Here is a 72,089-nt window from a genome sequence, read left to right on the forward strand (position 1 = left end):
AAATAAAGATAAAATAGGTATAAAATGTTAAATTATTTTTGATTTTTTAAACTATTCAAATAAAAATAAATATTTATTTTTAGTATAGTAGAAAGGAAAAAAGTGAATAAAAGGAATATAAGCTAAAGATAAAGGTGAAACTCACGCAATACCTTTTTTTTTTTTTGAAGAGATGTAGAAAAAATAATCAGAGAATCAAACACTCACCAATAAAATTACGGATATTCTCCCTCTTTTGATGGGACAAGTAAAGAGGTGTATAATGTGTGGGGATGTGATAATAAATAGTAACTAGAGAGTGGTGTCTGTTTGTCTAAAATCTCAATATCCAAGCAATAAGGTTTGATATTTTTAATATAAATAGAAGAGGCCACTAGCCTCATTTTCAGCACATTAATAGAGCATGAAACTACTTTAATTTCCCCCACGCCCTCTTCCTACTTTTCCCACACAAAACTCTCTTTTTCTACTCATAATATCATTTTATTAATCTCTTCATAACTAAGAAAATTATAAACAACACACATATTCATAGAGAAAACTTGGATTATATATATATAGTATAATTATATGGAGATGATGGAGGCTGCAGCTAGAGGAGACAACAACAATAATAACTCATGTGAAGATGTCATAATCACTACTACTACTACAAGTGTTGATTGGAGAGGAAGACCTTCAAATCCTATCAAACATGGTGGAATGAAAGCTGCTGCCTTTGTTCTTGGTACTTACTACTCATTATCTTTTTTGTTGATCCGACTCTTCAAAAAATGGTTGTGTCAGATTCGTCAAAAGTAGTGTATTTTTGCAGAGTCCGCACAACTTAGCTTATACATATTACATACCATGTGTTTTAAGTTATGTGCATTTTGACGTCTGTTCATCTGGACTCATAATTTTTGACGTGAAGTACTATAGTTATATATGTTTAAAATTAACAAATATTGTTTGTGTGAAATGAAAATGCAGGATTACAAGGATTTGAGATAATGGGAATAGCAGCAGTTGGAAATAACCTTATAACATATGTGATAAATGAAATGCACTTTTCATTGTCAGAATCAGCAAATATTGTGACAAACTTTATAGGCACTATTTTTATCCTTTCATTGCTTGGAGGCTATCTATCCGACTCTTATCTTGCTTCCTTCTGGACCATACTCATTTTTGGATTTATCGAACTTTCGGTACGTACCTATACATTTTTCATTTTTTTATATCACGAAAATAAGACAGATTATCTGTTACTTTACAAAAAGATAACTTGATGTTGTCATATGAACGATGTATATAACTTAAACACGTTATTATTCTCCTTTTTGTCTCTTTCTACCTTCTTAGCTTTCTTATCTAAAATACCATGTCAAGTTGGTTCAAAACTCATATCACAAAAACTAGCTAGGTGGTCCTTTGACAAATAATGAAAAAGACGTATTTATACTATGCTTAATTGAATGTGTTTTGTATGAAATAAAGCATGAACATTTAATTTATACCTACTTTTTGCTAGCTGTTCATAACCAATGCTTCTATTTTACTTGTCATTATCATGTTCTAGCTAAAAAGGAAGTCAAAATAAGGGTACTCTACAAAAATTTATTTAATAATTTGGTTAGGTTGAATATATATATTTGTTCTTCACTTCATAAGAAATTAAAATGAGAAAAAAAAATATTTTCTTGAAACCAAGAACTCATACCCCATGAATTCATTTTCTCTATAAAAATTATTTATTTATTGAGTTTAAATTATATACACAAAACTTATATCCGTCTAACATATTATAACGTATTATTATTCTATTTTTCTAGATTACCATGTAACACTTAACTTAAAAAATCGTCTGTTATTGTTGTAAGTCAACTTAACCTGTACTTGGTGATGGGTGATGCATGCTGCATGCTGCATGTGCCAAATTAATTTGAATTCACTACTTCTAACACATAACAAGAAATAATAGGTTTTTTGAACCTTAAAAATAGTAATCCATATAGTAGTTTAAATTCTGAATCCGCCATAATTATTCTTTTTTTTAAACTTGTGTAGGGTTTCATATTACTGTCAGTTCAGGCTCATCTACCACAACTAAAGCCACCAAAATGCAACATGCTAACAGATGGAGACAAATGTGTGGAAGCAAAAGGCTTCAAAGCCTTAATATTCTTTGTGGCATTATATTTGGTGGCATTAGGGAGTGGATGTGTAAAACCAAATATGATAGCCCATGGTGGTGACCAGTTTAATCAAGAAAATCCAAAGCAATCAAAACAACTTTCAAGATATTTCAATGCTGCTTATTTTGCATTTTCAATGGGTGAATTAATTGCACTAACAATACTTGTTTATGTGCAAACACATTCTGGAATGGATGTTGGATTTGGTGTCTCAGCTGCTGCTATGGCTTTGGGATTAATTTGCTTAGTTTGTGGTACTCTTTTTTACAGAAATAAACCTCCTCAAGGAAGCATTTTCACTCCTATTGCACAGGTAAAAATATATATCGTCAGTGTAAACAATATTTATATATACTATCATGTCACTTTTACACGATAGGCAACTAATTTTTTAGGCTTGGACTCTCCAAATATGTTATTATACTCTAAAAATACACTATTTTTAAAGTATCTGACATACACATGTTGATATTTTTTAAAGAATCTGAACAACATAATTTAAGGGTAAATATCCTTTGGTTACGTGATAGTGTCAAAAATTCTTCCATGAATTGATAGTGTAAATCTTTTATACAAGCCAAGATTGATTGATAAGTGAGATAAAAAATACTTAATAAATTTAAAATAAGATATGGAATTATATTATCTCGAATTTAATTGATCGATGGGACAAGGATAATAGTTCGATGGTCCCATTACGCGTACGAATGGAGCATTGAAAAACTTTTTAAGGTCTTTTAGGATAAGAAACAACAAGTTTTTTGTTTTTGTATTTTTATATTCCTTCTTTTATGTTTGACTTTTGTTTCTCCTTTTAATATTACATTATTACAAGGATGTCTAATAATGACGATTTAGAATTGGGTTGGCTGCCATTTTCTCTGTTTGCTAATGCTACAATTTTAAAAAATAATTATATTTGTGAATCTTTAATATAAATAATATTATTTGATTATGTATGCAATTTTGTTAACTTTCACTAACAACATTAAAGTAATCCTTCCATATATTAAATAAAACAACTTAATTAAATCAACATAACCTATGTAAGTTGTCGTATTCTAATTCATGCATATTCTAGGAAAGAGCCTCATCATTTTTTTATTTTTTCATCCCTCGTTAGAGTATCCATCTTTTTCTCCTTTAATGACTCGAACATAGTAAAGATACTTGATATCCGAACAATTCTCCATCAAAGATTGAATTTTAAATTGTTAGTATATAAAACTTAAAATAAAAAATAGTTAGAGAACTATTGAATAAGTGGTGTTAACTATTGTTATATTTATTTTTTTGTGGTTTAATGGCAGGTAATGGTGGCAGCATTTTTAAATAGAAAACTTGTTTCTCCATCAGATGCACATATGCTTCATAAGGCCCACCCCACAAAGGCTCTTCCTAATGCCAATCCCACCATTAATCTTCTCCACACCAATAGATTCAGGTATTATTATTTTTTTTATATATATTGATATTGCAAGTATATATATATTTTAAAATTATTATTGTGTTATAATATGTTGTAGCAGCCTAGCAGGTAATATACTTTATTTTTTGTTTGATAATGTATAAATACGAGGATTTGTTGGAAACAAACTTTCTACCTTCTTAAGATAGGAGTAAGAACTGTGTACACTATCCTTCTTGTTTGATAATGTAAAGATACGAGGATTTGTTGGAAACAGACTTTCTACCTTGTTAAGATAGGAGTAAGATCTGTGTATACCATCCTTCTTATTTGATAATGTAAAAGATGTGAGAATATGTTGGAAAGGAAACAAACTTTCTACCTTTGTAAGATAGGATTAAGATTTGCGTACACTATCCTTCTCAGACCCCTTCTATGAGATTACACTGAATTAGTAATATTATCATCATAATGTTCTATAGATTAACTTAATACACATCATCATAAAATTATATTATCAGATCATCTAAAAGATATTAATTTTTGTTTCCTGCAGGTTCTTGGACAAGGCTTGCACAAAAATGCAAGATGGAAATACCACAAAAGAGATTAGTAGATGGAGACTTTGCACAGTAACACAAGTAGAGCAAGTCAAGATCTTAATTTCAGTCCTCCCCATATTTGCTTGCACTATAATTTTCAACACCATTTTAGCACAACTTCAAACATTTTCAGTCCAACAAGGAAGTACCATGAACACTAAACTAACTAAAAACTTCCATATCCCTCCAGCTTCCCTTCAATCAATCCCTTACATAATGTTGATCTTCATAGTCCCTCTCTATGACACATTCTTTGTCCCGTTCGCTAGAAAATTCACCGGTCATGAATCAGGTATGTTGAAGTATGTGACTGTCTCATTAAAATGTTTGAACTATTAAATAGTCTATGACTGATTACTATTTATATTATATTATGTATGTCTTAACAGGTATCACACCTCTACAACGTATAGGTGTTGGGTTATTCTTTGCGACTTTCTCCATGGTATCAGCAGCCTTAATGGAAAACAAACGTAGAATTTCCGCGGTGGAATCGAACGAAACCCTATCAATATTTTGGATCACACCACAATTTTTGATATTTGGAATATCAGAAATGTTCACTGCAGTTGGACTAATTGAGTTCTTCTACAAACAATCTTTAAAAGGGTCAATGCAATCATTTTTAACAGCCATAACATATTGTTCATACTCATTTGGATTTTATTTAAGCTCACTTCTTGTTTCTTTAGTGAACAAAATCACTTCATCTCATCATGGTGGTGGCTGGCTAAGTGACAACAATCTCAACAAAGACAGGCTTGATCTATTCTATTGGTTGTTGGCAATATTGAGTTTACTCAATTTCTTCAATTATCTATTTTGGGCTAAATGGTATTCCAAAAATGGATCTTCATCATCAGCAACAACAAATCAAGAATTAAATTCCAAAGTTGTTGGAGAAGATGGTATAGTTTAATTTAATTAGTGGAATATTAATTATTATGTACTTCTAGCTAGGGGAATAATGATTGTCTCTAAAATTTTAGCTCTAAGGTGCCTATGGCAATTATGGGGATACATAATAATTCACTCTACTACTTATGTGATATTCGAATATATATATATATATGTAAAATGTCTATAAATGTTCCACTAATTATGGAGGTATTATGTTATTGGTTGGTTATATAAAACCTTTTTTTAAAGTTATTAAGACGTACTCTTTTTATCAGTCACTACAACAAAAACACCTTTCAGCAGCAATAACTATACACATTAACAAAGAGTGTTGAAGCCTTTACCGACATTAGTTAATTGACATTGAATCCAATGTCGCTAAAGGCTTTAGGGATATATACAAAGAGTGCTAATTGCTGCTAAAAGTACATATTTTAGTGGCAATTAAGCTATTGACGACGTTAATTAATTGCTGCTAAAGATCATTTTTGATGTAGTGAGTATAGAACTTTAACATGTGACATAACATGATAATAACAAATTTTATCTATCAGGTTACATCGTTGGTGATAAATATCATAAAAAAATGAGAAAATAAATAAATATTTAGATCGAGACATTGATATCTCACTTTCTTTAAAGAGATTCAAGATTAATGCGGTATAATCTTCATTCTTTACTAATCCATCAAGTATAACTGTTGACCTATGTCCACTAAAAATAACCATTGATTCAACAAATAATATTCTCTTTTGTTGAGAATAAGTTGAAAACATTGAATATTTTTCTGTCTCAACTCTCTTTTATTTCACCAACCTCAAATTAAATAGAATAGAAAGAACATATGATAGTGATTACCTGAGTCATAAAGAATAATGACATCACTTTCTAAAATTTATGCCCCTAATGTCAAGTACTTTAATATTTTAATTTGTAATGTTTGTCCTAGAAATTTACTTGTATTTACCTTGTTAGAAACTTGATCATATAAATATATATTTATTAAATATGCATAAAACTTACTCTTAAAAAGGAACCATTTAATAGTTTTATAATAACACACTTTTTGCTAAAAAAGGAGGTCTCCTTTTCAAATTAACATGATAACAAGTAACAAATTTTATCCATCAGGTTACATCGTTGGTGATAAATATCATTAAAAAATAAATAAATATTTAGATCGAAACATTGATATCTCACTTTCTTTAAAGAGATTCAAGTTTAATGCGGTATACTCTTCATTCTTCACTAATCCATCCAGTATAACTGTTGACCTATGTCCACTAAAAATAGCCATTGATTCAACAAATAATATTCTCTTTTGTTGAGAATAAGTTGAAAACATTGAATATTTTTTGATGACAAGGGAAATCCGCAGCCGCTACCCTTTGGGTGCGCACAGGGTAAAACCCCCGCTCCTATGCAATAGCTCGCAAACCACATAGGAGAGGTAACCCGCACTAGGCAAGCCTGGTGCGACGAGCTCAACCCAGAAGGCAAACCCCTTGCTTTCGCTGGCAAGGGGTTTCGAACTTGAGACCTCCAACATGGAAGTCCCAAGCTCAAACCACTGGACCACCCGAAGGGTTGAATATTTTTCTGTCTCAACTCTCTTTTATTTCACCAACCTCAAATTAAAAAGAATAGAAAGAACATATGATAGTAATTACCTGAGTCATAAAGAATAATGACATCACTTTCTAAAATTTATGCCCCCTAATATGTCAAAGTACTTTAATATTTTAATTTGTAATGTTTGTCCTAGAAATTCACTTGTATTTACCTTGTTAGAAACTTGATCATATAAATATATATTTATTAAATATGCATAAAACTTACTCTTAAAAAGGAACCATTTAATAGTTTTATAATAACACACTTTTTGCTAAAAAAGGAGGTCTCCTTTTCAAAGATTATTTTTAGTCGGTCTTCCCAAACCTCTGGCTTTATAAAATTTAGGTAGCATTCCATTTACAACATTCAATGTATCCAAATTTCTTTGCTACATCATTATCAATCAAAAAAGAAAAAATTGACCTCTATATTCAAAATAATAGGTTTGGTTCCTTTCCTTTCACTTATTTGAGGGAATTGTATATAGAAAAAAGATAAGAATGTTACATGCACTAAGAATTCAAATTAGTGAGTTAAGACAACTTTTGAATAATATAGCACTACACTAGAAACTTCATGTGAATAGTTTATATACCTTTTTTTTTGGGCATAGTGTAATTGTTTTGGCTCCTCTAAAGCAAAAATAACAACTCCTATGTGATGAATATTCATGGAACATAATGAAAGCACATATAGATAAAGTCAAAAAGAGATGTAAGTGAGAAGGACAAGGTGGGGCTTTTTTAGGTGGGAAGGGGAAAATGGGAGACATATATAGATATTCCAATGGAAAATCTAGTAAGCTAGCTATATATAAACATGATGATCTCAATTTTACTGTTTTTACCTCAATCATTTAGTCTTCTCAAAACAAACATGTCTTGGACATGTTTTTCATGTTGGAGCTTGGCCCCTCTTATATTCCCTTAAAAAAACCACTTCTTCAAATGCTCATTAGTATGTTAACTAAAAGTGTATCATAGCTTCCATCCTTTTGGTCATCATATGTATCATAGCTTCTAGCAACACAATTTGAATCAGTGTGACTTTATTTTATTTTTTTACAATTATTACTATTATTCACTTTCCTAGATGGAATAGGATAAGCCTAGCCTATAATGTTGATGGAAGTACATTTTTATGAAATAATTTCCTAGAACACTTTTCCCATGTAAGTGCATTGCTATGATGATGATATACTTGCATATGACATCAAATGAAAGGGGGTATTTTTCAGCCAACACTTGAAAGATAGCCTCTATGTCCCTTCAACTTATTGACAAATGTAAGTTGTAATCAGCAATTGAGTCTATTATTTGTTATTAATTTATTTTAACATTATGAATTTCATTTAGTATAGTTCAAGGGGATAACAGCAACACCCCATACTTTGAAGTATGAAAGTTGGTCTATGTGGATTTTTATGTATTAACCATTAGCTTATCTAGCTTATTCAAGATTTGCCAGTAAATGTGACATAATTATAGTAGATTAAGATGACTATCAGAATGAATCAACCCAGTCGAGGAGATAAAGCCAGGAACTAAAATCACTTGGTCGATACACGAAAAAAGACGGAAAAATAAAAAGAAAGTGAAAAGTAAACCCTGGCGGAGTCATCAAGAACTCTGTACTAGGGAGAAACATCAGATTACATATAGGTAGAGAACATACTAAACATAAGGCAGCCAGAAGATGAACGGACAATGGTGTGGAGACCAACATCTACTCATCAGAAGCCTCAGAATTTGCGCCTTTTAGATGCAAATGCTTTTCCCTCTTTTGAAAATCTGTCAAACCTTTGCCACTTCCAGTTACACCAACCTTACCATGAGGATCTTCCGGAGACTTGAAGATGCTCTCACGCTTTCGACCAGAGAAAAAGCCCACCTGAAAAATAAATAATATGCATAAGAAACACCAGCTTAAAAGGCTCTAAAAAGGATGATACGAGTGTAATGCCACACAAATCTGTCTACTACTTTGAGACCACAAGCAAAACTATGAATAACTACGACAACTATGGGATAAAGAAACCCCAATAGTCATGTGAAATCTTTTGCAAATAAACACAGCTTTTAACAAACACAAGTAAAATTATGGAGTTGTTTATTTATATACATGAACAACATTTCATAGAAGTAACAAAATATAATTTTCTGATAACATAGAAGTGAGAAATATAATATAGACAGGGCAAGGCGGTATAAGAACTCTGTGGTAACTGAGTACCCATTATTTTCATAAAAGGCACAATCATATTTCTTTATTCCCCAAAAGAAGCAATGATAAACAAGAAGATGCATGCCATATAAACAATACCATCATAACCCCACCCCTTACATACACTCACCTTTAACCCAGCCTCTTGTCTTAAGTTGCAATCACTACTCAACCTTTTGTTTTATTAGATCCTTAATTTATTTGAATTTCAAGAGTTGGCAGTGAGAGCAATTTTTAGAGGTAAGCACTGCGTGAAACAGTTCAAGGATTCTTGGAGCCTCCGTTTATTTCAACAGTTTGTTTTGCTACTGGCAGTCAAAAGTGATTACTACAGAAGACGATCTCAACTGATCATACCCATCGATGTTATGCTGCCAGCAGATTAATTGACAATGAGCCATTATCTATCATATTGCATAGTACTTGACTACTTGGTACTTATTCAAATTAAAAATTATCCTATTGAATAGTAAGCAGCCTCTCTTAAAATCCCGATTCATACATCAGGTTAGCAAATCTGAGAATAACCGACCAGCATACCTTCTTAGTCTGGCCTTTAGTTGACTGAAACTGTTGCCAAGCGTTTTGCCTCTTGTTTTGAGCAACCTCAAGTTGCTCTATCCGTACCTTAGACTTGAAAGCATGAATCTTTTTCTTTTTGGCAGCTTTCTATGAAATAAAGATGAGGTCATGAGCAGGGATGAAAACAAAAACAGACAATTTCTGAATCAAGAAACCAGAGAACGCAAGAGGTGAAAGCAAGTAAAGGTGGATGAGTAACCATGTAAAAAATCAACTATCCCCTGCTCTAATTATTTAATGAATCCTTTAACTTTTATACTTATCAGTAATGTTGGATTACTTGATTACTTGCAACTGCTTTGAAGTTATAGTACCTAGACCAGTCTGCAAATGGTGCAGAGCTGATCTCTCTTTCAAGAAAATAAGGATTACTTTAAGCAGATTAGACCCCAACCGTATAGCCTGTCCTATCAACATATCAAGTAAATTGATGAGGAAAAATACAACAGAACACATGGAGGAATACCAAGTTTGTTCTCAAATATCATTTTCCCAACCCTCAACTCTAAAATTGACATTTAACATACCACATCTTCTGGATCATTAGGATCAATGAGAAGCTTTGCTGGCAAACTTCGAGATTGGATATCACTAGATGCAGCTTGAGCTATCTTTCGTTTGAGAGCTTGTTTAGTGGCCTCAGCTATCTTTTCTGCTTCAACTAAAGGGTTGACAGATGCCTCTTCAAATGGTCTTATATTAGCATGATCCACCTGAAATTACAAGTTGTTGACGTTACATTAATCTCACATTAACTCCGACACTTAACCTACCAGGCATTCTATTTATCTGCCTGGGTGTGACAGTATGACATTGGCATATTGATACACATCTCACTGTACTTTCAACATCCATATGAAAGGCCCGAAAGAGAACGCTATTTTTTAATTACTTTTGGTTGGGGAGGGGGGTTACAAGATTAAAGGGATTAGTGCACCTATCAAAACAACATAATAACATCCCATTGGAAAAGAAAGAAGAATCTATTGGGGGGATATGAGAGATTTCATTCCATCACAAAAACTATTTTATTCTTCTCTTTCAGAAAATTTCCCCAATACACCTGAAAATAGACTCAAACAATCTATACTCCAAAATCTCAAAACAAACACAAAATACACTAAACCTGAATATTCGAGACATTGTGTTTTTGCAATTGTATATCAGAGCAAAAACAAGGCAAAAAATTCATAATGCCATAATCCAGAGGCCCAGAAGTCCAGAACAGATCAAAAACAAGGGAAACAATCATTTCTTAATTTCAATCGGAGAACTAAAGATAGCCTGGCAACATAGAAGCTGGAAAAGAGAAATGGTCTAGCCTAGTTAGCAGAAGTAACAAGATCACAGGATTATTTAGGCCAAAAACAACATAGATATAGTAGTTAAAAGAAAAGAAGAAAAAGAGAATGCTCAAAACTGAAACAGGCTCCGGAGCGAATCAAAACAATTCCCATAAAAGCATAAAGAAGAAGGCAATACCTCTTCCTTGTTACCCCATTCATCATAACAGACATAATAGCCATTTGGAGTGTGCGCATGAATAGTAGCATCATACCTGGAAAATCAACTAAATCAACAATAAGAAAGAGACACAAAAGGTAAAGAACAATTGAAAATAGTAAAAGATCTTCATAAGTTGAAAAAGGAAAAAAGAGCCATTCACCACAGAAGTTCCTACTCACCACTCTCCGTCTTCACTATAAACAGCTTGTACTTTAGTGCCCACAGGAAACTTATCAGCATGGTCCAATATTGATCCTAATTCCTGTGGACAGAGGAAGTTAGGAACCAAACAAAACAAAAAGGACCACACACACACACAACTCTTTGAGACACCTGTATGGGAGTATAAGGCATAAGTAAATGAAAATAAAGATGGAAGAAGCCTATCAACAAAACACTTATGGCCATTAGCCAAAAAAGGATTAAATCAATGATACACATGACAGAAGAATGAGATACCAATTTACTCACGCTTACTATGTAATATATATATATATATAAAATCCATCAAAAGGAAAGAAACACAATATTCTATGTTGACCAAACAGAGTATTTATGATATTGAGGATTCATACAATCGATCTCAAAAGTACAAAAAGATAAAGCCTTGCAAATTACATCCCTGGAGGCTCCTTACTTAACGGGTTGGGAATTACAACCATTTTTAGAAACTAACATCGAGAAAGGGAGCCTTTCTTTGGTAGAAATTAGCCAGAAACCACTTTAGATATACAATCATTAACAGCACAAGATAATTCCATCTTTTTCAATTAAAAATTAATGCTTTTCAAGAATTATAGGGAGAGGAATATCCACCAAGGAATAATATACTCTAACAATGTAATTTTTATGATATACCATATCAGAATTATCAGAATGGTGGAAACCATGAGATGCATCAGCACTGGTCCCGGTACCCATCCCATCTTCACTTTGTTTTGCAGTTACAAGGAGCTCTTCTGTTAAGGCAATTACCTGCAATTCAGAAAGTCATCCTGGTTTAGTACTATTTGCTTTACAAGAGCCAATAAACAAATTAATTTTTTAATTCCAAACTTAGATTCACAGAGTGACATCTGAAATCATGGGATAGAGGTATGCTGGCCACCATCACATATCGCAGACCTGCAATAGAATCAAGACAGGGAAGTGATGGACACCTTGAGAAAGTTGCTAGCTCCAAAATTTTACAATCGCCACACGCCTCACTACCAGTGGGGTAATATTTACTCTATGAAATAAAATCCTCACCTTTAAAACCAAATGATAAACTTATGTTTCTTCAGTCACGAATAGTTCCTTCACACTGCTTGTTTATCGGCAATATAATGTTCGTGTGAGAAAAAGAGAGAAGAAAGTGATACTGGTAATTAATTCAGAAAAGAGAGATAATATTTATCTACAAAGAAGACATAACCTTTTGTACTAATGGATTTCTCAGAGAAATGACAGGATAGTGGTAATAAGCTAATGGGAGATACCATTAAGAAAACGTTTGGAAGAAATTTTCTCAAAAAGAAAACAATTAAAAGAAAAAGAGAAGAACCACAAACAAGTACAAATTGTCACCTCAACAAGCTCTTTCTCCATGTCAATATATTCAGAGTTGTCTGGTTCATCATGTAACAGTTGTTGCACCTGGTAAAAAATAAAGGAAATTTTGTAAATTTGAAGTACAGAAGCTGCAACATTTTATAAATGAGATATGCTTGAAGTGAAAGAGTGTGCAACAAGGAATAACATAATCACATTTCCTTTTCACAATATTTGGAAGTTTTCATTGCTGCCAGTTGATAAACCCTTCTAGTAAAACCCGCAGGGATTATAGACTTTACTTCTGATCCCACCCTCAGACAGCATCAGTCAGAGAATCCAAAGTACAGCGAAGTCTCTTAACATTCTAATGTTACCAAGTCAACTTAATATCTATAATACACCCAAAAATCAGACATAGCACATTATCAACTAGGACACTCCATCTCTTATGTCTTCTATTAAATAAAATTGTCCTTAAGCAAAGTTAATTCTAATGCGACTTTAGGAATTGCTTGCCATGAGTTGTGGTATCTATATAGGTTGGATCACCAAGCTGACTTCATCATTTTCCAAGGCTCCTTCAACTCGAATACTAATGAAACTAGCTTAAGCTATTTGTATCTTCAAAAAAATTAAGTTTACAACACACCAGAAAAGTAGCACCCAAGGATATTTTTTTTAAAAGAAATCCCCACCCCAAAATCTTTTTTTTTTCTCTAGTACCCTTATCGAACAACCTAATTGCAGCTTGAAGGCTGACACCAATCAATAATGTGTATGTGTACATAAGTTTATGAGTTTCGCTTAATTGGAACGAACACTTGAAATTAAGACAGATGATCAATATAGTAATCGTTTGAGTTCAAGAAAAAGATAAAAGGGGCTTTGAAGCTGGAAAAATAAACAAAATTGAGGAAGAAAATTCTTCAAAATTACAATTACAATTCATTAGGAAGAAATCTTAATAAATTAGGGTTTTACCTGCTGAAGTTGTTCTTTGTAAGTAGAGAGATTCGAGGCCAATTCTTCAATGCTAACTTCATCTCCGCTTTGCATCTTTTCTCTTTTAATTGATCAAACTACTTACAATTCCACAGAACTAACCGAGTATTTCCGGGAACCAATTCGATTTACCGGTGCCCGCCGGAGATAGAAAGAAACCCTAGGCTAAAAGATTTATCAGGTCAATTTGAATCCAACTTTCGGGTATTTTTCCGCTCCGCTTTGTTCCCCTGTAGTATATATAATAATAATTTTGGAAGTCACAGAGCACCCTTCTAAGTTTCAAATATTTGCATTTCCACCCCTTAAAGTTACTCCCTCCGTCCCTATTTAGTTGTCCATATTTCCTTTTTTAGTTGTCCCTATTTAGTTGTCCATTTTGACAAATCAAAAAAGTACAGCAAATTTTTTTCTATTATACCCTTATTTAAAGTGAAAAATTGTCATAAATAAAGTAAATAACTTATGAATTTCCCAGCATTGATTAGTTATCTTGAGTGAATTTATTTTGGAATTGTAAATTGTACTATAAGGGTAAAATTGTAACTTCACTATGCTAATCATTGTTGCCTTAATCTATGTGTCATTTCTAAAGTGGACAACTAAATAGGGACGGAGGGAGTATAACACTACTCGCAAAGTCGTTGTTCTCTTATCTTTTTTGTTTTAGAAAAAATCTACCTAGAAACAATATTCCACTGTTTAATCATTGGGATGAGGATAATTTGGACCATTGCTATTGAATTAGCTTAAGACGGTGATTGGCATCGTGACTCTTGATCAATTACATGAAGCTATCATGATTCTATGAGAAATTTGGAAAGCTAGAAATAACCATATGTAGAAGGAAAGATTTCTACGGCCTAAAATTATTATCCAAAAGATAGCTCGATTTTGACAAGATTGGACTAAGGCAAGAACACTGACCTCTAGTTCTATTTGTGATAGAACCTGATTTTGCAACAAAACGTTTTCCTTCTTGGTATTTTACTTCGAGAATAACAAGAGTCAGCATGCTAGTTCGGGATTCTCATGGAAACTTCATCAGAGACAACATGACTCATTTATGGCCGAGGCTTAGGGTGTTCGAGAAGTATTAAGCTGGCTAAAACAACACTTTACAACAATATCAATAGTTGTAGAGATGAATTATCTTTTGGTTAAACAAGTTGTGGAAAGAGACTGCGGAAACAACTTCTACTTTGATGTTATTTTTCATTATTGTAAAACACTTATGTGTGGCTTTACTTCTATTTTTGTCTTTCGTTAAAAGATCAACAAACCATTGTGCCCACCAGTTAGCTCTGTCTTTCGTTAAAAGAGTAACAAACCATTGTGCTTTGATGTATTTTTCATGATTGTAAAACACTTATGTGTGACTTTATTTCTATTTCTGTCTTTCGTTAAAAAAATCAACAAATCATTGTGCCAACCAGTTAGCTCTGTCCTTCGTTAAAATCGTCTTTCGTTAAAAGATCAACAAATCATTGTGTCCACCAGTTAGCTCGGGCTTCGAATTCTATGAATAATGCTATGGAATGGATAATAGATCCCCATCTTTGATTCATGATGTACCCAACTTTGGACCCGTTTGGCCATAGATTTCCCAAGTAATATTTGGGGGAAAATTTAGCAAATAGTGTTTGTCCATACAATTTGTCATTATTTGGCAAATATCCCAAATTTCCAAATACTAATTTTTTCTAGTATTTGGGTCAAATCTCATTATTTGGGATCTTTTAAAAATTGAAATTTTACACCAAACTTTTATCGTTTACAAAACACCCTCTATAGTAGTTGTTTGTGTTGTATTACATAACTTTTTACGTGAACACCAAAGTAGTGATAAATTATTCAGTGAATATGAAAGTGATGATATGGTTGTTGATGAAAATGATGAACAATCGGCTCAAGGTAACAAAAATCAGCTTTATCTACTTCACAATATATGGAATGATGCTTGTTTCCAAACTACCACATTGCTCCGGTGTCATGGACATTACTTGTTATTTGTTGCAACGAGATCCAATTGACAAATATATTTCCCAAATACTATAGCCAAACACATGGTGAAATTTTACCAAATAATATTAGCCAAGAATATTTGAAAATCTTTAGCCAAACGATAGCTTTGATTTGCCCAATAATTAATCAAAATATTTGTTTCAAGAAAAACTGTTCTAACTAGCAGATATTGGGAATTTCTATTTATGATGGTAAAGCACCCATAGGTGGCTTTACTTCTATTTCTTTGCCTTCCGTTAAAAGATCTTGAGGTTTATTGAGCACAATATGCATGACGTATTAACGATAATACCACCATTTTTACTGCAATCTAAATTACTGACGATCAATAATATTTCATGAGATTGTTAGTTAAATAGATTTAGGATTACATTCTTTGTTCAGACTCCTTTAGGATACAATACCATTATTTTTAGGAACAAATAATATACACACTTAAAATACAATCAACTGCTAATATATATATAACAATCAAACACTTATACCCCTCATATAGCTCTTCGAGTCACATCCAGAGCTTTGCAAACAACCCCAACTATAAGCCCGGAAATCCAACAGTATTAATTAAGAGAACCCGTAAACATAGCTATTATAAGTATTAGCATGAATAATAGGTGTTTCAAAAACACTAAAACAGGAAAAATATCTCATGAATTACTCTAGAAAAGGCTCAGACTTCCGTACAAAAAGAAAACTCAAATGAACATTCCATGAACCCAAAACCAATTAGACACCCATATTACAATGCGCATCACATATATGACAAACCAAAATGCTAAGACTAAACCTATACAGGGTAAAGAGCGTTAAATATCCCATGGTACCATTGATTCAAGTAGCATCCCTATAGGCTTCCATCTCCACAAGCCCATTTGCTATCAGAGACGCGCATTCACATTACTTGCTGTAAAATTATAATAATATTGTCCAAGGAATCTCAAGAACCTTGTTTGAAAATTCTGTACCCTGTGGGATAAACGCCAAGGACATCACTCATTCCTGATAGAACAATACTTGTCCCAGAGTGTGGATGCCTTCCCAATTTCACCCATTAGATTCTTGAGCTTGTGGCTGTAGTCCCCTCCACTGCAAACAATGGGAGCAACAAATACATCATACTAAGGTCTGGCAAACAAGGAAGATCGAGCAAAGAAGAGAGGAAAGGAAACAGAAGTATCAAATTGCAACAAGAATATTTTCCTTTTCACACACGGAGATCGAGCTAGTTTATAACTTGTATAATGCACAAAATGCAGTACTAATACTGATGACTCGTAACTTCATTTTGGTATGAAAATTCTGCAATATGCTACAGAAGGAAAGAAATGGAAATCTTCCATTTTCACAGAAAGAACAAGAATATACGAAAAGGATAAGAAGGTAATCCCCCTAAATTCTTGATTCAAGACACGTCTACAAAAGCACAATCATTTCAAGGGACACTAAAGATGCTTACCTGATACGATTTAAGGCTGCAATTGCCCGAAGGGCACTTCGAATCATGTCTTCATTGCGATCAACCTCTTGCTTGACAGCATCCTGTTTTGGTCTGAAATTTATTGTTTTTTGCAGAGGATCCACCAAAGAGTCCAGAACTGCAAAAGCAATATATTGTTAACATAGCTTCTGAAGAAGTAAAACACAAACTAGTTCATTAGAGAAAAAAAGCAGCAAAAAGACTATACCTGCTAATACCGCTGAAGGACACTTATCAGCAAGTTTAGAAAGGATAAGGTGGCATGGCATTTTAACATCATAATGATCTGGGAGAGGAGGCAAAAGATTCAGTTCAGTAGTAAAATTATTGCATGTGAGCGCAGTGACATGTCCAATGATGCTACCCCACACTCATCCCCAAGAAAAAGAGAATTTGCAGACATCAATAAAATCCAATCAAGAATCAGAACACCACATTTGGAAAAACAGAGATAACAATAGAAGAATCAGGTCCATCACAAGCTATCAACTTACCATCCAAACCAGATTGAAGATATGGGACAATGAAAGATGAGGGATTCACTTGATCAAGACAAGTGTCCAGCAAAGTGTCTACACATTCAAAAGCTGCCTTTCTCAGTTCAAGTCCATCATCGACTGTATGCTTGAAGGGACCTAGATCAACCGTTCTTATCAATTCTTTCTGCAAGAGGATAGAAGCATAATCAATGATGGAGAAAGACACCAATCAACTGTTATTAGTGACACTCCCAAAGTACAAGGTTATGAATAATTGATAGGTCCTGAATTATCTTTCAATTATGAGACACAATTAATCTAACTTTTAGTCAACAATCACGCATATACCATCCTAAATGATAGGAGGTAGAAGTTTCCATTAGTAGGATCAGTACAGGTTCTCTTTGTTCTTATAAGATAATTGTCCACATATGAGAGGGTTCTGAATTTGAAGAGAATTAACCAACATGGTATGTCAAATGAGGCTGCTAAACAAAAGCAACAAACCTCTAATAAGGTGAATGCCATACTATATATGACCATATGGGCACAAACATATCCTAGTCCTAGTACTTATTTACTTGAGACAGATGCCCAGAAGATGATCATGTTCACAAAAATGTACATATAAAGATTAGCAATAAGATCATAGGCAAAGTCTGGCCCATTCCTACTGTTGGAAAGGGTATGCATTGACTTAATTGCATCTTCGACTTTACAATTTATACCAACGTATATGGATATGTGTGACTTGGTTTTAGTACGTTATGTTATCGGCATGCTAGCTGATAATATCCAACAGTTAGTTGTCTTGGTCAATTACCTGGAAATTTGGAATATGATGGCATTATGCTCGTGGGGAGATGAAACAAGCCTACTATTTCATACCACCATCTAACCAAACTTTAAATCTACAGTTATCCATCTCTGACTCACATGATTAGAGCTTCAAATAAGTAAAAATACAGAAGTACAAAGAAAGATGATGTGCTTCATCAATGAATTGTAGATAGTAAATACTTGCTCTAAAAGTTGCATGCAATTATCCTACTACTTGGGAATAAGAGTATTCAGCAGGATGTAGTGTTATCCTTGGGCCCACAGCTTTAAGACAGCAATCAAATACATATCTCAAAGAACCAAGAGTCGGAGTTTTGCCAATAAATGTAAATATAAATTGTGCCAAACTCTCGTACGAACATATGTAGACAAAATGAAGGTGGTGTGCCCCATTTTCAAGTGCCTTGAAATACAACCTAAACTAAAATGCACAAAAAACTGATTAAATTTTAAGGAGATATTTGTCACCTTAATTATAGTCTGATCATAGAGAAGTGGCAAGAGTTCAGGTAGAAGGCCCTTTATCAGGTTAGGCTTGTTATGAGCCGCGGTACTCAAGGCCAGGACAGCTGCACGCCTAACATGCTGCATAATAAACAAAGCATGTGATGAGAAGTTAAATTAGGGGAACATAATGAAAGACTGCAAGAGACATGACTGGTAACAGGAGAACTATAAAGAGACGAACAGCATAAAAGTAAACACAAGAACCACTAGGTTGGGGGGCTTTGGGGTGTGTGCGTGTGTTTGGGGTGGGTGGGGGTGAACCAGTAAATTGTTTCGGCAATGGAAAAAGTTCTTGACATCAAATTAGGAATACCCGGTCTTTATCCTTTATTAGCACTAAGAAGGATGAAATTTCATGAGACAAGATTTCATCTATCTTCTCTGGTCGCTCAACTATGGAATATTTCACAGCAATTACGACAGTCGCTCTGGTGAATGCTGCTGGATTACTAATCCGATCCTACACAAAAAAAAAATAGTCACATTTGCAGACAGAACAACAAGTCCAAAATGAAATCATTTACAGGTAAGAAATATATCATTAGTTGTACCTTCAATGCTGGAACAAGCTTGCCAGGTTCAATAAGTGCAATTTTTCCCAGGCACTCAGCTACGACATTCCTAACGCCCTCTTCATCACTTTCACAATGATTAAAGAGCAAATTAAGTATTTTATCTACGCTTGAATCCTGGAATTCAGCATTATCCACAGACTGTCTCACTATGACCTGTTGGCAACCACATATCACGATGAGTCCAGAAAGCAATTACCTTGGAGGGAAAATAATTCCTGAAATAAGAGACCATCTAAAATGTAGATACCTCTTTCAAAGAATGGAGCAGTAGGTACTGCTTCTTCTGCTGATTGTCAATTTTGTCTAAGATAAAGGGTAAATACTTTGGTAGATTACCCACAGCAATGTTTCCTAGAGCATAAGAGGCAGCTGACTTTATCTCTTCAAAAGGTGATTGGAAGGACTCGATGACAATATTTTCGATATGGGCATGTGAACTTAAGTCCTTTCTTCTTCCAATTTCCCCTAAACATAGCAAGGCAAGATGTTGCTTGGCCTGAAAGGGATAACTGAGCTCAGAAAAACAGGGTTCTCTTACAGTTATTAGTACCATTTGAAGAAAGCAGAAGAAACAATGTCATGTAAATCTGTGTCAGTAGTTTGCCACAACTGCTTACAAAATACAAAAGCTAATGAAAAACAGAAAATGCCATCATCCATTTTCCTCGTACGGTTTCGAACACTCCTTCATAGACTAATTTGTAGCATTTAATTTTCATTTTCTTAACATGTCATGTTAAGAAAATGACATGTGTGCAGAGCACACTTGTTATCCACAGTTCAGATCCTCAGTCCTAGATGTGTGGGTAATTTCCTATTAGAGTGTCAAATAATGGTTGAGGATATATATTGTTGTCTCCTTATGGGTGGCCTTAGACAATCTCACTTCATAAGCTAGCTTTTGAGTCAAGTTAAGGCCATGATCAATTCTTTCCTTTTTGCATGGTATCAGAGCCAATCCAGTCCAACCATAGGCGATAGCGGCAAAACATGAGAGAGATTCTAGGTATATAAAGAAGTAAGCTTTGAAACTCTAGTGATACGTTTTATAGCCCGCAAAGCTTAAACACAAAGTGGACAATATCACTAGTGGATTAGATTATTACAATCAGTAGAAGAATGGGCTATTACCTCCTATCATGGTCTTGAGTAATCCTCACGATGAAAGAGGTACCTTCAGGGATTGAGTTAGACCCAAGGTGTATTTTCTTAAAATGGTAGCAAAGCAGGCAAAAGGTCTTGGATTCAAGTCACACTGCCACCCACTATCCAAAAAATTGTAGCATGCTTGCCCCAGAGAAAAGAATCAAGTGAGGGGGGCATATTAGCGTGTTGAAGGCATACAAAGTGGACTACTCTAATGACTCAAGTCTTTAGAAGAGATCGACATACAATTCAACAGCAACAAACAACTTATTCAAGATGCAACTAAATAAATAAAGGGCCTACCGAATTAGTACTACTATCATCTTTCAGGCTGTCTGTCAACATGTTTACTGTAGAAGAACACTTCCGATCACCAGCGGCAAGACAAAGAACTGCCACACATTGAGCGATGGAAAAGAGAGCCTGTTTGGTAACACCGCCAGACTGAGGAGATGGTTTCGCTGTTGAAAGTAGAGAATCTAGCAGAGTATCGAAGCTTGTATTGGCAGAGTAAACCAATGCAGCAAAAAAGTTTTGAAGGGCCTGCATATATTAATAGAAGTGAGTGTTGCATAGAAAACAGCCTAGATCAAAACTGAAACAAACAGAAACAAGTACCAGAAGGGCTTGCCCCTGAAGCAGTGAACTTCTCACTAGTGTCAAGGCTTGAGGAAGAACTTTGCTTCTCACAGTCAAACCCACATTTGCACTTGACCTTCTATCAGCCATTAATGTACAGCAAAGCTCCAGCGCAAGGGCTGTCATGTGCAAGTCTGAGTCACTAAAGTCCAAATGAATCAAAAAGTGAGAAGATATTGATGACACAATTTAAGATTGAAATATTATAGGAACAGATGACATGTGAAAATTAGTCAATCAAATGAATCATAAATACAAACCTTATTAGTGTAGAAAGTTCCATAACAATAACTTCATACGCAGCAGATCCAATTTTATCACCATAAGCAACAATGAGGGTGTTCAAGGTCCCTAGAGTAGCTTGTCTGAGAGCTCGATTGGCCTACCCTCCAAAAGTAGCAAAACTGTTGAGACTTCCTCATAATATAAAATGCAGTGAATTTTTTCCTAAGAAGTTAACATTTGAGAACATCTAGTTTCACCTTGCGTAAGAATGCAGTTAACTCAGAAATCACTTGCTCGATGACACATGAGAGGTCTAGGTGCAATGGAGAAGCAGCTATGACAGCAAAAGCCTGCAAAGAAGGTATGCACTCTGAGAAATTTCAATCAAATCAATGCAACCAAAGCAGCATGTAATTTAAACCACTTGCCATGGGAAGAGCAAGAATATTGGCAGTACTGAAGGTCGGAAGTCCTGCCTAGGAAACGGTGAGAGTAGAGGGGAGGGTAAAGTATAATACTGTTACACAAGGGATACTTCTCTTTTCTGGCCATACCAACTCATGAGCCAAAATCTTACATGTTCATTTTCCCTTTTTTTGGTTGAAAGTAATAAGTTAAATTAACAAAGCATCAAGATGCAAAAGTTAACATCTTAAAATGATCATTTTCGTTGATCCTATAGTTCCTGATGTACAAGTAAAATTGTTGAATTGTTTTTTTTTTCAAAAAAGAGCTACACTCTATCTTCAAGTACTTGTACCATTTTTTCCAATTTATATTCAATTTTGTGGTTCAGGTCTGCCTGATGAGAAAATAGATGCCAAAAGCTCAAGACAATCAAGCATAGATAGAGTTCAATCCCTAAGAAGTTAACGTCAAACAAACCTTGACAGCTGTCAGTCTAGTTATTTCATTGCCCATTCGATCCACCAGAACTGGAAGACATGCAGGTAATTCAGCATGCAGGTGATCACCAAATGTTGAAACTACGAGACCCATGCAAGTAATTGCACACTCCTTAACCTCCTGGAAGTCGAGCACGGTTTACATAAACATCAATTTATATAAGAAAGTATTCATTTCTCAAGCAAGCACAACTAACCTGGTCCTGATCTTGGTTTGTCAAACGCACCATGATGGCATTATATATTGGAAGAACATAGGGTTTGAAATCAAAGGTTGAACCCTAAAAGGCAACATAATCAGTGCTTCAGATAGAGCTAATACAAGTTGTTGATTGGCAAAGTAAAAGAAACCTAACCTCAATCTTTGGCCGCAATACCCGTACAAGCTCACCACAAACTCTTAATGCATCTGCAGTAACTTTGTAATACCGCTCACCAACAGCAGATATAACAGGACTAGTTATAGCCTAGTTAACAAAAACAGAGAGTATAGTCAAAGACAAATCCTTGGCATACAGTTTGTTAGACAGATGATTTCTACTATATGACCATTTATTCCAAGGAATCACAAAAAATTAATTTGAGAAAACTTTCAAAATCACAGGGGGGAAACGAGAGACTTTGCAAGATATAAAGGAAAGATATAACATTATTAGATCATCTCAGCATTGACCAGTGAAGGAATGAAGCCATACAACTACGCTGAACACCCTGTTGAGTGTTGACTATCTTTTCCTTTTTCAAATATCATGGGCTTCTAGCATCTTTTAGGTTAAACTCATATTGTGCATATTTCGAACCATTTCTCAATAAAGGAATTATGTTTTTTTTTCATTTACTATGTCAAAAGTAGGTCACCCATAGATTTTACAACCTTTGACGAAGTGCTACAGGTACACACCAGTCAAGGTATAAGATAATATTTATGCAAGATTACCACCGTTTCTCAACCTTTCTTTGTGTTTTTATGTGAGAAGTAGGACGCCCATAACTTTTAAGCTTTTAAAAACACAGTAATATGAGTTCACACCAGTCCAGGTATGCATTTGATCTGCTAAAAATTAAAATTGTATTAAGCAGATAAGCATCAAGATGTCTTACCTTAATATGTGGGTGGAAAACAGGTGGTGAATGTGATGCTAACACTAATCTTGTAAATATGAGGGCTTCAATCTTTAAATTCGATGTGGAAGATTTGTCCTGTTCAGCACACCAATGACAACATTTAATAGAAGAAAAAATAAATCCAGGAAAATTCACAAAATAAAGCACAAATACAAGCATTAAAAAAGACAACTTACACATAATGCCTTCTCAATTCCAGGAATAAGGGATCCAATGTGCTCTGCTAGACAATCAGGCAGGACAACCACTAGTTCTTTCAAAACTGAGAAGGCGCCAACCTAAAAAGAGGGAGACTCAGGAAATGTAAAGCCAATAAACACAAAAACAGTAGCAAGGATTGCAGTTAGCAGTAGACACATACCTTTGTCTTGACAGACTTCTCCCGAAGCTGCTTATTTAATGATCTAACAATCTTGGGCACTTCTTGCTTCAATAGCCATCTAGGACTGAATGATACAATGAAAGTTACCATTGAAATCATCATTTATTTGACTTATCACAGATAATAACATATTGAGACCATCATCAAAGAAGTAAGCATCAGACATCTCCAGTCAGCGCTATATTTGATGAGGTAAAAAGAAAGTGAAATCAGTCCTCATTGAGAGAGGGGAGAAAACAGTTATACCCCAATAAAAGAAGGGAAAACACAAAAATAAATACCATATGGGAATCTAAAAATCTATGTCCTACATATGATTGGGTGCATCATGTCTTTGCTGGCACGATGCTTGAGGCTCAACAACCACAAATTGTAAACTACTATTAATTTCCATTGAGGTTAAGCCAAAACTATACACTATTCATGGTAACACTGCATCAACGCAGCTATGAATTTTTACAATGCTAGATTCAGATGTTCCAAGTGCAAAAGCATTTACCGAAGTTTGTATCAGTTGAAGAGATTAGAGGTGAGTAATGGTTATACCCTTAGCCTACTTTGACTACGGAAAAGGTTAGTATGCATAGACAGTGCTATGTGCTATATAAATACTTACATATTGTGCTTTTAATTTTTCTAAGTGGCCATGGAGATGCATCTGGAAGAACAGAGCACCATTGAAGTTGGATTGCTGGATGGGGCTGGTGGCACATGGTGCTTGTCTAACACATGAGGAACATTAAAAAAAGAGGGACTTATGATTGCGGCCAGTGCCCATTGTGCGAGAGACAAATATGAGGATGTCAATCATCTTTTCATCCACTGTGATTTTACCACACAAGTACAACATTTTCAGCATAATGGTGATCAGTGAAATGCCTAAGACAACCAAAGAACTACCAAAAGTGTATTATTGATATACCACCACAAAAGCGCTGTCCAAAGTATCCTTACAGAACATTAGTATACTCCAATTTTTTGCTATTAAAAAATAAATCCATGTAAAATGTACCCAATTTTGGTTTTTGGGATTTTGACATGCCCAACATCCTTTCTATCCTTGATCTTACTTCTTTATTTCCGCACTATTCTGTCCAGGCTCAAGTTCACACCAAAAATTGCATATATTTAGATTCTAGTCCTTCGTAAGTGAAACAAGTGTTCCCAAAAGTGACTGCCTTACACAGTTGAAGTAAAATGATAATAGAAAACTCAAAATTGAAAGATTTAAGTTATAAAAAGAAGCAAAAGCAATGACCTTACCTTGATTCATTCAGATCAGTCTGTGCTTTTGTAACATTGCCTGTTTGTCGCAACAATTCAGTGAATGTACTAAACACATCCATCTGTCGAGCAAGTATTTAGACCAATTAAAACCAGATCGTTTAGGGAATTCAAAAGACTTTCAATTTACCTTAACATTCTCTTCCCTTTCTTTAAACCTATCAATCAACTTTGGACAAGCCTGCAAAAGATTAGAGTCAGCATTATTAATTTATTATGACTATGAGACAAATGGACAGTAGCAGTATACAGAAACATTTCAATTTCAATAAGAATTGAGAGTTACATCAGCGCAACACACTTGAGAGGAAAATCTAATGACAAATAGAGGGTAAACACTAAATCAAACTTCAAATACATAATATCTAAAAGTAAGTAAGCCGAAATAGGTCACACTTCCTAGTTATACCTGCTCGTACAGCTTTGACAGCATCTCAGGCCGAGTAACTACCAATGCAGCTAAGCATTTGGCAGCAGCTCTTCTAACCTTCCAACTGACATCTTCATCGTCCGTGTATTCATTAGCACTCTCACTACAACAAAAATTGACAAGTGATTTGATTAGTAAGAAGTCTGCAATGTACAATCCTAATGGGTCTTAGTAAAGCTCCAGAACATGAGAGAACATACTCATCTTCATCTTCCTCGAGAATTTCCTCATCAATATCTTCCTCCATATTGTCAGTGAAGTTGGGATCATAGCTGAGATATTCCAGAGTGAGATGCAAAATTTTATCACAGTAGGAAGAAATATCCCGGGGACACCTTAGCAAAAAGCTCTCAAGTGCCTGGAAAAAAAAAAACTTCAAAACCAAGGCTGCATCTAGGGGTTAAATAAGAACAGAGAAAAAACAATCAATTAATATAGCACCTGCAGACTATATTCACGAAGCTCCTCATCATTTTCAGATGCACTTGTACAGTAGTTAATAAGCAATGGAACTGTATCTCCGAGGTGAGGACCAAAACGATAGCCAACAGCACGGCTGGAATCACAATTTGACAGCTCAAGTAAAAATTAGCCAACAAAATAGATAGATAGTAAAAGAGGAAAGGTCTCCAAAAGTAATCACCACATCTCAGAGAGAAAAAATAGAGGATCTTGAATGAAAAAGGGACAGTCAAGAGTGAGCATGCATGTGTCAGTTTCACACCTTGAGTCTTTTCTATTTCACGTTTATCTAAGTCCAGAATCTATTTAGAAGTGTCAAAACATTAAAAACTCAGCTGCAAAAGAGTGCACCCAGATAAAAGTCACTCAGCCCTCTTTTGTTTCACTTGATACAAGTAAGCAGTTTCTCTAGGGCAGTGACAAGCACAGTGTCCAACAGAGTGAAAAATATTGGATGTGAAATCTGTTAATTGAGTATCCACGATACCTACTGTTGAGAAAAGTACATTGTCCTTGGGCATTTGTCTAAAAGTTATCAACACAAACAAGTAAATCAAAATTAAGTGACATTTTATAGGAAAAAATGCAAGCATCAATTTAAATTTAGGATTTGCTACCTTAAGGCCCCAATCATCTGAATGTTAGTTCGTATCATTTCTGATTTTAAGCTCTTATTGCTTAAAAGGCGAACAACTTCAACTGTAGCCTTCGCAAGCAAATCATCCGACAAACTCGAAGACAGAGATGCTGTAAAAGAAAAAGGTAAAACTGAATTTACTGAAGGAAAAGTTGAAATCTTGGCCACCAGTCCAACAGTACATGAGAGTCTATGAAATCTTATTAACTCATGTTCCATGTCTAAAACAGATATTGCAGTTACTATCTCCCAAAGCATCTATGACTAAGAAGGTGTTTGGACTGGCTTAAAAGTTGGTCAAACCTACTTTTAAGAAAGTTTTTGACTTCGGGAAATGTTTGGCAAATATATAAATAACTTAAAATAAGTCAAAAATGACTTAAATAAGTCAGGGAATGTTTGGCAAAGTTAAAAATAACTTAAAATAAGTTTAAAATGACTTAAAAAAAGTTAAAAACCAAAAGTAGGCCCCACCCTACTATTTATTTTTTGACATCCATTTCAGTTTGACTTTTTATTTTTTGCCATGAAAGCTACTTTTTTAAGCCAATCCAAACGGGCTCCAAGCCATCAAACAAACCCTGTTTTATCGTGTTACACTCTCCATTCACAATTTAAAACACATCCAATAAAGAGAAGCTAATAACAAAGTTACCTATACATGAAACAGTCTTCTTCCTGACACTAGCTTGATTGGAACTTAGTTGGGGCAATAATGAAGTTAACAATGACTCATGGTCAGTGTCCATCAAATTCCCGTACTTGTGAAGAACATCACATAGTATGTCAAGACATTCACACTTAATCTCGGTGCTCATTCCCTGGAAGGAAGACAACAATAGAGAAACTTATAAAAGGGAAAAAGCAACTAAACATATGTGTGCATTAGAAAATAAACATAGAAAAAGAGTGTTAGTTCCCCGAATACAAGGCTGATAAGAGAATATACAGAAGAATGACAGCAACACTTCTCAGAACAAATTGTGCACGCATTGACAATTCACCTACAATCTTGCCTTATATTAATGAACAGCAAAACACGTCCTTTTTTTGGTTGAAGGCACTTGCAGATTTCTTGTATGTAGAGTGAAAGATTGTTCCCCATCTATACCAGAAGTCCCTTTATGTAGAGATTTTTGGGTGGGGTTCATGGAAAATCATCTCTATTTGCATGTTTTTTTTTTTGTTGAAGGCACTTGCAGATTTCTTGTATGTAGAGTGAAAGATGGTTCCCCATCTATACAAGAAGTCCCTTTGTGTAGAGATTTTTGGGTGGGGTTCATGGAAAATCATCTCTATTTGCATGTTTCTCTTTTTGGTATACTTCTTTATTTGGCACTTTTTTGGCCTAACATTTATAAAATTTAATACTTTATCAAAAAAAATATCTTAATCTTTATTTAGAACACAAAATTAGGCAACGATTATTTAGAACACAAAATTAGGCAACATTGAGTCGTCTAACATCGACATAAGCTCATATGGTAAAGAACGATTTGCGGATCAAAACCTTTTGTCTATGCTTTCCTTTGTCTCAAAGGAACTAGTAAATGATAATATTTTTCTGAGGCAAATTATTCATTTTAACTTCCTTATGTTATCCTGCACCCAAGGGTTTTGGCCTATTAGTCAATAAAGTGCGAGGACAGCCACGGGATCTCGGGTTTGAATTTCATTGGAGGAAAAAAAATATTAGGTGGTTTCTTCTCATGTGTCTAAGCCTTGGTGGGTAGTTAACTCGGTACCTGGTCTAGATAGGAGGTCAGATGCCCGTTGGAATAGTCGAGGTGCGTAAAAGACGGCTCAAATGTCATTGCCATAAAAAATTCCCAAGCTGTCCTACATAAGAAGGTGCAAAAACTCAATCCTATATCCTCTTTCCACCTACTAGTCACCAATATAGGTCACATCAAGTTGCCTAGGCCTATCTACTTACTACTGCAGTCAACTCAGAAGGCAATTGGTTGGCTTGATGAGGAAACACCGGGACTAAAAACCAAAATGATATGAACTAATTGAATGAGGAACAAGAAATTTCGACCAGAAAGCCTCAAGATCAGAAAGGGCAAATCCAAAATCAAGCATAGGGATGTATATGTTGTAATCTTTCCACGCACCGCAGTTAAACAAGATCATCTAGAGCAGCAAATTTGAGCGATTCCGTTTTACTAAGAGAAGGTAATTTCTGCAGCCAACTGAAAGACAGGTACCCAATGCAGTTCACAAATTCAGGAGCCAGATAAGTATTACTCGTTTAAGTTTATAAAAGAAGAAACACACCATGTGGCATATTACTCTATTTATTCATGAATCATATAAGAAAACAAATGGAAAGGGATAAATTATCCAACTTCAAATGTCAAGTTGTTTTGTGAAAAAGATCTTCTAACCCCAACTAACAAATGATATGACAAACACAGTTAAAATATTATGTGCAGAATTCACAGTAAAGTTAGCTTTGAACAACTCACCGGAGCAGTGATCCCTTTTATTAACTTTGGTGAAATTGAGACAAGTACATTTCTAGCAATAGATGATGAAGGAACTTCAGATACAATAGTCTTCAAAGCTATGCTAGCAATATCACGATGTTGTTCTTTTCCATTAAGAAGTTTATCACAAAGCCTATTAGTCATCTCTAGAATTTGCTGCTCACGAACCTTCTTCGCCAAAGGAGCAAGGCTGAAAAATCAAAAGTAGTCAAGAAAGCAATGATCAGACTGTAATACAATTTTCCTAGCCTTAAGAAATGTTGTAAACCAAGACGATGCATGTCAACGGAATCAGTACCCTACTGCAAAGTATTGACATATTTACAGAATGATATTCACTTCTTCTGCTCTCTTTCATCAGTACAAACAGATTATAAAATTCACAAAGCCTGTGAAATCTCGTAAACAGATGAGTCAATCAAATTAGCAGTCATGTAAGATTATGAAAAGGATTGGGCATCACAAATACGAAGTGCTGCATACTTGGGTAGCTCAGACTAGAGTAGTTTACATTGTCTATTTCAAACTAGAAAGGAACTTCAAAAAGTTTCAACACAGTGGGCATGCAGTAGTAAAAACAATTTTTCAAACATGAATCACATGAAACAAAATCAGAATTTGTCTACTTGCTAAGTATAGCACAAGAAAGTATACCATTGGACTAAATTATCATAAAAGGTGAAACTAAAGAAAAAGGGCCCAGTAGAAATTATCAAATAACGAAATCGGAATTTGTATACTTGCTAAGTATAGAACAAGAAAGTATACCATTGGACTAAATTATCCTGAAAGGTGAAACTAAAGAAAAAGGGTCCAGTCAAAATTCTGAAATAACCCCTAGTTTAAGCATTAGGTATCTAATTTTTTGTAACTTCAGATATTCAGAAAATCACCCCTATCAAACAGGGTTACACAAAACAACTTGAACAGTGCAACTTCCAAACATGTTTGGTCTCAATACCAAGAAAAATATCAACAAAGAAAGAAAAATAATTAGCAGACCTATGGTGATTATGCAATAGGATCTATAATACGAAAAAGATTACAATCATGTTAGTAAAGGTCAAAAAGAAGCTTCTAGTATCAAGCCAGGAACAGCACAAGAAACAACAAATGGAAAAAGGTTGAACCATTTAACAAGGAAAATGAAATATTTGGCAGACCTATGGTGATAATGCAATAGGATCTATAATATGAAAAAGAATACAACCATTTTAATAGGGTCACAAATAAGAAGCTCCTATACCCAAGACAGGAACAAAACGAGTACAAGAAACGACAAATGAGAAAAGGTCAAACCATTTCACAGCCAATCCAGAAACATCACCGGCTGCATCATCAAGCTGCTGCAAAACTGTGCTTGATAACTTCCCTTCAAGATCAGCATCAAGTTTAAACCCCTCTTTGTTTAACTCATTTAGCAAATCAGAAGTGGCCATATATCTGTAGTCCTTGTCCTTGCCTGTCATCTGCAAAATGGAGTCAAGCTAAGTCTAATTGCAAATTTGGATGGAGTAACAGGAATTAGGGCACTGCAAGCAAATGAGTGTAAGAAATGGATAACGAGAGAAAAATACTCATGCCATGAGATGTTTACCTTCTCAAGTATGTTTGTAATAGTCAAATTCGCCATTTTTGGGGACCTCAAAGTCTATGTTTTCCGTAGTCTCTACCAACAGAAGGAAACAATTGCAGTTCAATTGGCTGCGGATGGAAAAGATAATAATGAAAATAAAAATGCTAATACAAATAATTAACAATATTATTATTATTATTAAATAACAACAACAATCACTAATCTTTGCAAATTAGCCAAGTTCCAATTCACAGTATAATAACTCTAACAAGTGTCTTGCCAACATGGATATACTAGTCAAAAGGAAAAAGGAAACCTACATCTCTGACAAAAATTCTTCATTCATCGCAGGAAAAGAAGAGCTCTAAGAGTGAGGAAACAAAAAAAGGAAAAGCCACACACAATACAGCTGAAGTCTAACGCTATGACATAGACAGTGTAGCTACTTAACTGTAGAGCAGAGGAACATACTAATTAGTAATTATTAATCTACATATATTTTAGGAAAAATAAAATAAGATCATCCATCTTATAACAGCAGGCATTCAACTCTTTGTAGATTTTAAAGGAAAAATAACAACAATAAAGAACCTATAAATCTCTTTGATCTTAACCAAGTAGTTCACCATTAAAGATTCCACAAACAATTACAACCCTAAAAAGGAGCATAAAAGTAGAGTCTAAACCATCACATCAGACAACTATAGCTATAAGCTGCCATACATTCTTCACAAAAGAAAAGGCATAGTAGAATCTTTTTTTTTATTGGTAAAAGTTCACATGGACATTGTAAATTCTTGAACATAATAAACCAGTAAGGCAAAACAATATCAATTACATTGTGAATTCCAATCAAGAAACATCAAGAAGTCAAATTCTCAAACATAAACCTAAGAACCTAAGCCAATTAAAATACAGCGAGTATCATAAGAAAATCTTTGTTCATCACAGGAAAAGAAGAGCTCTAAGAGTGAGGAAACAGAAAAAGGAAAAGTTACACACAATGAAGCTGAATTCCAACTGCTATGACCAAGACACTGTAGCTACTTAACTATAGAGCAGAGGAGCATACTGATTATTAATCTACAAATATTTTATGAAAAATAAAATAATACCATCCAATCTTATAACAGCAGGCATTCAACTCTTGGTAGATTTTAAAGGAAAACAAAATCTAATAAAGAACCCAGAAATCTATTTGATATTTAACCAAGTATTTCACCATTAAAAATTCCAAAAACAATTACAACCCTAGAAAAGACCCTAAAAGTAGTGACCAAAACATACTTCAGACAACTATAAGTACCATACATATCTTATCAAAAAAAACTATAAGTACCATACATTCTTCACAACAGAATAGGCATTGTAGAATCTTGGTAAAAAATCACAAAGACATTATTAATACTTGAACATAATAAAACCACTAAAGCACAAGAATATCGATTACATTGTAAATTTCAATCAAGAAACATCAAGAAGTCAAATTCTCCAACATAAAATCCTAAAGAACCTAAGATGCAATTACAAAAAAAGCAACAACTATAAGATACCATACATTCTTCACAAAAGAAAAGACATTGTAGAATCTTGGTAAAAAATCACAAACACGTTATAAATTCTTGAACATAATAAAACCACTAAAGCAAAAGAATATTTGTGAATTTCAATCAAGAAGTCAAATTCTCCAACATAAACCCTAAAGAAGCAATTACAGAAAAAGCAATAACTATAGGTACCATACATTCTTTACAACAGAAAAGGCATTGTAGAATCTTGGTACAAAAATCACAAAGACATTATAAACTCCTGAACATAATAAACCACAAAAGCAAAACAATATCGATTACACATTGTAAATTTCAATCAAGAAACATCAAGAAGTCAAATTCTCCAACATAAAACCCTAAAAAACCTAAGATGCAATTAAAACAACAGATACAAAATCTTGAAATCGCAATACAAAATTCCATTAAAAAACGAAAGAAAGCTTACTTTAAGACGAATGCAACACACACACACACACAGAGAGATTAGTTGGGTATATTGATGCGGAGAATCGCTGTATACTGATAAATAGTATCGATCTGTTGTTCCTCTTTCTCCCGTAAAACCCTAGTGAATTTGAGGCTATCGGAGAGGAGAGACAATATCGGGGAGAGTTCAAGTGAGGAAGTGTTTCTTTCACTTCACGGAGAAGGACCGTATATGCTTTTTATAGACTCGACAAAACGAATTAGATAGACCATTCTGATGTCACTTTGGTCCCCAAAGTTTAATATATCGTCATTAGAACTATTTTTTTATATTGGTATTATTTTTTTGTACTATTGAATTCTATTTTTTATAAGAGTTTGAGATGGTAAAGTATAAGGAATTTACATTATTAATTAGGCTGCTTATCGGGAGGATAATTATGTTTAATGATTTAGTTGGTCGATTATTGATTTTTAAATGTATTAATTCACTAATTAATTGTTAAAATATCAATTGATTTAATAACAAATAGTAGCAATTATGGGACGATTACGCTGTAGTTTATTGTATTCACTTATATAAATACAAGTTTGAAAGAAAATTGCATAAATTTATTTGTGTTTTTTTTTTGCTTGCTGCTTTAAATTCAAAAATATTTCAAAACTAATTTTTTTAAAAATATAATTATAGAACACTGAAGTCGATATAGAATCAGGTGAACGAAAATCACCCATGAGATAATTGGTATAGAAGTGAAACTGATATGGAATTCGAAAAAACAATAAGTAACGTTTGAATTGTGGGAATGTTTAACGAATTAGAGGCATTTATTGGGATAAGTGATGAAGCAACAGAGACAACGAATTTGGTAGTCATAATTATCCAAATTCATGGAGTGAAGAAGAAATTATTGGATGTACATGGAGTGTGAATATAGCAAGGATCAACGGGTCTTAGTATTACATGGAGTCTTTTGAGGTATACTTATTAAATGTTCTTGTATTCACTAACTAATACAGATTAGAAATAAATTATTGTAAATTTGTGTGCTTCTTTATTTACTTGTTATCTTAAATTTGAAAATAGTTCAAGAATCTTTAAAAATATTCCAAGATTAGAAAGCTGAAATCGGGTTACGGAGTGTGAATGTCACATAATCAGGTGAACAAAAATGGTCTGTAACAAATATCAACAGCTACGTCAATTCACCCACACTTATTTAACTTCTATACTCTGGGAGTTTCTCATCTAGGATAAATCACTAATTAAACCTTCACTAGACAAGAGAAACATTGACGTTTTATTATGATTAAAGAATGTTGTATCCAACTTATGCAAATACTATCGATCTCATGTTGCAACAAAGAAAAGAAAATAAAGAGATAGAATATCAAAGCAAGTTCACCGTACCGTTACAAGATGGAATCTCTAATTCTCATGATATACAAGAGATAATTTTTTAAGTTAGACCAACAAGAGCACAACAGTTGCCACCTAATGAGATGAGATAAATGTTATTAGAGAATGTAGATGAGAAAGTTTCGGGAATTAGTGAACGTCCAATCTAAGAGGCGTGTGAAGAAGACAAATCACTACTAAAAAAACAGTAAATTTCGACCTAAAATTTACTAACCTCCAATGAAAGTCGGTAATTTCTGACTTCCAGAAGTCGGTGTTGTTAAAAAGATTTTAAAGAAAAACTTTTGAAATTCAACTTCATGAAGTCGATTTTTATGAGAAAAAAAATGTGGGGACTTCTAGAAATCAATATCTTTATATTTATTAATTATTTTTATTAATACAGACCTAAAGTTATTGGTAATACTTGGAAAATTAAGAATAAAATATAATCTTATCTAAATTTAAATATTTTCAATTAACTTTAATTAAATCCTCCTCCGAATGACAGTTTTGTATAAATTAAAAAATAAATGAATATATAATACCGACCTCCTGTTGTCAGTATTATTTATTTAACGCAATTAATTTTTGTTTATCTTTAAATTTAATGTGAAACCGACCTCAGGACATCGGTATATTTTATTTAATCTAATTACTTTTAATAAAATTGACTTCCAGAGGTCAATTTTAAAAAATATTTCTATTAAACATAATTTATCTATTGTGCATAATACTAAAATTTTATTTTACGCTTACAATTAATTGTGTTTAAAAAGTGTAACAACTTTACATACTTTTACATTAAAAAAAACAATTAGAATTCGTGAAATAGACAAAGAAACATCAATAATCCATATTCAGAGTATAAAATTACAATATTAATTAGGATATAATTTTATATTCATAGATAGAGTAATGTAACAAATTCTATCAATCTGTCGTCAAATCATGAACTTCATATCTCATATAATGATGTAGCAGTGAAGAGCTGACATATAATCCATTTGAATTTGAAATACTAGGTGATACTCGTAGAAATGACAACAAATTAAATTTTTTATTTATAATTAATTGTTTAATTTGTTCGTATAACCTTGAATGTCCTGTCTCGTTTTATGAAATAGACAAGAGACCATCGTAAAGTATTGTACAAAACAAGTTCTATCAAGATTTGTAAGTTTGAACTTGAATGGATGTCTTGTATAATGATCATATCGTTGACAATTAAAGGTAAATGATAATTCATTGGAGACGTATGAAATACGTTGATTTGATCGTCGAATAGTATAACTAACCAAACAACATAATAACTGTTGTGATTCTGATTAAATTTCTTGCTATGATTCTAATCAAATGTCTTGGCTTTCACAATTTGCACGATGTGATGCGCTTGCATGTGCAGTATGTCCTGTTTTCAATTATCATTTTTCTTGCCCTGGAAAGACTTGTGACTTACAGATTTGTGTTTAATATGAACAGTTCGAAACCTTGGCTTTTGGGAACTCTGTTATGTGTGGACGAGATGTTTTCTGGTTCTGGGTTATATCAGTTGTTCCTTTCTACTTCGTTACTTGGGAAAGATAGGTGTTTCTTAGTATATTTAGTTTTTGGATATATTAGCTTAGAATATTAGAAGGGCAGATTAGTATGTTGAAATATAAATCAAATGTCATGCACCAGTTACAATAGTTATTTGAATAGTAATGAACTCAACATATTTATAAGATACATAGATTTAGAAGATAATTTGATTAAGCTAAATAGGAGAGAATTGCCCTGGGATTTTGGTGCAATGACGAAGGTAATACAATACAGGATATGTGGTTGGTAGCTAGGCGCACATCACAAGTTCGAATGCTAGCTCAATAACCAATTCTTATATTTAAGTGGATAAGTGTAAAGAGAGGGCCCATTTGCTCCCTAGTTGCAAAGCTGGAAACAACTGATTTCTTAGTTAACAAGGGAAAAAAAACTTTATGAGATATATCTGGGTCAATTCTCATCCTAGTTTTTTTTAGTGTTTTTAGTATCTTGATTAAATCTTGTTTTTGGATGTTGCTCCCTTTTGCAGTTTTTTCACCAACACACTAGTTCTTCCGATTGTAAATGGATCGACAGAGGGTCTCATGTTGATATATCTCAGCCATTTCTTTACAGCTCTAGTGGGTAAGCTTGGTTTTCCTTTCTCCCCCACCTCCTTTTGAGATACATGTGAAACTTCCCAATAGGACATTCATTTTGATGTCCTTCCTCATTCTTGGCTACCCCGGTCTGTTGTTTTGCGCTCATTCTACCAATTTTTTCTATTAACAACTTGACATTTCATGATTTCAGGGTCTGAGTAGTGGGCTCAACCGTTTGGGAAGTCTATGCCACTCGTGAGTTGAGTTTCTTTTCTGAATGGTGAGTTTTGCATAAAATGTCTTTTTGTTCTTCAACTTTTAAGCCCCTTCCTCTCTATGTACACCAACTCAGGAGCCCTTGAAAGCCTTAACCTACGAAACTGACATATACTTGTCCCCAATGCATACATCATCATAAGTGACACACAGTATGATACCAAGAAAGACAAGTCAATCACTGTTTCATCAAATTAAGGATAACACCCCGCTCAAGGATTTTTCGTTCTCCATCAAATACCAAATCTTTTGAAAAGATTTGTATTTGCTTACGCTTTACAGCCTCATGCAGACTATTATTTTTGCCTTCAAATAAGGATTGAGGGTATAACCCCTTTCAATCCAAAATCTATGTATTATGAAGTGCTGAGTATTGATCAGAGGTACTTTATCTAATATGATATTTATGTAGTTATATAGTTTATATTATGCTTTATGAACTCCTCTATACCTATTTTCAAATGATTGTTGTTTCCATGAGCCTATTCATACATATTATTTATGGATATTGAATATGTTTCATATCTGTCTCGAAGTTGATTTTAGTGTTTCTTATTATTCTTACTCTGACTTCAGAAATTCTGATCAATAGTGTCGTGTTGTTCCTGATGATAGCTTTTGCTGTTATTCCAACAGTCTATTGCAAGTGAGTAACTTTTAATTTTTCATACTTCAATAAATATCTTCCTTTTTCTTCCATAATTTTTTCTGATAATGGGCTTGGAATAGACATGTTTTATTTCTAAGATCATGGTAAATGGCTTATTAGCAATAGGCAACATCCATCATTTTTATAGATCTTGGCAATGTCCATAATCAGAATTATAGTATTGCATCTCTTTAGATTGTTAAACTTTATTCTGCGACGTTTCACCTTTCTGGTGAAAGCATCAACTACTTCTTCCATATTCATCAGCTAAAGATTCTAGATTCTAGCTATTATAGCACTTTAGTTTGCTGTAACATTTAAGACCAGTTGAACAATATTAACGTCAATTCTTTTTGGTAGTATTAACATTGTTCATAAGGTTGTTTATGCAACAAAAGGAAGTATGCCGCGGGCACTGGCCATGGTTAGTGCGTTTCTTAGATTATAATATGTGATTTGGTGATTTTAGTCTATCTTTGAAAAAATTCACTTTTCTTGTTCACAACTTTACCCATTTGTTGTGCTACTTGGAGGAGTGCTTATGTGGTATTTCTCACTTTCAGAATACTAATTATTTTTAGGACCATAGGATGGTATTTAATATTGGTTGTTATGTAGGGACTAGTTATCTCCATCTGATTTAAATGAAGAACTATCTTCATCTTGTGGTAGTGGAAAATGGGCTTACATTCAGATTTCTTGTGGTAATCGATCTCCTTTTTGCCTTTGGTTTTATGCATTTTTACATTTTCTTGATGTGTAACCTATTCTAAAGTAAGATATCCGGAAAGTTGACAATTTATATATACTGACATTTTCTGCTCTGTTAGATGTTTTGTCATCTCAATTATTGAATATGAGTTACTTCCTGAAGATACATGCACAAATGAATAGTTACAGATCTTTAGCAGTATTCTTGACTTTTATCTCTTGCTACTTGAACCAATGTCATGGTCAAAATCTATTTGAAGTTCATCTTAAATTTTTTCTCACTAAGGTTTTTTCTGTAGGGAAGTATGATTTTGGCTCACCTGTGTGATGAACCCAATGGTCTGAAAACAAATATGTGCATGGTACGCTGCTTTTTTAATGTGCTAAATTATATATTGTAAGGTTTCTAAATTGGCCAACTGTTTAGAAGTCATCTGGGTTTAAACTAATCCACTTTTTCTTTAAGTTGATATCTATGAATTATGATTTCAGCCATAGAGTCTGACATTTATATCCTCGATTAATAACTCCTAGTCTTGACAGAGAATTCGTGTTGTTTCATTGTTGTTGATAATCTCTCTATTGAATGAGATGGTATGGTAGAAAATAATTTATTGAAAGAAGAAGACAAGTTAATAGATGATGCTTTGAGTATTGTGGTTTTAGTGCTTTTGAAATGTAACTTTATGTTTGCAGTCTTTGCTTTGTCTACCTTTTGTCATTGCTAATGCGCTCACCGCTAGACTTAATGATGGGTAAGTTGACACCAGTCTTATTCGTTCAAGAGAATCTAAGTCATACCAATTCTGGTAAGTATGGATTTACATGTCACTAATATTTTTTTCTCGAAATTCTTGTATTTTTGTAAGCTGATGAGAATCTCTTCTTTGCAGAGTTCCTATAGTTGATAAGTTCTGGGATCTTCTCGCTTACACTGCATACTCAGGTATTACATATGCTTTAGCGATTCAAATGCATATGATATGTTGTTTTGTTGAACTATATTTGGAAGTTATAAGTTTAAGCTGAATCTACAAACATATTTTTCTGTTGATATCAACCAATCATAAGAGCTGATGATTAAATATTGACTGCTCCATATTCTATTTATGATGAAGAGATCTTCGATCAAGTGTCTTCATTTTGTTTTTTTTCTAACTCTTGTGAATAATTGGATGATTATTATTATTTCTCTCATCTTTTTCAGTATTCCTGTATCTGCATTTTGCCACATCTGTTATTTGTGAAATCACATCAGCGCTCTGGATATACTGTTTCAGGTAAAAATTGTTGTGCCCCAGCTATATATTATTTGATTTCAGCACAATAATCACATCAGCGCTCGAGATATACTGTTTCAGGTAAAAATTATTGTGCCCCAACTATATATTATTTGATTTCTGCACAATAGCTAGAATATAGTGCCCAGTCTACCCAAAATCAACCTTGATTATGTTATAAGGATCCAAGAACCATTTACAATATCCAGTTTCTTTTACTAACTTTTCCAGCGTAAAGTAAATACGAAGATCCTCAACTCTCTACTCTATCGAGCAAATGTAACATTTCATTTCAACAATGAACACCTTATTCACTAGTTTCATCTATTTTTGTCTCATGCTGATATACTCACAATTGATTCCTAATGCTCTTTACTTTTGAATGGCAGGATAACAAAGAAAGAAACTTAAGCTGTTTTACGCCCTAATTTTTGGTACACCTTTAACATTTTTCTTGTTTTTTATGAACTTAAGTTTATATTTTCCTTCAATTAGTATATGATACAGTTGTGATCTTCATGGTATTCTTGTTTCTAGATTTCAACCTGGGAACTACCCGGGATTGAAGTTTGACTTTCTTTACCTAGCTGATTTCTAAACCTGGCTTGAAGGATATTTGGAGTTCAATGAGTGTCTCTTTGACTTTTTATGGTTTGAGAGCGTTGTTTGAGCTCGCCTTCAAATTCACGTTCAGTCAAGTAGCTAAGATGAATTTTCCCTTTCGATTTTAGTTGACTAAGATATTTGTCTGGGATTTTTTGATTAGTTGACCCTACTATAAGAAGTCGTCACCACATATACTAGAGTCCTGAATAAGTTGTATATAAAATTAATAGATGAAATTATTGGACTGCCTAAGGATGTGAGGATGTATGAGAGAGAAGCACGAGTATTTATCGTGATCCTCTACAAGTAAAGAATCTAACACATGAGTGATCATTTCATTTGTAAAGAATAGCTAAACAATTGTAAATGAAGATCATTGAAGTTATCTATTACCAGAGAAAAGATGTTTTCTCTTATTAAAAATAAGGATAATATAATGTATATCCGAGGCACCCACAACCCGAGCCTGCATATCAAAATATATGTTTCTTGTTGGAATTTTCTGTGATTTATTACAACACTTTCAAAGAGGAAAAACAGTAGAGAAAGAACATATGAGAGTACACAAAAAGATTGAGGCACCCCAACTTGTTCTCAACCAGGAGAGAAATAGAAGAGCAAGCAATCATTGAAATATTAGACAACAGCTACATTTCATGTGAATGGTGAACAATATAATGGATAACTTTGTATATAGTGAACCTTAGAACATCTCAACACAGAAGTCCCTACACTATTAATCATTTGTGCACATGACAAATCAATCGACCTACAAGGCTATAACTCTTTTTGGTACTTTTTGGATGTAAAATGGATCAGCAACTGCAAATTTCTGTTGTAAAGAAAAGTATCCCGTTCGCATACTCTTTTCCATTTATTTGGGGGATTTGGGGTCGAAAGAGGGAAAGGTTAAGAACAGACAATGGGATCAGTGAATATATATTGTGGAACACCACAGATTAATGTTTGTCCCTTTATTTGTTACCTATTATGTTCCTTTTTTTGGAGAGGAGAAAAGGAGGTTGTGTGTTACACTGAGGGGTTGCAACAGGCTTATAGTCGTTGCAAGACTTCCAGTCAAAACGAATTTCATTGCAAAGACTTGACGAATAAGCATTCAGATATGAAGAGACATAACAGCTAACAACATACCTCCATAAGGAACCCATTGTGAAGCCAAGTAAACCATGCATTAGTTGATTCAGGAGAGAAAGAAGTGTAGCTAATTTAGTAAGAAACATCACAGAAACATGAATATAATTTTTTTTTTGTTGGTGGAAATATGAATAATACTTTTATGAACATTAAGCATTGGAGCACAAGAATGGCCAACAAGGATAATAAGCAACAAAAGAAAGCAATGACAAAATTTGACATTCACTAGCCTATAATATACATCTTTTATGGTTTATAAGACATCACTCACTATATAATTAAATGCTTTCACTGGATCAGGCATTGCTTGAATTATATTTCTAGATTATGATGGTCAATCCTAGAAACCATTTCTATAATTGGTAGGGACTAGCTCTGCAGATACTCAGATATATAACGTGACGGGTTGATGGCAAATTTTCTTAAAATGCTCATCTATGAAAAGAGATAAACCATTGTCATTGTTGATCCAGTAAAAGGATAAATATTCTCCAACCCACTGCCACCACGAAGAACTTTTGCTCAATATCTAACTGTATCAGCTGTTCCGACAACCTCTTCATTAACCAAGACAACCTTTAAAGATTTCTCGCCTGGCTTGCTTTCATGAACCTGTGCACAATATTTCAGGATATGGTTTGAGAGAATAGCTATAGCATACACAAAGAATCCTCTGAGTGCCATGTAGCCGAAAAAGCATGAGGATCATAAGAACTATGTAAAGATGTCAATTTTTAAATGTCAATCAAGAAACATCAATAAGTCAAATTCTTTAACATAATAAACTACTAAAGCAAAACAATATCAATTACATTGTTGAATGCCAATCAAGAAACATCAAGAAGTCAAATTCTTTTACATAAATCCCTAAAGAGCCTGAGACAATTAAAATACAACAGACATCATAAGAAAATCTTGAAATAGCAGTACGAAAATCCATCAAAAAAAGAAGAAGAGAGGAAGCTTACTTTAAGACAAGACAACCACACTGATTATTAAAAATAAATAATATCATCCAATCATATAGCAGCAGGCATTCAACTCTTGGTAGATTTTAAAGAAAAAATAAAAGCAACAAAGAACCCATAAATCTCTTTGATCCAAATACTTCACTATTAAAGATTCAACAAACAGTTACAACCATAGAGAAAAGCCTAAAAGTAGTTAAAAGATCCATCAGACAACTGTAGGTACCATACATTCTTCACTAAAGAACAGACATTGTAGAATCTTGGTAAAAATTCACATAAACATTGTAAATTCGGAACATTACAAACCACTAAAGCAAAACAATATCAATTACTGATAAAATCCAATCAATAAACATCAAGAAGTCAGATTCTCCAACACAAAGCCTTAAAGAACCTAAGACACAATTAAAATACAGTAGGCATAAGAAAATCTTGAAATAGCAGTACGAAAATCCATCAAGAAAAAAGAAGAAGAGAAAGCTTACTTGAAGAACCCAAAAATCTATTTGATCTTAATCAAGTACTTCACCATTGCAGATTTCACAAACATTTACAACCCAGAGAAAAGCCTAAAAGTAATTACCAAAACATCCATCAGACAATTATAAGTACCATACTGTCACGACCTGGGAGCACCCCCAAGTCGTAACAAGGCGTACTCGACCCCGAAGGGGTCTTATACAAGCCACATAGTCATTCATTGCATTCAATAATGAAAATAGTGCGGAATAATAAAAAAAAAACTTATTTACATCCACACATTTAAACTTCTTAAAACAACTTTAAAAAAAACACACAGCGGAAGTCTAAGTCTCACATGGCCATCTTAGACACAGTCGCAAAACATAAGTAGGGACACGGCCCTTTACAATCAAAAGAAGTCTATTACATGAACAAAAGAACTTAAAAGTCTTGTCCTCGAATCCATGAGGACATACCAAGTCTTGGAGGAAAGCAATCCAACACTTCAAACTAGCTAGGAGGGATCACTTGCCGGAACCTACACTTATAGTAAAAATATGAAGAATATGGGTTAGTACACAAAATGTACTAAGTATGATGACCATGCAAAACATGCTTAAAAAGGGACATTTTAGTTAGAAACCATGCATTATGCCACCTTTTTGAAATATCATGAACAATAGCATAAAAGACATACAAGACAAGCATAACATCAAGTAAGTCATAATATCACCTTTAAACAATATCAACATGAAAACCTTTACCTTGGACCTTCACCTCAAGAAACCCTTATGCTATACCTCGTGCAATGTATGGATGACGTCCCATACCACCATCCATACTAAGGCACCACATTTAGGTCACTTAAAGTAACTTATCATTCCTTTCTTTCACCTTTGCACAATATTCATACATAAGAGGTATATCATTAATTAAGACATGACAAGGGAAAATAACTCGTAATATAACCCAAGTATAACATGCATAACATATTAAGCATTTAAGAGCCAACATTCTTTAATAACCTCATTTAGGGTACATTCATGTCACAGTCATTAGGATTTAGAGAAACTCACTATGACCCTCTCCAAGCCTACTCGTGCAATGTATAGGTAGCATCCCATACTACTACCTACACTTTGTAGAACCTGTCAAGAAACCATAATGAAATCTCACATGATGGGAAGTAAGCGTTTAACCGACATAGACCATGAGAGCTTGTCATGGAATCCGGTGTCATGAGTCCCCACACCGAAAAGAGGTGGTCTACTTGCCTAAGGAAGACCGGTATATATAGCTTAATGGATCCACTAGCTTCCTATGCGGGCACATAGTTTATGGGATAAGGTAGACGATCATTGAAACTCATGCCTAACTGTCGGGGGAGTTTCCATCTAACCAAATCCGCTCGGTGCTTAGCCTACATTCCCATAGAATAGTTCATTACTTTGACATCATCACACATGAAAGGGTGCCATAAGCCTACCGATTCAAGGTACATTATTTAACACATGAAAGGGTGCCATAAGCCTACCGATTCAAGGTACATTTAGGAAAGCTCATTAACTCCTCTTGAAAGGGTGCCATGGGCCTACCGATTCAAGTCTCATCATTAACCTTTATGGAAAGGTGCCATAGGCCTACCGAATCCAAGGTTCATTACTTATCATTAATGGAAGGGTGCCATTAGCCTACCGATCCAAGGTTCATTATAAGCATGTGTGGAAGGGTGCCATAAGCCTACCGATCCAAGGATTCAACAATCAACAATATAATCATTTATACAAGAAAATGATGCATAAGCCCTACCAATTCAAGGTATACTTTATATTGAAGAATCCTTCATATTATATCATCAACATTCATGAGTGTCATCAACACATCTCTGGATTTCCATACATCTCATAACTCAAACTTTAAAGCATCGATTCATCAATTCTCCATAGTTGGACATTTTGTCAAACACCTTGAAGGCATGTAATGGAATCAAAGAGCATGGAAAATAGGGTAGTAATTATGCAACCAAACCAGTGAACAACCTACAACAACACCTTTACATTCATAACATGATCACATTATCTTCATTGAATTCTCATTCGTATAATGTCATGATAACACTCCAATTTCTCATACTATGCCTTTAAGGCCATAAGCCTCACATACCAATACACCAACAATACACCATAAAATAAGCATGGGTAATGACATACTTCAACAATCTAAAGACCTTTAAACAAGTTTGATTCATATACATTCATTATCTAGCAACCCACTTCATAAAGGCATAAACTAGGAATAGAGAGAAATCATGGGTTCATGGAGTATTTTCATCTTAAATCGTCAATACAACAACAATATAACCATAAAGTGCCATTAGAAACCTTTTAAAACCATTTGGTGGAAGAACCCATGAGATTGAGTGAAAACCTAGATTTTTCATACTTTGAAATAACTTTGGATTTGGCTCCTTGAATGGAAAATTAGACAAGGATCAAGACCACCATACCTTTGCTATGATCTCCCACGAAATTTGATGAAGAAAGCCTTGAATCCAAAGCCCTAGCTCCCACTTCTTCTTCTTCTTAAATGGAGGATTGTAGAGAGGGAAATGTTTTTAGGGATGGGAATGAACTAATGGTATATAGGAAATAATATAAGTCCTTTGAAAAAAATGGTCCAACACTTAGAAAAAATTTCAGGCGGGTGAACAGTAAATGAACAGTAAAATCAGCTACTGGAATTTGCCTTTTTCTGCCGGACAGATTTTACGAAAATGGGCATAACTTCTTCGTCCGAACTCCGAATGAGGTGAAACGAAGTGAGTTAGGTAGCTAACTCAAAGGGCTTTCCATGGATATATTATTGGCCACCCAAATAATTTGTGTGCTAGGAGATATGACCCTCCAAAGTAGACCCTCGAAAAAGGCTTCACTTGGAAATTTTGGATTTTGATACGGTTGCTCTAAAATTTGGGTTAGACCCATTTCCCACTCAATTTGACCCCCTAAACAAGAATATGAAGTCGGATTTTCGAAAAACGAAACGGATCTTTTAATATACAGCTAAACAAGTTTCCGGTAACTTCCGAAGCACATTTTTAAGAACTTTTGGGTCAAATTCAAATATAATCATTTCATTAAGTTCTTGACTCCAAACTCACATGTGAGGCTCTAGTTTCACTCTATCATTTTTCGAGTCGTTACACATACATGCATTCTTCACTACAGAAAAGACATTGTAGAATCTTGGTCAAAAATCACAAAGACATTGTAGAGTCTTGATAAAAATCAGAAAGACATTGTAGAATCTTGGTAAAAAATTACAAGACATTGTAGAATTTTGGTGAAAATCACAAAGACATTGTAGAATCTTGGTAAGAAAATCACAATGGCATTGTAAAATCTTGGTAAAAAAATCACAAAGAGATTGTAGAATCTTGGCAAAAATCACAATGACATTGTAAATTCTTGAACATAACAAATCACTGAGGTAAAACAAAAACAATATCAATTACATTGTTGAATTTCAATCAAGAAACATTAAGAAGTCAAATTCTCCAACATAAAACCGTAAAGCACCTAAGACACAATTCAACCTAAGACATAAAACACATAAAACCTACGAGCCTAAGCATAATACGAAAATTCCATTGGAAAAAAGAGAGAAAAAGAGAGAGAGAGAGAGAAGGCTTACTGCCAGAGAGTGTGTTTCTTTCACTTCAGCGAGAATGACCACACGTATATATAGTATACGATGTTGTAAAATAGAATTAATATTACTAAATTAAATTTGTTTAGTAAATAATTCTATAATTTAAAGAACATAGGACAAGTGCTTTTAAATGATTAATACAGATTGTCATAGAGTTACTAGTATTTTGAGATCAAAATGACCAGATATTATTGAAACATTTCAAAATACATTCAACGTTAAATATGGGGAGAAAGTGACATTTCTTTAGTAGTATTATTATTATTATTTACTTCACTCAATTTTGTAAACAAATCTAACCAACAAAATTTTAAAAAAATATCAATACAAAAAATGTCACCAATAGTCTTTCCTCTTGAGGTGTTATGAACATAAATGATGGACAACATTTAAATATAATTTTCCCTTAAATATTCATACTTGAAATTTAGTATGTGCATGACACTAATAAGGATTACCACAAATATTTCAATATTTTATCTTTATACTTAATCTATCTTTTACCAATTAATATTTGAGTAAGACTATCATAAAGAGGCAATTCTACAAAAAAAAAAGGTACTTTATTGTTATAACGAATGATAGTTAAATTGAGGTTTGAGTTTATGCAAAATATTTAGCTTGACCAATTATTTGTTTTATATATATATATATATATATATATATATTTTAGTAGCATTATTTAATTTTAATACATGAACAACATCACCTTTGGTGAATATTTCATTTCTTTTAGTTTCTACCCTATCATTGTAGAATTGTAGTCTTTTCCTTTTTCCTGCCACGTACATATCATATAGTTGTTATAGTTATTGTCTAATGAAAGTATCTAGAGTCTTATAGAAGTTGTATCGTGATATAATATATTAAACTTTTTAATAATAAAAAGTAATAGATGAATAAAATTTGAAGTATTGTTTATAGAATCTTTAATTTTATTTAAGATTATTTCATGATCAATCACTATTTTCTTATGTATTTTTATATAGCTAACAAGGAGTGTATATTGTGACATGAAATTTTCTCAAATTAAAATGAACAACAAATAATATGGAATGATACATAGACAATGAAGAAGGAAGACAAAAATATATTTTCATGCTATATTCACTATAGTATTCCATTTGATTAAATCTCTTGTCACCGACACTTTACTTTCTTCGTTCATTTTTACTTACATATTTATTAAAAAATAATTATTATCATATTATAAGTAAAAGTGAAAATCTATTTTTGAAATAGTGGATTTAACATCAAAACTACCGATTCAATAGACAACGTTGATGCCCGTTGTTTTAGCAAACTCAGAAAGAAACTGCTTCATTTGAGGGTAAAAAAATAAAAAATAAAAAATCAAAGAAGAAATATCTTACCCAAATCATGTGACTTTTTTCATATTTGTTTATTATTATTGGCTTTCCCATAACTTTTCGTCACTGTTAACTCATGGAAATCGTAAGAAAAAATACGAGTGTGAATTTATGAATGATTTGCTACATTTGTTCACCAACTCTTTCTTATGTGGTACCTCGAATTGTGTTGAATTTTGAACTTAATCAACTGTTGGAAATAACCCTAAGATTTTTTAAGAAGAAGAGTAGAAAACTTTAAAAGATTGTAGTTTAAAAGTGAGAGGAAACCCTCTATTTATAGCTAACAAATAATAATATTAATAGGTGTTAATTGTTCCTTATCAGAAAAGTTACAACCTTTCGAAAAAGTCACTGCTCATTGGAAAAATCACAAACTTTTGCAAAAGTCACAACTCATCGAAAATGTCAAAAAAATCATAACCCTTTAAAAAAGTCAAATCTCTTTGAGAAAATCACAACCCTTTAATATGAAAGGGTATCTACATTTAATATAGTACAAATAATTAAATTAATAAATAAAATAAATTGAGTATTTTTAATTGGGGGTATTATAGTAATTCAACATTCAGTTTAGGAGTTTATGCTTTTAAGAGTTTATGCTTTTAAGGTAGTATATAAGTGTATATATATATATATATATGCTTTTGATAGACTTTGAAAATTCGACAAAACAATTATTTCGGCGAGTTCAATATATCATCAATGGAACTCATTTTTAGATTATTAATTCATATTTTTTTAATGAAAAAAAATAAAAATAAAAAATTAAAAAAATAAATATATATATATATATATAATTATTAATTAATCATTATTTGAATTATTATTTTTTTTGTTATTTGAATGTATTTGAAAAAAAATAATAACACTCTTTTATTTGCCATTTGTTTTAAATTCGAAAACAGTTCAAGAACCTTTAAAAATATTCCAAGTATTGAAGATTTAAATCGGGCAAGGACGCACGACTGCCGCATAATTAGATATACAAAATATCTGTCATTGGAATGAGAGGAGAGGGTTTGAAACTCGAAAAAAAAATTGACAAGTAATGCTAAATGAGTAGAAATGTTGGGCAAATTCAGAGGCATTCATTAGAATAACTAATGAAGCAACAGAGACAATGAATCTGGTACACATGATCGCCAAATTCATTAAGTAAAGGTGAAACTAGCCTAATTTCGTAATTATGTATGTTAGTCGCCAAATTCATGAAAATGACTCAAAATAAATTAAAAAAAGGTTGAAGGATTAATAAATCCAAAAATACGAACAACGACAAGGCAAAGAAACCCAAGATAAATGAGAATGACAAATAGGACGTTGCTGAGGAGAATGACAGAGAGGAAAAATAGTCCCAAAAACTTGAAAAAAATTCAAAGTGTTGTAGGCCCAAGTCGTCGGGCTAGGGAACATAAATATCTTGCAGTCAGATGAACAAAATTTGCTCCTATGACATAATACCATCAGATGAACAAGATCAATAAGAGATATCACTAATGGATCGAGATGAACCAACCAAGGTCCTTTCTGATGCTCAAGTGACTAATTTCTTGAAAATAGCTACTGTACAAATCTACATCCATAAGAAACGCTCAACATGAATACATAAAACTCAGAGAGAGAGGGTGTATATGCAATTGTGCTGCATTTTGTTTTTTGAGTAAGCACTTCAATTTATTCCTTGCCATTGACACGACTGTTAACCATAAATGATTCCCCCTACACAGCAAGTCAACCTCATCCTCCAATATTGACAATGAAGCTGCTTGTAAAGCGGGCAAAGATTATTATAACCGAACTTGAACTCAGCTCATTCACTCATTCCTTGGAATTAAAAAGTAAAGGGTAGATGTGGTTGAGCGAGTATTTTCATGAATAAACTTCAACCAAAGTTCTAACTAATCTCCAAAGAGAAAGTTGATGTTCTATTATATGATTGGAGAATGCCGAGTCCAACTTGTGCAAAATCCATATATCTCCTGTTGCTGCAGAGAAGCATATCAAAGCAAAACTCACCATACAATTGCAACATAGAATCTCTAGTTCACATGATATACAAGAGATAACTTCCCCATTTTTTGAGGTTGTACCCCCCTTAACACTGTTTCAAATTCAAATTAACCAATCACGTGCATCAAATAGAACCTCAGATAGGAATGAAAACAGAACAGCATAATTTTTAGCTTCTTCCTGGAAGTCAAAATGGATTGGATCAGGTATCCAGGGGAAGAGGCTGTGGAACTTATATAAAAACTCAATTCGGTATTTAAAAATCTGGGTATACAAAAAGCCTTCTTTTAAGAACAAGGAACCCCAACTAGCTTTACATGTTTGACAATACTTTATATACAAGAATTCACACAAAATAAAGAATATTGAGAAGAAACAGACCACTGAGATCACAAGCTCAAGGCTCTTGCCGGATCCTCAGACTCTGAGTCCAAGTCTTCTTTTGTTGCTTCATTCTTTTCCTGAAAAAAATTGCTAAATCACTCAAGAAATTTACACTTAGCAATCCTTTCCAGAGAGCATGGAAAATCTAAAGCAAACAGTTCTTTGATTCACACATTTTTCCCACTTCTTGACCAAGATTCAGTACGTTCATACAAATATAACTGGCGATCATAATAATGACGGGTTGGTTGATGGCAAGTTGTCTTAAAATGCTTATCTATCAAAAGGAGACATACCATTGTCATTGAAGATCCAGTAGTAGGGGAAATATTCTCCAGCCCACTGCTACCATGAAGAATTTTTGCTCCACATCCAATTGTATCAACTGTTCCGACAGCCTCTTCATCAACCAAGACAACCTCTACAGATTCCTCGCCTGGCTTGCTTCCAGGAACCTGTGCACAATATCCCAGGATATGGTTTATAAGAACAGCCGTGGCATGCACAAAGGATCCTCTGAGTGCCATGTGACCGAAAAAGCACAAGGATCATGAGAACTATGTAAAGATATTTCACTGAGGCACCGTTTGGGAATGTGACGCGTTTGAGCATGAAAATAACAATTCCTCAGGTAATTGCTACATGATTAAAAATACATTTAGTCATAAAGGTTTGAGAGAAAAGGCACTTTAATAGAACTTTTGGAGCTTTTGAAACCAATATTTAGGCACATTTCAAAAGACAGGTTAAGATCATGTTTAGGTTCATTTTGGAAATTTGGAGCAAATAAGATAGCTATGCCAACCACTTATGGGGTGCTCACGAAAATTTTGGAAGTTATACACAAAGCAGGTATTTCAAACTTCCAAATAAAAGGTGATAGATCTCCTCCCTTGTAGCCTCAATGTGATGAGAGTAAAATGGTGAGATATTTTACCAAGCTCTTCCAGAATTAACGCCAAATACAAAAAATTGCAGTGTCATGCAATACCTCAAACATGGCTTCAGTCAAAACATTTTCTAGTATAGATCTTAAGCCTCGTGCACCAGTGTTTCTGGCAATGGCTTTCTCAGCAATAAGTCGAAGTGCATTCTCGGTAAACTGTAATTTGACCTGTAACGTCAAAACAAACAATTTTGAGGTAACATGACTGATTTTGATCCAGTGCATCATAATGAAGTACCATTTTTTTTCAAGAATGGCTTCTTCTTCTTCTCTTTACCATTTTTCTAGCGAGAGTGTTGGAAAAAAGAGAGAAACTTCCTTTTTAAAAGGAATGAAGTATCCAACATTAAAGCTAAACAGCGCTGAGCTAAAAGCTTACATTATTCAAGTTGAACATTTGCTTGTATTGCTTGCAAAGAGCATTTTTGGGTTCTGTGAGAACCTGCAGAGCAAAAATAAGGACCCACAACCAAAAGGAAAAAAATTAAGAAACAATACGGAAGGTGAAATGCAAAAGAGAACATCAACTTCAAATATTTTCTTTCATCTTCAAGCAGCCTATAATTTTTTTTCTCCTTTTCCTGAAAGTCCAAAAATCATAAACAGATATTTCTCAATGCATGCAAATTGAACCTCAAAAAGACTTCTCACAAACACACACACAGCCACACACTTCACATTTTCTTCAGTTGGTTAACTTCTCTATCCCACTGGATATGTTGTTGTTGACTTCTCTATCCATGTATTAAGTATTAACCTACTACTGTAAGATTAAAGCATTTAACTAGGCCAAGGTACTTAAATCAGATATTTGAATTATAGGCTACACATTCAAGAATCAAGAGTACTTCTGATCTAGACATTAAATGCAAAGAATCGTAAAGCATGAAGGCTTATTTGAAGAATTTGATAATGTAATTGTTGGCACGCGGCAGCAGCATCTCAAGCTCCAATTCTAGAGGCACAAAGATGATTTTACTGATGTCAACATGGAAAAAAGGATCAAAGAAAGAGACTGAAGGCAAATATTGGAAGAGGGTACATATAACAGAACATATTTACTATTTTAGAGTCCATGATAGCACCTAAAAGCAAAAGGAAAAATTCCCAAAGTTCCCCACCCAATCAATCGATCAAAACCACATTTAAAAATCGGGGTGTAATTCACTCTGGTTTGGGCCCATTTCAATAAGACTTCATCAACAAATACTATGAGGATTCATCATAATTTGACTATTTTTAAGTTGGTCATCAACCTCCTTAGCACAGTTGGAGTTCCCAAATGCCAATTATATCAGGAAAATGTGAAACTAGAAACTACATCGCCAAAGGGCGAAAAGAGTAGACAAACCTGAACAAGCTGATCCACATCAAGGGAAGATAAACTCACTAAAATTGGAAACCGTCCCACAAATTCAGGTATAAGTCCATATGAAGTGAGATCATCACTTTCTACCTAGATACAGAAAGCAATGTCAAATAAATGCTTCCAATGCATTTGGTTTCTAGAATTCCACAAGAACAAAGAGTCATTAGATCTACAAAATAGTAATCCGGAAAAGAAAACTACGCTCAAGTCACAGGGATCTCCTCACAGATTCCAAAAGTGATGATGTGACTACAGCATCAGTTAGACCACCAACTCTCATGTTAGTTCGAACAGGTGCTCCAAATCCGATTGAAGAATCTTGTCGTCTGTGAAAGGAATGATAAGTTGAACTATAATATATCACTTGACCTAAATGTGTTTCATGAAATTAATTGAGTTTGACAGATTACCTTTCTGAAATTGTCTTCTCTAAACCAACAAAAGCTCCACCACAGATAAAAAGGATATCTTTTGTGTCTATCTGCAAATTAGTATATGAAAAAATATACAGAGCTGTCAGCATCTAGAAAGAACAGTGATGAGCTAGTGAACAAGTAATGTCCAGCTCATTACAACTTTAAATCCTTCGTAGATGATTGCTGCAAGGCATATAAACCAGTATTTGACTTGACTTCCCCCTCCCAACATATGTGTAGTTTAGCTGAAGATGTCCTGTTTATGTTTTGTTGAATAGGTCAGTGTCTGACATGTCATTTTCCTTGGTCAAACAATCTTTCCCAGTAGAGATTTGTTTTCCACCCCTAACTTAATCAAACTGGTTCTAAAAGCACAAAACTATATTATCATCCAAACAGCAAGTTGTAAGTGCTTTTCCCACAAAACTGTTAGCCTGCAATTTTCAAAAAGAAAAAGTAGATAAAAGAGGCCTTAATAGAGTCAGTATACCTGAATAGTATCGCCACGTGGATGCTTCCGTGCTCTATTGTCAGGTACACTTACAATCTGAGGAAGAAAAAGATAAACTTAGCAAGTGAGATTATTGATCTCCGAAAAATGATTCAAAAGAGAACACATTAAGTCACAGAACTACAGACATGAATTTGTAAACATGTTTACAAGAGTAATAGGCAATTGGAACAAACAGATGAAATGATTTGCAATAAACACTCACTGTTCCTTCAAGCATCTTCAGCAGCGCCTGTTGGACGCCCTCCCCAGATACATCTCTGCCAATGTTCAGGCTCTCAGCCTAGACAAATGACTGATGAGAATGATTACTTTAAAATCAATAATCCAAATTCATAAAGTAGATGATGTTTTTTTTACCTTTTTGGTTATTTTATCAACTTCGTCTATGTAGACAATCCCCTGCTGAGCTGCTTCGACATTGAAGTCAGCAGCCTGCAAACAAGCATGTACACCAAAAAATTATAATTGAATAACTATGCTGCTGATAGTGCAAAAGTGAAGCAGACCACAAAAGAGAAACCATGTAGTCTACTTGACAATGAAATAGGAAGTCAACTTGCTTCCACACAGAAACTATTCAATGCAACCTTCATCAAAAAGAAACTATTCCAATGCAATAATCAGCTGAACATCAAGGGGTCAACCTTTTCAATCAGGTTTGTTGAGTTTCACAACAATGTGATAATGATAATTCTTATACCTAAACAGCTCAAAATGAAAAGGAAAAATGATTTTTGCACAAATGTGAAACCATTATGACTACTTTGGAAATCATTACCCTCTTTTAGTGGTGGCAAATGGGCGGGTTGAAAATGGGTCAACATAAAATGGGTAATAATTCAACCCGCCCATATTTGATATGGGTAAAAATGGATTGGGTAAAATACTAGTTTACCCATATTTTCACGAGTAAATAGTACTCTACTTAAGAATTCAACATGGAGAAATATTTTAGTCTTTTTTTAGATGAAAAATGTTGAAAATGCTTCATTTAGTTTTATTGTATCATAAAAGTAAAAAAAAAATCCTAACTTTTCAATATAAAATAAATTTATGTAATAACAAGGGGAAAATATTTTTAATTTCAAAGTAAATGAATAGTTGCATTTTAGGACTAAAACATGCTTAATGCACTTTAAGACTTAAGCAATGTCAATACTAATACATGATTTGCTTATTTTACATTTTTATTTATTATCCAATATAAAAATATAATTATACTTTAATTAACAAAAGAAATGTACATTTAAAATATATATTTTTTGGAGGGCCAAAGACTTCACCTTTTCAATTATAGAGAAAAATAACTAGTTCTATAGAAGAACATAAAAAGGAAGAGAAGTTACAATTTTTTAGTGATATCATCTATTTCAAAAAAAAAAAAATTTAGTGATATCATGAATTTTGAGTGAATAAAAGTTAGAAGCTCAACTCATTTGGCTAATCCATATTTTACCCATATTTTACCCATGTAAAAAGTCACTCACCCAACCCATTAAAATATGGGGGGGTTACCAAAATATGGGCTCATTTTGCCGGCACTACCCTCTTTTATTCATATCAGTGTACATTCTTTTCACTCGAATCCTCCAAAAACTGTGCCACAACTGAACAAATTAAACATTGTAGAAAAAGTCAAGCTCAGCAGCATTATTCAGAAAATTTAAATTGTTAGTGTGACATAAGCTCCTAAAGTTTTGATTGGTTACACAAGCTCATCAATCATTTCAAAACCACTAAGCCAACTATCCAGCTAGTTCCTTGTTAAACTAGTCAAATTTATCAATCACCTCCCTACAATTCTTCAAATCTAAAATATGATGAGTTCATTGCAATTCTAGGAGCCAGTTTTAAATGTTTCTCCTACTACATGATGACCTTATATTTGCAGTAGCAGTACTTCACATGCACAATAAATTCAGTCCGTCAAGCAGATCTGGTCTTTGGTTCCAGCCTGTATTTTGTGGTGCTTATGGACGGAGAGGAACAAAAGATGTTGTGATGGCACCCCAACTCCCATCTCTACCTTTAAAGCAAGATGTTTGATTACTCTTTTAGGTTGGGTTAATCTCTCTCCTGTACTTAGTGTCGATTCTTTCCTAGAATTTATCAGCTCCATAGATCTCTGCTGTTAGCTGTTTAGATAGCTTTTTTTGCCTTTTTGGGAGCTGATATTTCTTTCTTTTGTAATCTGTGCATCTGCTTGATGCTTTGTTAATGACATTCTTCTTACTTCACCAAAAAAAATAAAAAAATCAGTTTTTTAGCAGTAGAATTACTCAGCTGCTCCCATATTCCAATTAAAAATCATATTTACTCTATTAGGCTTATACTTTCTGAATGGTCATCAAATGGAAGCAAGATTTTTATACCAAAAGAATCAGGAGCAGTAACACCCAAAGAGAAGCCATGATTTTTACACAGAATGGCTGACCAATGGTATATCAGAAATACTGAAGTCCGAAATAAATTGCAAAGATTTTATACCAAAAGAATCAGGAGCAGTAACACCCCAAGAGAAGCCATCAAGATTTTTACACAGAATGGCTGACCAATGGTATATCAGAAATACTGAAGTCCGAAAGAAATTGCAAAGATTTTATTTTTTTATGACAAGGGAAACCCGCAGCCGCTACCCTTTGGGTGCGCACAGGGTAAAACTCCTCCCACTTCTATACAATAGCTCACAAACCACACCGGAGAGGTAACCCCTTGCTCGACCTAGAAGGCAAACCCCTTGCTTTCGCTAGCAAGGGGTTTCAAACATGAGACCTCCAACATGGAAGTCTCAAGCCCAAACCACTGGCCACCCCGAAGGATAAGAATGTTGCAAAGATTGCACAAGGTAAAAGAAGTAATATATTGATAGTATCAATATTGAGAACATAGTTGAACTTGTGCTTGCGTGTATCTCTTCGCAATGTTGCTGGAAACAGGAAAACTAAATATTTAGGATCATATCCCTCATGTTTAGTGAAATCACACAAGCCCGGGTGTCAGACCACTTTTTTTTAATAAGAACCATTTCTTATCTGAAACTCTCAATATTACAACTCTGCTCTGAAATAACGTCAATGAAATGAGATAACTAAGCAGATCAGGCATGAATAGAATGAAAAAAAACTTCAAATGCTATTAAATCATCATGCATACCTCGAGTAATTTGTATAATACGGATTCCACATCCTCTCCGACATAACCGGCCTACAGTGATTAAGAGGGATTAATACTCATTATTCCAATGACAGTAATAGAACTAATAAAAAGGTAAAATAAACTAAAATATCATTTCACCACCTTGGAGAAACATGTTTACTTAAAGATAGTCCACACTTATATGAAGCAACTTAAGTCAGAAAGCATAGTCCAACAGAGCTCAACGGTTTGGCAAAAGATTAAACAAAAGTAAAATTCAATTGACTGCCCACAACCAGACTCATATCTTTTAAAATGCAAGGACAAAAGTATTCGACAATTTTCCGATCAATACTAAGTGCGCAGCAATCTGACTAGTATATTACATTTTATAGTTATCAGACCAAAGTTTAAGCACTCGGAAATATTTCAATCAAAGAAGCTAGTCCAGAATTAACAACAATCTCTCCTTTCGGCCATGTCAATATTGAAGTCATGATTTTTAAAATAAAGTAATAAAATTCATTAGAAGAAGGGCAAATATGTGCCCAAATACAAGAAGCAAACCAAAAAATGGAAAACCTTACAAAACAAAATGGCTTTCTATGCATAACGCCCAATCGTCTATACTTACAGAAAAGGGCGCAACAAAAGGAAATATGGGGAAAGAGGCTATTCTCAGGTGTACCAAGCTAACGTATACATGTGCCAAACATTTCTTTAGAGGATTATTGCTATTTGCTTAAATTTCCTCATCCTCCATTACAACTCATTGCTTTTCTGATGCAATGAATAAGAGGTAATGAGAAATAATAGAAAGTGTGCTTTATCAAAACAAATGTATGATCATTGTCCTGGTTTCTTAAGGTTACAAAAATTGTGAACACAAAGTATTCCCTATTCTCAAGCACATTCTACAGAGGAAAGGAATGATAATTTGCAACAAATATGTTCTATATGAGGAAAGATAGGATGATGTGAACACCTTTATTCATTGTAAAGTTACATCTTAGCAATGGTCGATCTATCTGAATACACTAGAAGTGAAATGGTGCATCCCTGAATTCCCAAAAGAGCTACTGTTATATTGGAACAGAAGAGGCCTCCACAAAGCTACAAAGCCCCTCGGGTACACCATACTAGAAACCATATGGTGGATCATATGGAGAGGAAGAATCAGTAGCAGAAAACAAGAGAACATTTTAGACAAAAACTCAGATGTATATCGGATTTTTGGAACAAAAAAGTAGTTGCACGAGAGGTGCAGAAGTTTTTCAGTTCACTCCATGTGCAATAAGTTAAGTAAGTTTTTGCTTTGTACTGCATACTCCAAGCACACACTTGGTGCTACAGTTAATATAACCCTCTTTGACTTATAAAACAAAGTATATTCCCCCAGTTCAAATTTAGGAGATAATCTGTGACAGAAAAGAGCATAGATTTTGATATGTGCTCACCAGCATTTGAAGATCCACCTGCTTGATTTTTTAGAAAACAAAAAAATAGGAAGCTTGTCTTTGTTCCCATAAACAAATGAATTAATACAGAGAGCGAGACATATTCCTCCTTGTGTAATCTTCTTATGTGTTATGTCAGATTAGTCCAGACATGCAAAACTCAATCATTAGATAATTTCAACAAGTTAGCCCCAGGGACTTCAGTAACAGCACGATGTGTGATATGTGGGTTAGGCGACGCCACAAGTTCGAATCTTGGCACAAACTTTTGCCTGTTATCAAGTGGGGAAGGACCTAAGGAAAAAATTCGAAAGTATGTTGTCATGAGGACCCTTTCCCCCCCAAAGGCAAGAGTTCAATTATCTTTTATTTTTATTGTCGAGTTCTTCATAAGTGAAGAAGTACACTACTTAGAGCTATTTCAGAAACAACGGGAGAATCAAATAGCACTGAATCAACTTGAAGCGGAAATTTATTGCAAACCTGCCTGTGTTAAAGTTGTTGCGTCCGCAATTACAAAAGGAACATTGATGAGACGAGCAAGTGTCTTGGCAAGTAATGTTTTCCCTGTCCTTTCATTCACAGAAAACACAAGTTAGAACGCAACGACCAATTAAGTCTATTGAAACTAAGATTCTTATAGATAGTTTCTTCTAACAAGGCAATAATTTGTTAATAATAGGAAAATTTTCCATAAACTAGTACTAAATTCAAAGTAAAGAATGTAAAACATAATATGGTTCTCCACATACTGTCACCCAATCTTTTATACAAAATTAAACTTCATTGGTGCACCAAAAAGAAACTAGGAATGAAGGGCTAATTCCTCATTCCTCAAACTAGAAATCAGATATCATACCTGAGCCAGTGGGGCCCATCAGCAAAACATTGCTCTTCTCTAATTCGACCGAATCATTATCAATATTTTCCAGCTCATCTCTAACTTTACGAGAATCTGACCTGACATTAACATCAGTACTATCAGTTATTGATGGATCCTAGTAGCCTCTGGTACTATCAGTGACCAAAACAATTAAATCTACAGTGCATGTTCTCCCAAAACACACTACTTCTGTTTGCTTTCAATTTTTCTTCTTATGATTACAGTTTCTGTAATAAGTAAAGCAAAACTTATTCACAGGTGAATAGCCAAGGACTAAGCTAGTGCTGGACGTTAAAAAGGAGGATCACAGCACAAAATCAGATCTGCCAGTAAGTGGAGGAAGCATATCCTATTCGCATGACACTTCTTCTTTGTTAAAAGACTTCATTTCTTCCTCCCTTTGTACTTCCTTATTAGATAATTCTCATCTTTTTCCTAAAGATGAAAAACAAAAAACTCCTTATGCTCATTCATGATCAAATAAATCTGGTCATAGTCCAATCTGGCTGCCTCTGAAAGTGTTTAATGTATTAATGTTCATCTTCTACAAGTTGTTACCAAGTCCATTTACTTTTCATGAACAATCAAAGGATTTATTCAAATTTAAATAGCATCAAGAGCGGTTTCTGGTCACAAGATTGGAGCATCTAAGAAGAAATCAAAATAACTCCTGACATTGTTTGAGACAACCACTAAATAAGTAGAATAAACAAGTTTTAGATGGGATGGCCTATCAAAGGATCAAACTTTCCACTGAGGGGAGACATCTTCACTAGCACACATGTTAGCGAGATGTTATGTCATTTAACAGCATATATTTACTCACTTTTTATTCAAAGAGGAGTGGTATATTCGTTTATAATGGTTGTAAACTGCAACAGAAAGCACCTGCAAAATGTAGAATATCATGTCAGTAAGACCAAAGTTGAATACCCTGCAGAAACAGAGACTTGCTAACCTTCTTGGCTCTCTCTTGCCCAACAACAAACTGATCAAGCCCTTTACATATCTCCTTTGGTGTAAGCAACTCTATCCCCAAATCAGTACCTCCCCACCCTTCTTCCTTTCTCGCCTCCGAATCCTTCATTTCAGTTTCACAACTACCCTGTCCACCATCATCACTGCCATTGGTCCCACTATAAGACCTCAACTTTTCCCAAATCTTGCCATCATTCTTCCCAGAACTCCCAGCCATTTCATCTTCACTCTCCTTTTCACCTCCCTTAACCCTCCCAATCTCAATGAAAGTCCCTTGCAAAGGCTCCAATTTAAACGGTCTAAAGTAAAACGCTGTCCGGCAATGAGGACACAAATTCACCGCCTGGTAAATTCCAGTCTCCCCGGCGGTGATCGACAACGGCCTGTTAGAGAATAGCACTGTCATCATCTTCGAACAGCGTGGGCAGTTCACCTCTGATTTTATGTGATCGTAGTTGTCGGAACTTCCCTCCCATTTATGCCTAAACCCTAACCCTAGTCTAGAATCCTCGAATCTAAACACTAGCCCTACTCTAGAACCTTCAAATGGGTTGAAGAGGAGCGAGAGTTTTCTTCTAGGCTTGAGAGAAGAGGAAGAAGTAGAGGAATGAAATTTGGAAGACGATATGGAAAAAAGAGATGTTCTGAAGGTAAAAGTGTGAAGCTTTGATTTGTATCTGAATATGGCAGACATTTGTTAAGCCTTCTTCTTCTTCTATGGTTCTTCTGAGCTCACTCACGAGCATTTCAATGGAGGTTTCGCGACGGACTGAATTGATGCGGCGGAGTTGTGGAAGAAAATGGGTCACCCAATACTGACCCCGAATCTCGAGTGTTGGCCCAATAGGCCTTTTTGCTGTGTTTTTCGAACCATCAGCGTTAAAATAGAACTTAAATGGGCTTTATTTAGCCCAATTCCCTAAATTGCTTTGTACTTTGGAGCTTATGAAAGAAAAAAATATTTTTTCTAACATATAGAAAAATTAGATACTACATCTATAATTTAAGAAAGGGTAATGCTAAATGGCAAGAAAATTTGGCCAGAAATTTTAAAAATCTACAATATCTTTTTTAGTTTAAAATAAACTAATCTATTTTTCATTTTTTTAGTTAAAATGTATTAAAGTTAAAAAGGTAAAAATGTTCAAAAAGGTTAAATAACATATGAAAAATACCATCTTGGCCAAATTTTTTGGCCAAAAGGTTTTTCCTTTAAGAAAATTGTAATTCGTGGCTACAGTTACTCCAATACTTGCTATTCGCATGATTTGTATAATTCAGTTCATGATCGTATAAATCCCAAATTTGTATATGTTTTCTCTGGATATTTGTAGGCGATTTATGAAAATTCATAATAAATCACCCTTTTTGTATATTGACAAGTGAAATATACAAACAGAGTTCTGGAAAATTCCTAAATGTGTAAATAAAGAATTTGTATATACTTACCATATTTGTATATTCGCAAGCAAAATATACAAACGGGCAAAAATATACAAACTGCAGCCTCCATAGCAAACAAAACTATCAATATAAAGCGCAATAATCAAAATTATAGTTATACAGTCTTACTATGTCTATTATGTTTGTTATTTCTAAAATCTTATCTAACTTTATTATACCAATAAATAGTAGAATTTTTTTGGAAAAAATACAGTCCAATGCATTAGACTTTGGACCAGTTAATTTACAAAATTTGTACACAATGTCTAAATAGTATATATATTATACAAAAAAATTACATACATATATGATATGCATACTATTATATACAGCCGAGGATATATAAACATAAATTAGATGATCGAAGTGTAAATTATTCTGCGAAGATTTTCCAAAAAAAATATTATTGGATTTAATTATTAACTGGTTTTGTAATTTATAAAAATTATATGCTTGATCCGGCTTAATTACAGCATATTTGTGAGAGGCTGCTCCTAATATTTGAAGAGTTGAACCATAATTGTTCATTTTACATAGTTGCAGAACATTAATGATGTCAGAATCACTTCTTAATCCAACGCAAGTTTAATTGTATCTGTTCCATAAATAGGGTTAGTAGAGGGTGGGCGTTAGGGGTGTGCAAAAACCGATTTAACCAATAAACCGAACCGAAAAAAACACTATTGGTTTATTGATATTGGGTTATTGGGCTAACGGTTTTTAAACGGTTTTGCAAATTTTTTTATTGGGTTATTGGTTCGGTTTCCGATTTTATAATTTTTGTTAATGGTTAAACCGATAACCCAATAAGACTATACTGAATTTACTAGTCTTATTGTTAATGGTTAAACGATTGTTACTTTCACACTTTTTGTTAATGGTTAAACGATTGTTACTTTCACACTTTTTCCTTTGAATGTGTCTAGTGTCTAAACTTGCAAGAAAAATGATTGTTACTTTTATGATTATTACTTTCATGCCAAATGCTGGAAAAATCATATGATTTATTTGAAAATTTTCTTATCGTGTATATAATATATATGAGTATTTTCTTATTGGTTAAACCGAAAACCAAACCGTTAAGTATCATAAACCGATTAACCAAAAACCGATAAGAAATATGTTATTGGTTTGGTTATCGGTTTGAAGTATTTACAAACCGAAAACCGATAAACCGAACCAATAACACCTAAAACCGAACCGAACCGACCGATGCGCACCCCTAGTGGGCGTAAACAAATCTTACCTATCTTTGTAACTATGTAAGTTAGTCCAACGGAAAATATTTTTCATTTGTTTAAGGGAAAAGGGTTTGAAATATATCCGAACTTTGACCGAAATTGCAGTAACGATATCAAACTTTGGAAATGACCTTTTACCCCCCCTACACTATTTAATAGTGTATTTTAAAGGTATATATATGCCCACGTGGACATCATAAATATTGCATAATTATAACTAATAACGTGTCCACGTAGGCACATATATACCTTTTAAATACACTATTAAATAGTGCAGGGGTAAAAGATCCTCCATACAATTTGATATCGCAACAACAATTTCATCAAAGTTGAAGTATTTTTCAGACCCTTTTCCCTTTGTTAAAATTATGTATACTATTTGCAGTTGAGTTATAGAATAGCTAAGTTTTCTTCGATACTAAAGGTAAAGATATTTGGAGTTGAGCTGTGAAGAGTTAAATTTGAAAATTTAGGTTTTTTGGAACTTGAAATTGTGTTTGGACACACAAGTTTTATTTGAAGTTTTTGTGAGTGTAAGTGAAATTTCTCATAAATTTTCAAAATATGATATAATTTTCATGATCAAACAAATATCTGAAGATAAATTTCCAGGATCTGATATAAATATATGGTGAAACGCTAGCTTAAACTCCATTTGAATTTGTAATTCCTCTTTGTCTACTTTACTATTTGAGATGGTGTAATCCCTCCACTTGCCCCTCCTTTATTCTTTCTCTACTACTACACTTGAGGAACAAACTTTTTTTTTCTTTCATCAAAAGGCATAGAAATAGTTGATTGGTCTAAACATGAAGAGTGTTTGAAAATTAAAGTTAAAACCAATTTGGTAATTTCTAGAGTAATGGACCACAAAGAATTAATAAGACAATGCCAAGAATGCAATATGATATGTGGTCACATAAGTCTCTTATAACTATAGATGGAAATCACATATTTGGTTTCAGTTGTAATTATATTTTTAATGTTCATGGTCCATATTTGAACTTTTTTCTGTTTTAAGTCTTGCCTTGGCAACATAGTTGTTTGTCTATCTGAGACTTTAAAGCCCTTTACATGGCGTGGTCATGGAAAGTCTAAAAACAGAACAATTTGTAGCTAGAGAGTTCAAATTTATTTCACCATAGGTTTGGGAGAAGTGAATAATTCATAGTCTTGTTTTATATGTTGTTTTGATAGAAGCTTTGAAGTTTATGATTCAAAATTCAATTTTTTTTTAATAAGTTACTGAAAAATAAAATCAGATAAACTTTAAGATCAATTTCGGTTTCTTTATTATTTATTTTAGAACATTGGATTGATATTTCTCTTGAAAAAATGGCATTAGTACTTATTGATCCTCAATAAAAAATGGATTTAGAACAGAATGGGGTGGTTTGGTATGTTTGACAAATATATATAGTCTTGTGATAAAAATTAATTACTGATTTATTTCTCGTTTTATTATTAATTTTAGGATAAGTTATCTTTGCACAAAGTAGAATAATAATAAGGGAATTAGTTATTGAGACAAAAATATCCTTGAGGTCCTTCAGTATTTTTTTCTCCTTAATAAGGTAAAAAATATTTTTATTAACGAACAACTTCTTTTTAAATAACTAATTTTATCATAACCTAACTTCAAACCAAACCGTGTAACACCAAACAAATAGATAGTACTCATTAATCTTTTAAGATCAATTTCTGTTTCTTTTTGGGGGTCCGGTTAATTCCTATTTTTGGGGGGGTTGGTTCAACACAAGTGTCATCCGTACAAACAAAAAAAACTCCTTTGGTAGTTTACTAGTATAGTAGTTTATACAAATGTCTAGGGAGCAATGCAAATATATATATATATTTTTATAGTTGACTCGTAAATTAGTCATCCCAATAAAAAAAAGTGTACAACCAAATAAAGACAAAAATAAATCCAGTCAGCACTGGAGAGATGAGATTAATTAGTTAATTAATTAAACAAAATCCAAAACAACCATAAGAAATTCCAAAATTCCCCACATGCACTAGTACTAGTACTACACTAGATATTATTAAAAAAAGCAAATTAAAGTAGCAGATAAAAATCATCAAACTTGATTTTCATTAGGAATACTAACAACATTTTTCTTGGCAAGGCTATGCTTATTGTTATGCATCCAAACTTTAAGCACTCTTCTTTTAACTCCAACTTCTTGACAGAATTGTTGCACAACACCTTCTTCTTGTTTTTGTATTTTCCATCCAACTTTTTCAGCAAAATTGAGCATTTTATCCTTTTGTTCTTGAGTAAATTTAGTCCTAAATCTCTTTTTGACATGATGTAATGGTCTAGCCATAGCCATAATTCCACCAATATGATGATGATCTTGATCATGTTCTTCTGATTCAGAATTAGGAAGTGAGCCCATGTTATAAGACATTATCATTTGATGATGTGGTGGTATTATTGGTCTAGTTGGAATTATTGTACCAAATGGTTCAGGACCTAAACTAGTTTTGTGATGGTTATGTCCTAAATAAACTTTTTTTGTTGATCCTCCTCTGTTGTTCAGATGATGGTAGCAATCACAAGAAGAAGGTAATTGAAGTTGTTGATCACCTTCTATTTCTTTTCTATGAAAATTTCTATGGCAATTGCAAGCTGAACAAATCAGAGCTTCAATTGTACCTTCTTCACCACTTGGCATGAATTCTCCACATCCATCTGTTGCATTACCACCCATAGATGCTGCATGGTTCTTTAGGCACTCTTTGTACCTGTCCAAAATAGTACACAATTAATTAATTAATTAATTTCGTTAACAGTATTTAATTTGTATTCAACATTGTACTATACAAATTAAATGTGTTTTATTAAAAAGAACTAGTCTAAACACCCTTCGGTCTACGTTATGGCTTAGTTGAGAGGGGGAAGAGGTTTAATTTCATACCAAGTAAAAGAAAGTTCTAAAGTGTTTTAGCTTGTTAAAAAATAATTAATTTGAACACCATTCAGACCATGTGACAATTAAGATCGATGGTCACACAATTCAATAATATTATCTCAAGAAAAACTGACATGTTCACATAATTCAACAAAGATATTCGAGAAGGCATGAGGTGTCACACATACTAAGGCAAAAAAAATAAAATGTACTAGTACTAAACATGTTTAGGCTCGTTAAAAAGAATTAGGCCCGCACGGTAACATATAATTAAAAGAATTTAACAGTACCTGATTATTTTCTTGAAAGGTACATGATGATCTGCTGCAGTTGCTACTGGTGGTGCATTAATAGGAGGACCATTCATAGAAGGTGGTGGCATAATGTGATTGGTATTGTTGGGTGGTGTAGGATCATGATGTATCATGTGTCCATATGTGCTGTTAATTGGTATTGGCATATCCTCATGATCTTGACTTGGAAGTTCCATATCTAACCTCTTTCAAGAAATTTTTTGTACTTATGTGGAGACCAAAAGGGGCAAGATAGGAAATTAGTACAACCTATATAGACTAAAATGATTAAAATTGAAACTAGTGGCTGACTTCAACTACTAAAGATAATAAGTAGGAAAACAAATTAAAAAAACCTAGGGGATCTTCACAAATTTTGTCCACTCTTTATGAAACAACTAGGAATTAATACATTATTGACCCTCTCATGCATCATCAACATAATTAATTTCTCACCAATTCATTATGAGAATGTAGAACAATTAAATTTTGAAGTACTATTAGAATCATTGTTAAAATTTGAGTTCTTGAAAGTGAAGGAGAAAAGGGTCAAACACTTGCAAAAAGACCAGTAGAGATCAAGAAAGAGTAGTGAAGGTGAAAATTAAAGAAGATTCTTTTAAGATTTCAAAAGCAAGAGACAAAACTACAAAAATGATCAAAGATTGTTTTTGTTTCTTTTATGGAATTAATTTTGGGGATAATATAAATGAAAGAGATGATGAAGAAGATGAGATAGACAAAAATAAACAATGGAATGAAGTGAAGAGAGACAAAGGGGAAAGAAAGAGTGTTTTTGTTGTGGTTTTTGCTAGTGAGTGAAGCACTTAACATGAGCTTATAGAAGTAGTGAGGACCCAAAAAAGAGTTGGACAGAGATAGGAGGAGAGAGGAAAAAAAACATTTTTATTTATTTAATGAGTTTGATTTTAATATCCCTTTTTATAAAAAAATATTTACAAGTAATTAATTAAACTATATTATAATTACGTATGAGAATGTACCATTGTTGAATAATTTTGATTAAATTCTGTATTTATTTTAAAAGATTCATTTAATATACATAAATTATAAATTTAGATACTAAAAACTTCAAAAGAGTCGAATTCAGAATTTATAAACTTCGAACTTTTGATGTGTCAATGTTAATTTACCATGCAGTATATGAAAATAGTATGAAGTTTATTTTTTCTTTTCATTTTGTTTATTTTGTGGAGAAAAATATTTTTTGGAAATTAAGGAAAAGAAAAAAAAAAGTGGGGTGCTTGCTTAGCTTGCACTATCAGGCACCAAAATTACGCCATATAGAGAGTGCAGTGTGTCAGAGAGAGTGAGGAGGATAAAGAGAGAGACATACAGAGAATCCAATAAAGACTTTCTTAACACAAAAAGGAAAATAAGTTAATTCTTAGTACATAAATATATAAACTCTCTTACAAGCAATCTTTTTTTTTTCTTTTTGTTGAAAATTTTAAAAAAATGTTTGAAAATAGAATAAGATGAATATTGGTGAAAAATGCACATAAATCTAAACTGCTAGATTAAGGCAAGCAAGAATGTGAAGGTGTTCCATATGGAGTATGACTTTTACCTTGGGGTGAATTTTCAAAAAGCAAAAGTAACTCATCACAAATTCATAAGTCCTTTTCTTCGTTTAAATCTATCTGACACATTTTGAATTTGAATAATCAAATTTAAAGATTTCATGTCAAGCTAAAATAACTTACGACTAACTTGTAGCCACACATTAAGTTATATATTAATATTATTTTCAAATTCTTTACATTGTTAATGCATACAATAACTTAAATTCATTAGTTAAGAATGAACTTATCTAATATATGCCGAGAAAATAAAGTAATATTCTACAACCATATTACTTGAAAGTTAGTTATTAATAAATTGCAAATGGCAAACATGCTTTGTGACCTACACAACATAATAAATGATATATTAATTATAGTAGGTGAAAAATAAATGGATAGTGTAATTTCTTTTATATTACTATTAGTGTATATTTAATTGATAAGATAGTACTCCCTCCGTCTTATATTAATTGATCATTTTATTAAAATTAATTGTTCACCTTATTAAATTAAGATTTTTTTTTTGTATTACTCTTACAATTAATTCTTTTTAAAAATATTCATATTTATTTATAAAATTTTCAAAAAGTCTTTTAAGAGGTATATTAATAAAATTATATTATTATTTATAATTTCTTAATAGCGTGTGAAAAGGGGAAATAATATGATGGTGGGAGTAGTAATAGCTAGCAAAGCAAATGCATGAAATTAATTAGACATATAAGCAACAAAGCCTTTATGTGGCTCATTACACCACTCGTGATTTATTAATTACATTTTGTATTAATGTAAAACTACTCTCTTAAAGACTAACTTTGACCAAAATATCCACTCATGCATGCAACTCATGTGAATCTTAATGACATTAACACCCTATTACTAAAGTATATTCAATATTTATTTTATTTTCTCTTAAAAAAGAGTATCTATTGTTCCATTTGTATCAATTAATTTGTCTGACTTTAATTCGACATGAAATTTAAAAAGTAAAAAAAATTATTTTTAATTTTATACTATTAAATTAAAAATATGTGGAATATTAGAATGGTAAAAGTCACACATTGTTTAAGAATAGACGGGTGATTTAGTTTATATGAATTTGACTAATCCTCCGCTAAATGAAAAGCATAAGAAAAAAATAAATCACTTAAATATACAATTATATATTATATAAATAAATCACTTAAATTAACCGTGAAAAGCAAATCAACTTTTCAACGTAATTAGTATAAGAAAAAACCCATCATTTCATACATAGGGAAATTAATTTTTCTTGTTTGTTTTATTTTCGGGCAATGATTCTTGTATTATTGAGACTTAAAAAATATAAGCAGAAACAAGAGAAGAGGAATTGGGGTGCATTTTATTTATTTAATAAATTAATTAAATTAAGCCCATTGCTACAAAAAGTAAATTGCCAATAGACTTCAAAAATTAATGTTCCATTTAATGTTTATTCTGTGCTGTTTGGAGTTCTATTTTCTTTATTATTATTTGGTTGAAAAAAGAACGGCAAACCTGCCCTGAAATAGCAAAGTACAAAATAAAAGAATTTTGGTAGGCTCGACTAGCCAATTTTTTTTTTAAAAAAAATATATAATATATTCCTCAAATTATTATTTAAAAGCTCATTAAATTTTTTATTAAATCGGCGGAGACAAAGTGGACTTTTTTTCGATTTTCCATTTTGAGTATGATGTTAATTTAAAAATAAAAAAACTTTTACCAAAAATGATTTCATTCCTAGAGTTTTGAATCTAAAAATTATACTTATAAACTATTTGGCTAAGATTTAGAAAAGTCAAAACTACTTATTTTTAAAAAGTGAAATGTTTTATCAACTTTTTGAGAGAAAAAATAATAATATTTCTAAGGTTTAGTATAAATTGTTTTGCAAAGTTTTAACATGTATTCTTTTGAAGAAAAAAAAAAGACTTAAAAACACTTTAAAGAAGTTTTATCAAACATTAAAAGTTTGGTATTGTTCAAAAATATATTTTTAAAATTTATAGTCAAATACAAAATATTTCTCGCCAAAAATGCTTCTCCAAAAACGCATTTAAAATAAATTGATTTTAAAAGTTTGATCAAATAAATTATTAGTTTTAGAATTCTTTGAAATTTTCCTTTTCTGTTTTTTTTTTTCCTTCAAAAGGCCAAATTGCCTTGAACAATAATTTGTCGGAAATTTCCTATTTAGCAATAACTAATTGATAAAGGTAATTGATTTTAATCAAAGTGATAGACACGGTATAATTAGGTGTTTAGCTGAAAATAGATGACATGGTTAGTGGGGTTAATTTCTTTTAACTTCAGACATTCTATTATCGGCACTAAATCATCACTCTTTTTTTATACTTTATTGTAAAAAAAATAAAAATAAATAATGACCTTATTATACTAGAAGTGTATATATATATTGAAAAACAAAGCAATTACTTTGCTACAAAAGTTAAAAATACACTAATATTAAAAAAAATAAAAAATTGTACACAATGAGTACTGTAATAATAGTACCTTTGTCCCAATTTATATACTCTCTCCTCCTCTCCATTTTTTACTTTGCATTCTAAAAATTATTATGAACAAAAGTATAATTTAACTATTTTTTTCTTCTTATTGGAGTAGTTTTTTTTTTCAATTTAATGCTTCTTTCTTTTATATTTATAACTGGTGAAACCGTAAAAACAAACAACTTATATTTTTAATTATTTAAAATGATAACTATTTTTGACCATCTGTTCTTAATAAGGACAACGGTAATAGTATGCTCTTGTTTTAAACCAATTCAAAAAGATTGCAAATATTTAATGACACTAACAAAATTTTATCTTTATTACTAATAAGTTATTAGATCTCACTTATTAGACAAATAGTCCACAAATATTACTTTTTCAAAAGGTAATTTAAAATATTTTTTTTAAACTTCATATTCAGTCAAAGTATACTTAAATAATTTTATAGGAAGAAAGTAATATAATAAATAATTAAATTGTATTATACGATGAGAGTAAAATGAAAAGAAAATAGTGAAAAAAGATAATGATGTGGTTGTGGAATATCAAAAGGACAACTGCATATTATTCAGAGTCCATCCATCAGTTTCTTCTTTCAAACACGCAATCTCAGACAATTGTACACTTAATTATAAAGTCTGAGTTCGTAAAACTAATCCTCAATTTATTTTTATTTTCATTTGTTTTTTTTGTTATGTTTTTATCAACAATCTTTGAAAAATAATTTTTCTATTCTTAAATACTTTCTCTGTCCCAATTTACGTGACACTTTTCGTTTTTTGAAAGTCAAAAATTTAAGTTTGATCGAAAATTTGCGCATGATCTTCATTTTTAAAAAAATAGAATTTATATATTTGTAAAATACATAAAAAGTACTATAAATCACAACAATTGATAATTCAAATTATCTATGAAAAATTTACGGTCAAAGCTAGATTTGTTTGAATCTCGAAATCCTAAAAGTGTCACGTAAAATGAGACGAAGGGAGTAATAATATTCACGCGCACAATATTTTTTTTCTTTCAAATTTCAGCTGTAAAATTACTATATGAAAGTTAATGAAGTTGAAATGGGGATAGTAACGTTCAAATTTCAGCCGAAGTAAACATTATACGTTACTTGGACCGATACTATGAGAAGATAACGTATGCTTCATCTCTTGACTTGTTATTGTTTGATTTATCACACTCGCTAAAAAAATAGATATTTTATCATACTATTCATATTAATTGATGTTTAGTATCACATCGTGGAAGACGAATATGAGAATAAGTATTTAATAATATTGGTAAAATACGGATTTTTTTTTTTATATATATCTAAAGTAATAAGTAAAAATAAAAATTTATTTTACCAATAAGTGATAAAGTGAAAGTGGACGGAGGAGTACCTTTTTAATATTTATACAAATATTAGGAGTATTTGTTTTATAGACACTAGTGTCTATTTCTGAAATTACTTTTTTTTTCCCTCCCTCTTTTGTTATTCTTTGTGATTGATTTTTGATTGTACAATGAACATTTATACATATTGAGTTAGAATGTTAAAAATTTCGATAAAATGATGCTAACTCCTTCAAACGTATCAAGCTTTGACGATTCAAATTGAACGAAAATCTATCGTCATTGATTACTCAACATACATTCAAATCGATCCAACCATTATTGTCCTCTAAAAAAAAAGAAAAACCCTATCACACCATAGCTAGAGAGATCGAAAGCTATTATCTAGTCTAGATACATAAATAATGTAGTAAATGAAATAATGAAGTTACAAATGTGTGCATTATATATATTCTTTGTGTCCTAAAGATTAAGGAGCTACCATCTTTTATAACAAAAAAGATGAGGGACACAAGTAATTATTTTTTTTTCCTCTTACCTATTCTCGTTTTCCCCCCTATCTTTTAATAACCCAAACGTATAATTTTAGAGTTGAAGATGAATATACTTACCATTTAAACGAGCCACTCTTGACATGTAATGTTTTAATATGAGATTTACACATCAATTTTATGAGTAGTTCTTTAGTATAATCAGACAATATCTTATGAAATTAGTTGAGATGCGCAAAAACTGACCTATACACTACGATCTTAAAAAGAAAAAGCCACTTTAGAGATTAAAATGTAGTGAATTCATTTTTATGAGAAAAGATGGATAAAATAACTTATGATACCCCTTTGACTGTGATAATTTTAATAATAAAAAGTTGTAAATACTAGAATATTCGATGGAAACATTTTTTAACATGCTCAAAAATAAAATCATAATTTTATGAAATTCTGAATCCACAAAACACTTTAAAATATTCTTCATTATCCTTTCTTTATTCCAAAATCCACCACTCTGTTTAAAGACTCTTTAATTTTTTGTCTTCACTTTTCTTGTCCATTCAACTGCTAATATAATATGATTCCATCTCTTTTTTTAAAAAAATATTTTATCCTATGAATTAATCAACTCAAAAAAGCAAAAAAATATCCCTCATTTTTTCTATTTTTTTTTTTTTTAAGTTCTTCATATACTAGTACCATTAGTACTGTTTG

The 72,089-nt window shown here is 33.0% G+C and overlaps 5 protein-coding genes and 1 pseudogene across 8 annotated transcripts; 2 read left to right on the plus strand and 4 right to left on the minus strand.

Moving 5' to 3' along the window:
- Positions 1–389: 389 nt before the first annotated feature.
- LOC125846651 (protein NRT1/ PTR FAMILY 4.3) lies at positions 390–5,339 on the plus strand. Its single transcript, XM_049526214.1, has 6 exons — positions 390–727; positions 973–1,190; positions 2,050–2,490; positions 3,488–3,621; positions 4,142–4,479; positions 4,577–5,339. Exons 1-6 carry the CDS (start codon positions 571–573, stop codon positions 5,104–5,106), a joined length of 1,818 nt encoding a protein of 605 aa, XP_049382171.1. The 5' UTR covers positions 390–570; the 3' UTR covers positions 5,107–5,339.
- A 2,840-nt stretch (positions 5,340–8,179) lies between these two features.
- Positions 8,180–13,767, minus strand: LOC125842428 (uncharacterized). Its single transcript, XM_049521726.1, has 8 exons — positions 13,530–13,767; positions 12,582–12,650; positions 11,871–11,987; positions 11,192–11,274; positions 10,989–11,064; positions 10,034–10,219; positions 9,465–9,593; positions 8,180–8,591 (listed from the first exon to the last, which is right to left on the minus strand). Exons 1-8 carry the CDS (start codon positions 13,602–13,604, stop codon positions 8,427–8,429), a joined length of 900 nt encoding a protein of 299 aa, XP_049377683.1. The 5' UTR covers positions 13,605–13,767; the 3' UTR covers positions 8,180–8,426.
- Positions 13,768–16,158: 2,391 nt separating this feature from the next.
- Positions 16,159–32,942, minus strand: LOC125865196 (cullin-associated NEDD8-dissociated protein 1). 2 transcript variants are annotated; one of them, XM_049545410.1, is made up of 29 exons: positions 32,752–32,942; positions 30,778–30,849; positions 30,480–30,649; positions 29,160–29,370; positions 27,344–27,509; positions 26,669–26,798; positions 26,031–26,145; positions 25,790–25,947; positions 25,569–25,692; positions 25,290–25,340; positions 25,139–25,221; positions 23,855–23,939; positions 23,670–23,771; positions 23,470–23,568; positions 22,725–22,835; positions 22,566–22,649; positions 22,349–22,489; positions 21,721–21,813; positions 21,499–21,620; positions 21,218–21,380; positions 20,903–21,142; positions 19,701–19,949; positions 19,430–19,606; positions 19,192–19,338; positions 18,840–18,956; positions 17,547–17,715; positions 17,261–17,338; positions 17,032–17,170; positions 16,159–16,661 (listed from the first exon to the last, which is right to left on the minus strand). In XM_049545410.1, the coding sequence occupies exons 2-29, from the start codon at positions 30,811–30,813 to the stop codon at positions 16,565–16,567; spliced, it is 3,657 nt and encodes a 1,218-aa protein (XP_049401367.1). In that variant the 5' UTR covers positions 30,814–30,849; positions 32,752–32,942; the 3' UTR covers positions 16,159–16,564. The 2 variants fall into 2 exon arrangements, with proteins under 2 accessions (XP_049401367.1, XP_049401360.1); XM_049545403.1 differs by having other exon boundaries at positions 30,778–30,884.
- Positions 32,943–35,487: 2,545 nt separating this feature from the next.
- LOC125853620 (choline/ethanolaminephosphotransferase 2-like) lies at positions 35,488–39,771 on the plus strand (annotated as a pseudogene).
- Positions 39,772–48,792: 9,021 nt separating this feature from the next.
- On the minus strand, positions 48,793–60,376 carry LOC125868150 (CLP protease regulatory subunit CLPX2, mitochondrial). Of its 3 annotated transcripts, none has more exons than XM_049548773.1 (16): positions 59,524–60,376; positions 59,392–59,453; positions 58,542–58,642; positions 58,170–58,249; positions 56,244–56,294; positions 53,448–53,522; positions 53,293–53,370; positions 53,067–53,123; positions 52,571–52,641; positions 52,387–52,486; positions 52,143–52,247; positions 51,171–51,233; positions 50,837–50,959; positions 50,142–50,300; positions 49,843–49,922; positions 48,793–49,436 (listed from the first exon to the last, which is right to left on the minus strand). In XM_049548773.1, the coding sequence occupies exons 1-15, from the start codon at positions 60,235–60,237 to the stop codon at positions 49,851–49,853; spliced, it is 1,911 nt and encodes a 636-aa protein (XP_049404730.1). In that variant the 5' UTR covers positions 60,238–60,376; the 3' UTR covers positions 48,793–49,436; positions 49,843–49,850. The 3 variants fall into 3 exon arrangements, with proteins under 3 accessions (XP_049404730.1, XP_049404738.1, XP_049404721.1); XM_049548781.1 differs by lacking the exon at positions 48,793–49,436 and adding an exon at positions 49,529–49,641; XM_049548764.1 differs by lacking the exon at positions 48,793–49,436 and having other exon boundaries at positions 49,729–49,922.
- A 3,738-nt stretch (positions 60,377–64,114) lies between these two features.
- LOC125875871 (zinc-finger homeodomain protein 4) lies at positions 64,115–65,701 on the minus strand. Its single transcript, XM_049556919.1, has 2 exons — positions 65,436–65,701; positions 64,115–64,978 (listed from the first exon to the last, which is right to left on the minus strand). Exons 1-2 carry the CDS (start codon positions 65,633–65,635, stop codon positions 64,309–64,311), a joined length of 870 nt encoding a protein of 289 aa, XP_049412876.1. The 5' UTR covers positions 65,636–65,701; the 3' UTR covers positions 64,115–64,308.
- Between the last annotated feature and the right edge of the window lie 6,388 nt (positions 65,702–72,089).

This window comes from Solanum stenotomum, chromosome 1, assembly GCF_019186545.1.
Source record: "Solanum stenotomum isolate F172 chromosome 1, ASM1918654v1, whole genome shotgun sequence".
Taxonomy (NCBI): Eukaryota; Viridiplantae; Streptophyta; class Magnoliopsida; order Solanales; family Solanaceae; genus Solanum; species Solanum stenotomum.

Excerpts from the sequence above, each read along its gene's own strand:
- LOC125846651 (XM_049526214.1), top strand. The coding sequence starts at position 571 with ATGGAGATGATGGAGGCTGCAGCTAGAGGAGACAACAACAATAATAAC. Across the intron at positions 2,491-3,487 it reads TTTTCACTCCTATTGCACAG|GTAATGGTGGCAGCATTTTT; the intron begins GTAAAAATATAT and ends GTTTAATGGCAG. Across the intron at positions 4,480-4,576 it reads ATTCACCGGTCATGAATCAG|GTATCACACCTCTACAACGT; the intron begins GTATGTTGAAGT and ends ATGTCTTAACAG.
- LOC125842428 (XM_049521726.1), bottom strand. The coding sequence starts at position 13,604 with ATGCAAAGCGGAGATGAAGTTAGCATTGAAGAATTGGCCTCGAATCTC. Across the intron at positions 11,065-11,191 it reads TATAGTGAAGACGGAGAGTG|GTATGATGCTACTATTCATG; the intron begins GTGAGTAGGAAC and ends TTGATTTTCCAG. Across the intron at positions 9,594-10,033 it reads CTAATGATCCAGAAGATGTG|AAAGCTGCCAAAAAGAAAAA; the intron begins GTATGTTAAATG and ends TTTATTTCATAG.
- LOC125865196 (XM_049545410.1), bottom strand. The coding sequence starts at position 30,813 with ATGGCGAATTTGACTATTACAAACATACTTGAGAAG. Across the intron at positions 30,650-30,777 it reads TTACAAACATACTTGAGAAG|ATGACAGGCAAGGACAAGGA; the intron begins GTAAACATCTCA and ends TCCATTTTGCAG. Across the intron at positions 21,143-21,217 it reads TTCAGGGGCAAGCCCTTCTG|GCCCTTCAAAACTTTTTTGC; the intron begins GTACTTGTTTCT and ends TAATATATGCAG.
- LOC125868150 (XM_049548773.1), bottom strand. The coding sequence starts at position 60,237 with ATGTCTGCCATATTCAGATACAAATCAAAGCTTCACACTTTTACCTTC. Across the intron at positions 58,643-59,391 it reads CACTCCTCTTTGAATAAAAA|GTCAGATTCTCGTAAAGTTA; the intron begins GTGAGTAAATAT and ends TGTTAATGTCAG. Across the intron at positions 56,295-58,169 it reads ACGCAACAACTTTAACACAG|GCCGGTTATGTCGGAGAGGA; the intron begins GCAGGTTTGCAA and ends TAATCACTGTAG.
- LOC125875871 (XM_049556919.1), bottom strand. The coding sequence starts at position 65,635 with ATGGAACTTCCAAGTCAAGATCATGAGGATATGCCAATACCAATTAAC. Across the intron at positions 64,979-65,435 it reads CCTTTCAAGAAAATAATCAG|GTACAAAGAGTGCCTAAAGA; the intron begins GTACTGTTAAAT and ends TATTTTGGACAG.